This window comes from Phycodurus eques, chromosome 7 (genome assembly GCF_024500275.1).
Source record: "Phycodurus eques isolate BA_2022a chromosome 7, UOR_Pequ_1.1, whole genome shotgun sequence".
Lineage (NCBI taxonomy): Eukaryota > Metazoa > Chordata > Actinopteri > Syngnathiformes > Syngnathidae > Phycodurus > Phycodurus eques.
In genome coordinates this window covers 21,656,004-21,728,092 of record NC_084531.1, presented here as the reverse complement: position 1 = coordinate 21,728,092, position 72,089 = coordinate 21,656,004, and the positions used below count along the sequence as shown (strand labels likewise).

At 40.8% G+C, this 72,089-nt stretch overlaps 1 protein-coding gene across 1 annotated transcript; it reads left to right on the top strand.

The window, feature by feature from the left end:
• Positions 1–55,733: 55,733 nt before the first annotated feature.
• On the top strand, positions 55,734–65,175 carry LOC133405115 (acetylcholinesterase-like). Its single transcript, XM_061681777.1, has 10 exons — positions 55,734–55,794; positions 56,766–57,071; positions 57,941–58,166; positions 58,634–58,763; positions 59,978–60,129; positions 60,380–60,566; positions 61,447–61,757; positions 62,286–62,495; positions 63,389–63,546; positions 63,885–65,175. The coding sequence occupies exons 2-10, from the start codon at positions 56,774–56,776 to the stop codon at positions 63,980–63,982; spliced, it is 1,770 nt and encodes a 589-aa protein (XP_061537761.1). The 5' UTR covers positions 55,734–55,794; positions 56,766–56,773; the 3' UTR covers positions 63,983–65,175.
• Positions 65,176–72,089: the final 6,914 nt, after the last annotated feature.

The following is a 72,089-nucleotide window of genomic DNA, read 5'->3' as shown; positions in this document are numbered from 1 at the left end:
GAGCTTGGGCACATGACGTGCAATCAGGAAGTGTTCGCCAGAAGGCCACCTGCAATGTTTGCCTACAGCATTGTTGGCGTTGGTTGTAAATGAACATTTCTAACTTGTGTATTAGAGTTGTAAAATGTTGAGTTTGAATTCAACCTCATAAATATTTCAAAGTTTTGACTAGCTTTTTCACAGTTTAGACTAGCTAGCTAAAGTGCTATGTTAGCCAAGTGTGGTAATGCCAATGTAACAGACCTTACGCAAGTTACACATATTAATTGTATGTCATGTTTATGTCCAGTTTTACAAAAATCTCCAATGAGTACAAATGGATCCTGAAAACAAACACAGTAAAAGTTCCACTTTACTTCTGTGTCCGAAGATTAAGTTAATCATTATTGTTCGCTGTCTGTTGAAATTGCACCCAATGTGTGATGGGAACGGAATAACTACTATGTTGCATCAGGGTTACAGTTAAACTCCATGATAATCTGAATTGACGTTAATACAGATGTCAAGTGACATTTACTCTTACGTTTGGAGTTGGCTTCTTATCAAACTTGTAAACATGAATGAACATCTTTTCCTTCAGTGTCCATTGCTAAAAGAGTCAACAACAACAATAAAAAGCACCTCTGAGCCGAGGTGGGTAGGAACACGCTACTCTCCATGACATTTACTTAAGTAACATTTTGGATAAATTGTATTTGTCAGAGTAGTTTAAATGCATCATACTTTTTACTTGTACTTGCGTATTTATGTTAAGAAGTGTTACTTTTACTCAATGATGATTACACGTTGATCTACACGCCGCTAGCTACTTTTATTAATCAGTTATTGCATGCATGATCTATTTTTAGACTTTGACTTCCACTTCCGCGTCGGGCACTGTTTGGACCTATCCAATGTTACCACTAGTGTCATTTGACTCCAGTTCACCAATCAAACGCCACAAGGCAAGACACATGACTACACACCAAGCCTTCGCAGGCCAATCAAAGGGACTCATATTGGGGGGAATCGGCCACGCGACCTGTGTTTACATTATAGACTCCAGAAAAAAACAACAACAGCTTTGTCATGCAGTGTAGTCTTGTGCTTAGGCCAAACTTGGCCATTTCAGCCAACTTGTAACTTGAGAAAACATATTGCGGTAAATTGCAGATGTTTTGTTGTTGTTCTGCCTGAAACATTCATCTTTTGGGGTACGTTCTGTAATCTCTCGCTCACACACACGCACGCATGCATGCAAGCACACACTTTATCAATAAGTCTGGTCGACAAACAGCTTCTTATTCAGTCATTTCAGTTATTAAAGCTAATTATGTAAGGCCCTATGCACGTGTTGTTGGTTTTCAGGACTTAAAATTTGTGGCAGGTATGTGTGGACTCCCATTGAACATGAGTTTGAAAGTGATTGTTTACTCCTGAACACAGCCGCATCCCATTTATAAGAGGGAGTTTATCCTTGTGCAACCAGATTTATTTATTTTATTTTATTTACTTATTTATTTAAAAACATTTTAACCAGGTAAATGACCAGTTGACACAGAACATGACCTGGTTAAGAAAGCAGGAAGTTAAACAAGTCCAAGTCAATCACATCCAAAATTATTTCAGTTGTTTATTTTCACCGCCCCTCTCCAAAAGATCCAAAAATCTATCAATCAATTCAATCAATTCAATGAATGAATCAATCAATCTATCTATCAATCTATTCAGTTGTGCAATTTCTAGGTCACTTTAATTGGCAAATAAAGATGATTCTGATTAAGAGGCACATAAGTCCCAAAAAAAATACATTTACGTCTGATTTCAGTCAAAATGTGTAGAGATGCAGAAGAAAATTGATATCTTCAGTGAGGAAGAGAAAGTCTGTATGCAGTATTTTAACCAAGGAATGCGGGAAGAGGAAATCCTCTCTGAAAACATCAAATGTGAAGCTGGAAAGTTGCTGCTGAATACGACAGCACAACTCCGCTGTACTTTAAACTTCTCAGCAGCACCAACTTTGAGTTCTCACTCACATATCTTCTCACTCCTTTATTTTTTGCTTGTTTTATCGCATGTATGGTTGGGTTTTCTTGTACCTTGCCTTTCCTGTCACTTCTTTACCTCCTTCTTACTAAGAAAACGGATTTTAAGTAGAAATAATGATTATCCGCTACTTACAGACTAGAAATATATACAGAGGATGATATTAGCTTGGATGACGCATGAATCGTTACAACTGCTATCCCTCATAATGCCTGAGACTTCCCTATCGAAAAAAAGCCCATCCATCCACTCTCATTGGGGTCAAAGGTCAGAAATGTGAAGCAGCAATGCCCCCAACAAAAATTCTGCATGTAAAGTATAGATATATATTATGGTTTGCTACCATTGGTTTCATTGTTCTACAAAGTACCAAGGCAATTTAAGCAAAGCTTCATCAATATTAATCGTATCCACACTGTGCAGCCAAGTTACAGAAACGAAACCTTTAACATAATTCCACCCTCTTATACTGTTTTCAAGGCCGTGACATCCAAAAAGAATAGCCTTATTTTTTTTGTCACCACTGACAGCCACGGCCAAGATGCTGTTATTCATAGTGGAGTGGGTGACTTGTGCAAAATAATTAAATAACAGTGCACAGACAGGTGTAAACCTACTGAAATTACCATAACATTTTTTATTTTCATCTAATGTCAGTCATGTAACAGCAGACAACGTAGCAAGCATCTTTGTTTATCGTATCTCCAAAAATGACCAACAGATTATTCCTAGAAAAATACTTTATTAGTTCTGTATTGAATGTCTCTTAATTTCATCTGTAAGTATAGTGTTAGGCGGCACAGTATTAGCACATCCACCTCACAGTTCCGAGGTCAAGGGTTCAGATCTGGAATCCCGCCTTCATGTTCTCTATGTGCCTGTGTGTGTTTTCTCCGGGTACTCCCATATTTAAAAAAAATAACATGTGTGATAGAATAATTGAAAACTTTAAATTGTCCCTAGGTGTGAATGGTTGTTTGTCTATACGTGCCTTGCGATTGGCTGGTGACCAGTTCAGGGTGTCCTCCGCCTTTCGCCCAAAGTCAGCTGGGATAGGCTCTAGCACACACGCAACCCTAGTGAAATTAAAGCGGTAAGAAAAATGGATGAAGTATAGTGTTAGCATCTGACACCAGCATGTACTAAGTATTGCATATCCATGAAGATGATGTTTTCTTGCACATCAGAGGTGAGGTTTAAAGAAAAGAGACACATAAGAGGACTGGACTGCAATACGTTTCAGCATCATCTTCGTTTGAAGCACCATACTCTATCTAATCTACTGCCAAGTAGATGTTTTATCCTCTTGCAAGGTTACCATACTTCTCTCATTTTATGCAGCCAACACACAATAATATCTCACTAAGATATGCCTTTTGTGGTTATTCATTGTTATTATCATTATGCAGTATAGGTTTACCCGTGGAGATAAACCTCTGCCATGAAACCATGTCTCATCTATCTAGGTCCCAGTTTAAAATTGCATTCTTGCCATTCTTGAGTCCAATTTAAAGCCATTCTCGCCCTTAATGCTGTTCCCTACTTTGTGATAATATCGCTAGCTGTGCCTGTTGGGATAGTGTTGCAGCCTAATTAGAGTCTTGCACAGACTTCAATCTAACATATGGCTATTGACCAGCAGAGCAAAATGCATTAGTTATTGTGTAGCAGGACATCTCATTAATATCCTACCCCTTTAAGCACAGAGCAATTAAGGAGATTAAGACCGAGGAGTGATCACTACAACTAATTACTCTGCTGTCCCGCCCTGCCTCCAAGGCCATGTTTACCGTGTCTCTCGTCATTCATTTAGTATTTCCTGTTTCATATTGTGGATCCGTGCCTCCAATCATTTCTTAGTACCGTATTTCCCTAAAGTAATTTGTAAGCAGTAGATCAATTAAGAAGGTTCAAATTGGGTTTTAGATTTATTTATTTATTTGGGGGGTGGGGGGTGTATTTTGTGCAATGTTCATATCCATGTCCTGTATGGGTTCTTTTGTATGGGTGGTATTTTGATTGCAGACTTGAATTGTCTTTATGTATGTAAGTGTGGATTGTTAACTCTGGGTTTTGACTCACAATATTTTCACAATCAGATAGAATTCGCCTCTGTGCTTCAAATCAGTTTCCCTGTAATCCTGAACATGAAGAGAGGTTTTGAAAATGGGTGGATGATTGAATTCACTTCCGACCTTTCTACTTCCTACCCATCTTCAATCTAGGAAGAAAACATCACTGTCAATATAAAAAAATGAAAATAGGATGTTATCTACTATGACCCATGGAGGATGCTCGGTTATGTTGTGGAGCTGCTTTGGTGCGTCTGACAGAGGGTGTCTCGAGTCTGCGCTGGGAATTCTTAAGACTATTAAGTCATTCTAGAGTGAAATGCTCTGCGCAGTGTCAGAAAACTTGGTCTCAGCTGCAGCCCGCAGGTCATGGGTTATCCAACAGGATAAATACTCAAATCACACACTATCCATCTATCCATCCATTTTCTGAGCCACTTCTCCTCACTAGGGTCACGGGTGTGCTGGAGCCCATCCCAGCTATCATCGGGCAGGAGGCGGGGTACACCCTGAACTGGTTGCCAGCCAATCGCAGGGCACATAGAAACAAACAACCATTCGCACTCACATTCACACCTGCGGGCAATTTAAAGCAAAATGGCTAAGAACAAGAAATGGCATTCGATGAGCCCTGAGACACAATTTAAAAAAAAATATTGTCTGTGGATGAAGCTGAAACAAACTTATTTCAGTGATTATTGGTCTTCTTTGTTTGGTGGAAGGGTACAACCAACAATTTTGTCCATGTCTCTACTTTTTGGCCAGCATTTTTAGCAGGGCTACTACAACACGTTTCTTCATGCAAAAGTAAATGTCAGTTTTCTGATATTGAGTGTTGGTGTGGGCTATGTAATAAATTATGTTTCTTGACTGAAGTGTCATGTCAAAATGTCTTTTCAGTGGACCAACAAAATGGGACTTGTATCCATTGATCACCACCAACCTCATTTTTCTCAATTAGCTGTGACAGCCTTTGCTTTATGTCCACTTTTATTAGCTGGTTTTGCAACCTCACATATGAATGTGGGTTTGAAATGGGGAGAGACCAACAATGCATTGTTGATGCCCACTTTCACCTCTCAGATTCCACGCAGTCACTGAAAAACACACAAGAGCAGTCTACACCAAAAGCACAGTTCAGTTTTCCATAATTCCTTTTTTGTTGGAAACTACCACAACACATTAACACAGTACCACTTTATGCTACCCCACTGTTTGGGCAGCAACCAGTGATATGGTATCTAAAGGCTGGAAGTAGACATACCACAGCCTGTTGATTAGTCAGTAGAAAATTGTCAAAATAGCGGGAACAGAATGAGAACAACAGCGCACCCCAGCACATCTAAAAGACCGCTTGTCCGTCTGTGCCTTAATCAAATTCACCAAAATTGCATTAGACCAGCAGTCTACTTACTGCACTCGACTTTGGATATTGACAAACACAATTGGCTGGTAACCTTGCGCTAGCAAGAAAATCAATCCCCGCCGCAGATGCGTACTCTATGAAAATAGTACCCAAAATATTTCATTTGTCACTGGTGAAAGCCTGCCCTCGACCAAATGTTTGCCTTAAACTACATATAAATTCAAACATTCATATGAAAATATCCTGAGTAATAATATGATAATAATTACACTAAACACCTGTTCCTGACCCAGACAGATTATGAGTTCCTTTACCTAGAATTGAATCCTAGACTCAAATGTTGTTTACATCTAAAAGTACCTAGGATGTTTTTTTATTTTTTAAAGACAAATACATTTCATAGATTTTGATCACTATGTTTCGAACGTGCAGTGTTGGTGTTACAGAATATTTATAGAGAGGGAATGAAAAACAGAGAAAAAGATAGTTAACGCCATCTTCCAGGTCACTCACAGTTCACTAACATAACACTGTCACATTTTTCACACCTTGAGAAATATGCTTTCCTTGCTGCTTCGAAAGGTGCGACACTGAGGTATTAGTCGCTTTTTTTTCTCTTTAAATGCAAAACCTTTGAGAAAATTTTATTTTATTACTTGTCATTTCAAAGATTTCATGCAAAGTGGCTTGAATAAATGTAGTTTAAACTATGGAATCACTAGATCTAAATGTTAGTTTCATTCAACATGTTCCTACCTCACATTACGCTTACAGTGCTGGATAAATATTTATTCTGACGTCAAAGTAAAGCCGAACTACAATATTTTCTGTAAATCATGGTTGAGAAGAGACAGAAATGTGTACTCACAATCTATGAGGTTTAATTTCCTTTCAAACATCATCCTGATTGCCTCAAACAATGTTGTTTCACCTTCTCATCATTTGTTTTCCACCCATTTCATGTCCTTCAACTAAGTGTTCTCCTTCTTGTCAATGGGGGGCAGTGTTCCGTTTGCTATGTTGGGCCACCTCCTTGATTTGCTGCTGAGATGTTACCATGGAAACAACAAGACTCTACTTCACCTCAAATAGAAGTTTCCTAGACCCTGTGTGTGTAGCAGTTGTGAGCATGTGTGGGTGCAGGTCTATGTCAAAATGTTTATGCTACATTTCAATTTTACTGACACTTAACAGTGTACATGGAGTCCAGGGATGAGTTCCCCCCAACTCAAACTTGTACATACACTCTACAGTCAAGAGTTAGTCATGCCTGGACACAGAGTGACACTTGAAAATGGATGGAACAGGAGACGTGGGGGTGTGGTGGTGGTGCATTTATATACAATTATATTAAATGGCAACTAAATGGCAAGGCAGAAGGTTGTTTTTTTCTGGGCTTATCATGGAAAGTTAGGTTTTCCTCGCCCAAAATCAGATGGCATTGGCTCCAGCTCACCTGTGACCCTAATGAGACCCTAATGTATTGAAAATAAATAAATGGATGGATATTTCTCCAAACCAATGTTGATGATTAGCTACAGTCTGCAGTGCCAGGATCTTTGTGAGCAATGTTGATATTCTGTCCATCAGTGTTGTGACTGTGCAGATATCTGTTCAGATCACTATTCCTTTTCCAGTGCAATGGAGCGTGGGATTAATCGCAGACCTCAGATCAGCTGGTATGACTCATGCTGTGCTCTGGACTTTCTCCGCTCTTTGCCAAGCAATAACTTGAAGTAGCTAATTATTATGAAGGGTAGAGAGAAAGAAACATGTACCAAAACCACAGTCAATGTGCCTCAACATTATGTAGACAAAAGTGGTGGTCTATCAAGCCATTAAATGTACATGTGATGAATGTGGTATTAAATATGGATTTAGTCCTACCCTTTGCTACTATAATAGCTGCCATGCTTATAGCTGTCATATACTACCCTGCAGTTCCATTATAGTAGCCTGGAGAGCTCTTTGCGTCCTCTCTCTCTCCCCCTTCCCCTCTCTCTTTTCAGCACCTGTCTCCAATCAGCCTCATCACCACCGGTATTTAAGCCTGCCTGTTCCAGGAAATACTCGCCAAAGTATTGTAGCCTCTCCTAGCGGTACCACGGCCCACCGTACTCAAGTAAGCCACTTAACTCCTCGTTCCCTTGTTAACTCTTGTGTCTCCTCATTCCCAGTGCTCCCCTGTGTTCCTGACCCACGTCATTCCTGCCACCAAGCCAGCCGTCTGTTCTGTCTACTGCCTGCCACCTGTCCACGCCGCCGCCTGTCTCCAGCAGAAAGGTATTATGACGCCGGAAACCGCGAGCTGCTGGCCATAATATGGGCCCTGGAAGAATGCAGACACTGGCTGGAAGGGACTAAACAACCATTTCTCATTTTGACCAACCACAAAAACCTTGCTTACCTCCATACCGCTGAACGTGTGAACCCCCGACAAGTACGCTGGGCACTATTCCTCACCAGATTAAATTTCAGTCTCTCCTTCCGTCCCGGTTCCTGTAACACCAAGGCAGATGTGCTCTCCCGTATTCACTCACCACCCTCCAACACAGCAGAACCCGAATCCATCCTTCCGGCCTCCTGTTTCGTTGGAGGGGCCACGTGGGAGATCGAGCAGGTGGTCAAGGAGGCCCAAAAGACCCAAACTGATCCCAAGACCGGGCCTCCAGACTGCCTGTCGTCCCGGATTCAGCACGTTCGGAAGTCTTGAAGCGGGCCCACAACTCTAAATTAACTTGTCACCCTGGCATCACCCGTACTGCCCAGTTCATTCAGCAGAACTTCTGGTGGCCCAGCCTCATCAAAGACACCCTAGAGTTCATTCAAGCATGCTCCGTCTGTGCCCGAAGGAAGTCTTCTCACCGACCTCCAGCTGGCCTGCTGCGCCCCTTGCCAATTTCCACCCACCCTTGGTCTCACATCGCTGTGGACTTCGTTACCGGCCTGCCCACCTCTGAAAGTAACACAGTTATTCTCACAATCATTGATTGTTTTTCCAAGTGTGTCCATTATGTGGCCCTCCCCAAACTCCTGTCCGCCCTGGAAACTGCTAACCTCCTTGTCTTACATGACTTCAAACTCCATGGTATCCCCATCGACATAGTCTCCGATCGAGGTCCCCGGTTTTCCTCTCGGGTCTGGAAGGAATTCTGCAAGGCAGTGGGCACAGCAGTCGGCTTATCCTCGGGGTATCACCCGCAGACCAACGGCCAGACGGAGCGGGTCAACCAATCCCTGGAATTGGCAATCCGCTGTGTGGCCGCCCGCAACCTCTCCTCAGGGAGTTCCTTCCTCCCATGGATTGAATACGCTCATAATTCCCGCACCACCTCCGCTACCGGTATGTCCCCATTCATGGCTTGCTACGGTTTCTAACCTCCATTGTTCGACCTACAGGAGCAGGCGGTGGCAGTCCCCTCCGTACAAGATCACCTCCAGAGAGTCCAGGCAGTTTGGAAGGACGTCCGGGCAGCGCTGAACCAGTCCACGGCATGCAACAAGCAGCTCGCGGACTGTCATTGCTCCCTGACGCCCGAATACAAGGTGGGTCAATCCGTCTGGCTCTCTTGCCACGAACTTCTCCTTCAAACAGAGTCCCGTAAACTCGCTCCATGCTTCATTGGTCCTTTTCCCATCACCAAAATCTTAATCCCACTTCCGTACAGTTAAAGCTGCCACAGTCCCTAAAGATTCATCCCACATTCCACGTCTCATTGCTCAAGCCTGTCTCCACCTGCGCCCTAAGCCCTCCGGCCGAACCCCCTCCACACCCCCGGATTGTTGACGACCATCTGGCCTTCACGGTGTCGCGCATCCTTGACGTGAGGCCTCGGGGGAGGGGGTTCCAGTACCTGGTCGACTGAGAAGGGTACGGGCCAGAGGAGCGGTCTTGGATTTCCAGGAAGCTAATACTCGATCATACCCTTTTGGACGACTTCTACGCAGCTCACCCGGGGAAGACTGGCAGGACACCAGGAGGCTTCCGTTGAGAGGGGGGTACTGTCATATACTGCCCTGCAGTTCCATTATAGTAGCCTGGAGGGCTCTTTGCATCCTCTCTCTCTCTCTCACCCCTCCCCTCAGCACCTGTCTCCAATCAGCCTCATCAACACCGGTATTTAAGCCTGCCTGTTCCAGGAAATCCTCGCCAAAGTATTGCAGCCTCTCCTAGCGGTACCACGACCCACCGTATTCAAGTAAGCCGCTTAACTCCTCGTTCCCTTGTTAACTCTTGTCTCCTCCTTCCCAGTGCTCCCCTGTGTTCCTGACCCACGTCATTCCTGTCACCAAGCCAGCTGCCTGTTCTATCCATTTGCCTGCCACCTGTCCACGGCGCTGCCTGCCAACACATCCAGGACCACCTCCATAACCTTTGCTCAATAAACTGTTCATAATTTTACATCTGCCTCCACCTCCTCTTAGATCAGCATTACTTTGTTAAACAAAATGAAGAAGAAGCCTCCGGACTAAATCAGTAGACTACGGCATACATTTAAACTGATATACAGTATATATGTCTGTATGCACTACTGTTCATTCATACCACAATTATGTATATACTGTAAACGAATGTATATTCATTCATTGAGCATGTATAGTTGGGGCTGGCAGGATCTCATTCTGTTAGGACTTGGATTTTGGAATCAGAGGTCATGGGGTTAAAATCTCACTACGGACAGAAATGGCAACTAGTTGTTGGAGAGAAGCTAGTGTGCTTGCTGGCCACTGTCAGGTTGCCTTTGAGAAAGACATTGTCCCCACCACCCCATCTCAAGTGGTGCAGCAGTCTTTGTGCACCTCTTTCACTCTCACTCTCTACCTGCATGTGTGTGATGTGTAGTGTGCAACTCGTAGGAAAAGTACAAAAATGGTGGCTTACCCCTCCTCGCCATTCTCCATATGCCACCATGTCTTCGATAAAGGTAAAAGAGATGTTCATTCATCCATTTCATTAGTCATATTTTAGTTCACATTTTTTTCCATGTTAAACTATATTTATTCTCTGTAAAAAAAAAAAAAAAAAAAAAACATTTTGGGAGGTCTGCAAGATATTTCTTTTGAGAAATATTGCTTTGGTTCTCACAAAATTTGGTTTTTGGACTGGATTAAACATGAAAACCAAGGATCCACTGCACTAGCTTTGGCACAAAGGTCAAGCTATTTTTCTGGAGTTCACGTCTAGGAAAAAAAGGAACCCTGGTCATGTCATACATTTGTGTGGCTACTTGATACTGGCCAGAAGTTGTAGGGCTAAATCCTAAATTGAAAAGCAAGCAAGCAAACAAACAAACAAACAAACAAAAATGTTTCATAAGGATTATGAAACAATTTTTACCCACTACTCTACATCAAATAAAAAACACACTGGTATGACAGAAAAACAGTGACATTTGCTGGTTGTGGTGGTGCAGTCTGGGGTAGCAAGTGAGAATTGTAGGGTTGTTTGTAAATTTGAACACACATTGTATGACTGAAAAAAGTAAAACGAGAATAAAATTGTATCCACATTCTAATAAACTAAAGCTCGGACAGTCTCTTCTCTGTGATTCTTTTGAAATGATATACCTTTTGTATGAAAGAATATAATCATGCTCATAGTAGCTCAGGGTCGTTTATACAATCATTTGGAGAATGGCAGATTATGTGTAATGGTGTCTGCTTCAGTCTTTCGTGACAACATATTTATCCTCTCTTGTTTGTCCTTGATGTGGGACAGTATTGTAAAACATCAGACGTTAAAATCACTGAATTCCTTATAAATTTTAAAAGTCTGTATAGCATTATGTAGACTTTCCAAACATAAACATATCTGTCTGATTGTTTGAAAAATCATTCTATGCAAGGCCAACCACTCCAGTTGGCAGATGTAATTGGTCACTACCCCAATTGGCCCCAATGCAACTTGATTATAAATCAGAAAAGGGACACTATAGCCTTGTGCCTGCAATTTTTCATCCATGCTGGTTTGACATACACTTCATGCACAGATTTTCCTTTTTGTTGTTTGTTTTGTAAATATATATACAGTACCATCAATATTCAAACTTGAAAATGTTTACAACATTAATGAAATTTCGTCAGTACACCCATCTTGGCCCAGATCTTTCTGCCAAGTTGGCAAACATGCCAGGCGGCCTTGCACGAAAATCAAGATACACTACGATTTGCGCTCCGGCGCATGTTGCACAGTTTACGAAATAGAGCCCATAGTATATATCGGGAAAGGGAATGAATGAATTGGGAAAGGGGGAATGAATTGCGATGAAGCAGTTAGTGAGAAAACATGAGTGTTACAGTCATGACAAAGCCAGACAATGCAGGGTCCACGTAAATAGTTTTTCCCAAAAGGTGATAAATGCCAAATGAAAAAAAAAAAATACTGCAAATGAAAATTGATCTTGTCAAACCATTCTGATATGTCCAGAGAGTATTATATTTTGCTGAACATGTTCAAAGTGGGGTGAGCCAACCAATGGCTTTAACAAGATGAAATTAACATTTGTTGTATTTGCAGGTATATCTAAATCTGATTTTCTCAGAAAAATCTCGATGGATTTATAGTGTTTTGGAAAAGAGCTCTTCATGTACAGCTGGATGAAAGCGTAACCAAACCCAAGCAAGTTTAAGTAACAACTGATATTTCTAAACTTTCTGGGAGCTAATGCAAGCTATTATTTCATAAAAGTCGTAAAAATATCCAACTGTTGGACTTCTTTGATAAAATATGAAATATTATTCACTAATGTGCTATTTTCACTTGCAAATGATAATATTGGCTTCACTTTACTGCCAAGCCAATAATTACGTGTACTCCTATTGCAATGATGTAAAAGTAAAAATCATCAGAAAGGAGACTCTAAAAGTATGTTTCCCATCAAACAATAAAAAATATATTCTTCATTTTTCTTGACTGCTTCACAATTATAATAATAATTTGGGAAACGTTTGCACTACTTTAATTGGCAGTTATTTTTTATCCTCAAGCTGCCTGTGAAATGACAGTGGAGTGGCATTTCGCCAGACTCTGTTCTCGATCAGCTGCTCTTGGTAGGGGTAGAACATTTCACTGGCCGCATCTCATATTACTGCTTCTTATCACCATTGGCTCCTGCCACTGTTTTCATGAAACTTATCCTGGCAAAAGCCAAGAAGCTCTCCTGTCTAATCCCCAACTAAAATAATAATTATTTTATTAACTTTAGCCAAGAGAGTATTACCAAAATTGCCTATGAGGTGAAATTTACAGGGCTTATTTCATTAAGTGAACCTGTAGCTATTTCAACATTTGCATATTACAAAAGAGCAAAATATTACCGTCTTAAAATATTATTACCTCATTCCACAATGCATTTGAAAAGGAGCAGGAGCGTACCACTGTTGATCCCTGTAGCTCTCTCCATGCTGCTTGTCAAAACTTTGTGGGTTTGTTTTCCATGCAGGAATACTTGATTATAAATTGTGCCTTGGCAATGTCGGTATTATTTTCCATGAGATCCTTTTATACCAAGACAGTGTCAATCATGTGTGTAGCAGCTGTTGAGTATAGATTTTGCACTCTGGGAGTCTCACTGCATTCACTTCTCTACTTTACAACATGCCGTATGTCGTTATTGTGTATGAGCAACAGAAGCAAAACTAAGTATTCACTAACAAAACTAAGTATTTAACATTAAATGCTGTCTGGAATTAATTGGAACTGAATGTTGAATCTTCCTACAAATCTCACTTGTAGTCCTGTTCCCTCAGTCATATTAGTTCAGTAATGCTTTTACGGTCTTTAGATTACGTTAATTTCATTTATTAATTTGCGTGTCTTTACTATCAGTAATCTCAAATTATGTTGCCTAAGGCAAATGAGACAGCGTCATGAGTGGAGCAAAGCCAGTAGGTACAGATGGAACCCCCTGGATGGGTCATACGAAACAACCAGGCTAACAGATGGTGGTGAAGAGGAGGTGGCTTACATGGAAGGGATCTCTATGGGTATGAAGAACCAAATGGAGAAGGAGGCAGGAGGTGTGTTGTGCAATTGCAGATCTGAGAGAAGAAAATGGGGGGGATACATTTTAAAAAGGCTGAGGTGTTAGAAGGTCAGAATTTAACGGACGGAAATATTGATGTTCGAATTATGAATGAATGTTGTGTTGACAAATAGGAAAGCACATCTAATCTAACCCCACCTGCATCTTAACACCAGATAAACAACAATTTGCAGACAAAACCATGGTCATCTGCTTACATCCAAGTTGGCATGTTGCTCGGAGGTTGCAGCCTTTATAACCTGAAGGTAAACATGCTCAAGATGGTAGAGACTCCTCCCCCATGCTGAACATTAACCCCATCCTCAAAATGTCCCAGAAGAGGATGTACGATAGCTATAGGATGGTGATCTAGTTATTGAATCACTTCTTTGCTCATCCATCACAGTTGATCCAGTGCTCACAAAAAAAAGCACAAAAACAGATTGTAGTGCACAATAAGGACCGCACAAATAATCATTGGGCCTCCCAACCACTGCCAGAATGAAGAATTGTGTGGGGGGAAAAAACAAAAAGAGTCATATATTGTACTTCCTGGACACATCTATCTATCTATCTATCTATCTATCTATCTATCTATCTATCTATCTATCTATCTATCTATCTATCTATCTATCTACCTATCTACCTATCTATCTATCTATCTATCTATCTGTCTGTCTATCTATCTATCTATCTATCTATCTGTCTGTCTGTCTGTCTGTCTGTCTGTCTGTCTGTCTATCTATCTATCTATCAAACAATATTACATTACTGGTAATATGTCTGTCAGTGACAATATTATTTTTGTGAAGTAATGCTTTTTATGTAAATCTTACATTAAATCTTATTAGATCGTACCTAATGCAATTTCTGGTGAGTGTACACTATATTATATTTCCTCACACAGTGGCAAGGGTTTTTATTTACTCAACTGCAGATTAGAAGTGGTGTCTATCTGTGCAAACACACATTTTTAAGATAACATTAAACATTCTCTATTCTATCCATCCGTTTTCAGATATGGTCGCAGGTGAGATGCATCCCATTCCAGATGACTTCAGGTGAGAGGCCAGTCAATTGCAGGGCACATATTTCAAACAACTATTCACACTCACATTCACGCCAACAGGCAATTTAGAGTCTTCAATGGCCCTAACATACTGGACATGTTTTTGGACTATGGGAGGAAGCTGGTGTACCCAAAGAAAACCCTCACAAGCACAGGAAAACAATGCAAACTCCTGTTCTCTGTGTGTCAGATGAGCTAATCACTAATTCATCGTGCCGCAAACATTGGCAAATCATTTCTCTGTTGTAACAGTGCTCATTGCCAATACATTTTATACCTTTGGAAAGGCTGTTTATTCCATTTTTATATGATGCCCAATTTGTAAGGAACATGCATGTTTCAGATGAGCAGTACAAGTGAGTATGTGCATTTTGCCCATGTAGAATCTGCCAGATCGTCACTGTTCATGCCAACTAGTATATTCAGCTGTTGCGGTGGACTCTTGTTGTGAGCTTCTAGTACCAAGCACAGGTCACTCCACCGCCCACCAAATTAATTTGCTCCAGCCTCAGACTGTTACCTTGTAAAACCTTTATTCACTCTAAAGCCAATATTTAAAGTTACATTTTAACTAATTGTTGTTCAAGTATAAAGAGAAGTTAACAACCCTAATGAAAACAAAAAGAAAAAGTAAAACTGTTCACCTTTTGAACATGACTGGAAGACATTTGCTGACAGATGCTGCCACCAAGTTCTTCTTTACAGGTATTGCTGGAATTATGTGTTGCATGTCTGTTGACAGGCAGCACAAGAGCACATTACCTTTAGTAATATAAAGCACACTTGTGAAGTTAATCATTCAGTTGTTCACTGGGCTAAGGTTTTATAAGATTTGCTGAAGTCTTAAGTGGTATCACGCATCTGCTCATCCCTAATATACATACACTGTATAAAACATATTGGTAAAAAAAACAACAACGTTGTAACAGCAGAAATATTATACAACCAAACAATTTATCAAGTTGAAAAAACCTTGAAGAAATTTATTGCTAGCTTCTCATTTGTGTGAAAGTTGATAAGATGGGGATTCCAGCAATGAACTCCAAGAAAGAGGACAATTTTGGACTGCTCCACAGTGATCTAAATGCTAAATGATTTCTTTGTCTTGCCTTTGCAATTCCAGTACAATGAATTAGTTGTTTATTATGTAATTTTAAATTCAGTTTAATAGATCATTATTTGTGTGAACCTCAATTTAAATGTTACGTTACACTATTCAACATTTTCCCATTTGTGGTATTTACCAATTCAATAAACCTTCTTTTCAGTATATAATCCAAAGAACATTGACAGGATGCTCCAAATCCTAACGCACACATGGGAGTTCTGCCTAAAATGCTCCGCCTCTTTGAAACACCGACATTAAAACACATTTGGGGCTACAAATTTGTGATGCGGTCGTTTTGATAATTTTAATATGCTCAGAAACGGAGGAGAGTACAGCTGCACCTTACCTTTACATACTGTAATATGAAAGGCCAATGAAAATGATTCATTCTACTTTTGATGAGCAAAAGGAAAGTAGAGCATTTTTGCTCTACTTTCCACCATCTGCTGTTTTCATTAATACTTCAAGAAGGGACAGACCTCTCACACCATTCCTCTTTGCTTTACTTCAAATGATTGGACATACGGTCATAGTCCTTGTTTTAGAAAAAAAAAACAATACTGTTGATGGTCATCATGACTTTGCTTTTGGGTGCTTCTTCTTCTGATTTGCTTTGTTTCCCCTTCCTTTTTACACTGATAGTCTCAGCTAATCAGTCAAACACTTATATTATTTGCTCTTTGTTCATTGCAAGCTCTAATCGATTAAAGACGGCCCAGCTACGGAGAACAGTTTGTTCATCATTATTTATTTACTACTACTCCATTAATAAATATATTCATGAAAAAAATATCCCAACCCTTAATCTGCCAGAATTTTTTTGGTGAATTAAACATGGATTGTTCAAGAGGATATTCATTAATTTCATTGTTAGGACGCCTGGTAGTACACATCACAGATTAATATTAGTATGCATATGAAAATGGGTTTATTTATGGTCCTTGATTATTACTTAGATGGAGAAATATATGAGAAAAACAACTGGAACACTGTTTCCCCTTGCTGGTGTGAAAAGAGAGCTAAACTAAAAAAAAAGTAAACATTGGGAAATGAGTGTTCAAGATGGCAGTATCATTATTAAGTCGAAGATAATGTGTGAGAATGAGGGACTTAGTCATCGCAAAATTAATGTATGCCTCTGTTTTTATGAACATGTCATTAAAGAGTAAATATATGACAGCACTAATGTGCAATTGGAGCTCCCATTGCACATGATGGATGGAATTAAAGTAATTGCCTCTGTCTGTTTAAATCAATTATAGAACGCAACAGTACGGAGGCGTGACAGATTGCGATGCCAAGCCTCACATTATTCTCTCCCGTCCGTCTTTTTACAACTGAATGTGTGTGTGTGTGTGTGTGTGTGTGGGTGTGTGTGTGTGTGTGTGTGTGTATGCGCACGCATGTGTGTTTTGGTTTCATTCCCCACATCTTCCTGAAATCCATGAGCCAATGATGTTTTTCTTGGAAATATATTCCCAGTTCATTCCACTTCAATTCTGACTTTTCCTCCGTAGACTTTATCCAGGGGATTCCTGGCACATTTCTGTGTACCTTAGTATGTGGTGGTGTGTTCCTACTTTTGTTTAGTTCAGTTACTCTCAAATTTGGTGTGTCCATAGATCAAGACCCATGCAAGCACTGTGGAAAAGAACACTTTACATTTGGAATCATGTACACTTCAAGGTTCAGTCTCTTGCTTGTTTACCAGCATGATAAATGGTGTTATCAAAAGAAGGTTTTAGGATGCTATGGAAAATAATATTTCATGTCATTTTTACAAAAGGGCCTTTTGATCTGATGAAATTCCTCATAGTGCAGCATGGCCATTTGTAAAATAATAGCTTTTTTCCCCCCCTATTTTTGATCACTGGTGTTCAAATGAAATTTGTTTGTTCTCTTTGAGTTACTTTTCTCCCACTGAAACTGTACAGTGCATAACACAAACCCTCGCTGCAGTTCACTTTACCTGCATCCGGCTTAAATTCAGTTCAGACATTTAAAAAAGTCAATGCCTCCTGGGTTCAGACAGAAATATGCATCCCTCTGTTGAGAGAGAGTGAGAGAGAGAGAGAGAAAGAGAGCAAAGTCCAAGATATGGAGGATTTAGTTGAAGGTCATAAAGTTAAGCTAGAGTCACAAAACTCAGACAGAAAAAGTAAATACCAAAATGGCTGTCAATCAACTGCAGTCTTCTCACTGATTAGAGATCTCTGTGATTGGCTGACAACCAGTTCAGGGTGTACCCTGCCTCTAGCCCAGAGTCAGGTGGGATAGGCTCCAGCACGGGCGTGACCCTAGTGAGGGTAAGCGTTACGGAAAATGGATGAATGGATGGATTTGAGATCTTAGAAATTAGACTTCTTCTCACATAGGGTTTTCTTTTATTCTGTTGTTTTGCTGCCTTAACATGCCTAACATGCATGTTTTTGGACTGTGGTAGGGAAGTAGAGTGTCCAAATATAACCCAAGCAGCATGAAGAAAACATACAAACCCTACTTGAGTGGAGATTCAAACCCAGAACCTCAGCTGTGAGGAAGCAGTGCTATCCAATGCACCACTGTACAGCAGCTATTCATTGATTTGACTGTTGTAGCGTATACGGGTTAAATAAAAATGTAGTTAATTGAGGAGAAAAGAATAAGGTGGAAGCGACGCCTGCGTTACTTCCGGTTTAGCGTGATTTTAAATTCCAGCGTTATAAATCAAGATATTTTATTTAGCAAAAGGTGGCACCTTGTCGCTTTTTATGTGGATAAAATTTAGGAAAAGCGACGAGAAACCTTCTTATCAGTCTCGTAATCTGGAGGTTGCTACACTTTCTGAAAATTTATGAAAGTTCGAGACGGCCAGAGGTTTCTTTCCTCGAACCCAAACACACACAACAATGCAGGTAGTGAATTTTATGGAAAATTTAATGATCTACCATGGGGAATCTACAGGGAAAGAACACAGAGAAACACAAAACAAACCAAGTAAAGACGAACATTGGCAAAGGAAACTGACTGATGTGAGGTTGGTAGAATGAGCATGTGATGAATGCATATAGCTGGGGATTCCCGTTCTCGTTAATTTAAACCCAAATACGCACTAATCTTTACTTTTAGTAGACCGCAATGTTGGACTTACGTGTCTTGAACACGTTTGAGGCAGGCGGGGCAAGCTTCCGAGTGTTCGGCCGGCCCGGTCCGCACCGGGAACAGGTGGACTTGGCGGAGAGGGAGAAGAAAAGGGAAAAAAGGAGCCCAAAAAAAAATTAATTTAGTGTTCTTGTGCAAACTCGGTATCTTTGGTCTCCGCTTTGATGCTTCGGTGCTGGTAATTCACTTAGCGTCTGCATGTAAAGTTGAGTCTCACCACTCCGTGGTTGTCTATCTCGCGGGACGAGCGAGTCTCGCCGGAGACTGGGGTGCTGGGTGTCATCTTTCCATGACGTGTATGCTACACTGTGTATTAACATCTGCTGTCTATTAACTCTATTGCTTTACTTGCAGTTACATGGAGATGCATCCAAAATCCAGGCATACAATTACTGTACATGCCAGTAGAGCAGCGTGACATCTGGAAGTGCAATGCTTTTAAAAAGGCAGGTAATATTGAGATTACTCTACTGGCCAGTTTCGGCCATCATTTTCCCTATTTAATAGTCTATGTAGCTCTGAGCTTCAAGGCAGACAAGGTTTATTTCATCTTGATCTGTAATCATACAGGTATTTGCAGGTCTCTCATATCTGATTTTCTCCCACATACTATTTGATCATATGATTCAGGTCTGAGGATGTCCCAAAAGCAAAAATATGGAAATTGGGTCACACATTGGGTGGTAACAATGTAGTTAACGGGAGTCTAAGTACTTTATTGCAAGTGTGCTGGCATCCATCAATCCATTTTCTCTACTGTTTATCATGTTAAGGGTCGCTTGGAGCTGGAGTATATTTTGACTAAAGGCAGACTACACCCTAGACTGGTTGTCAGTTAGTAAGATGGTACATAGAGAGACAGACAATTCGTACTCACATTCATATCGTCACTGAGATGAGAACTGAAGTCAAGCGAGGGAGAACACGCAAAGGTTCCAACGCAGATCTGAAACCCTCATCTCCTTAGCATACTTGCTAACCATTACTCAGACATGCTAACCACTGCTCTATTGAGCTTCCCATTAATATTAATATTTTAAAGGTTATAAACAGCATGTTTTTGTCATAATTAGCATGTTATTTCCATTACATGGCACTCATAGTTTTTGAGCCTTTGGTTCCTCAGAGCCCAGCAGAGTTTAGTGGCAGCGATCTGCCGGACCTTTGATTTGTTGTTTGATGGTAACATGGCCGCTATTGTGGCCTTTCACTGCTCCTCGTCGCATGTGCCTGCGTATGGGAGGGCTTGTGTGTCACTCCTTTCACTCATCTGGAAGCAGCTTAGTCCACTGAGCTGCTCCACTGGCTGCGATCCCAACCAAACCAAAGCCTTGTTCTCCAAGCCACCAATCAAAATTGTCCCATCTTTTCACTCTTCCCTCTCCAGCCAGCTTTGAAACTCTGTATATGATTTCATTTTTCCCGTTCATTTTGCACTTCTTTCATTTCACTCTAGTCCATTTTAAAAGTTACTTGAAAACATCGCCCTCCCCATCACGTCAGCCTTTTCTCCTTTTTGAAACCTGTTTATATAAGGTTAATCTGCCTTTGACAAAAGGATGCCCCTCTGCTTCTTTGGATGTCTCAGAGAAATGCTTTGAAAAATGTGTGGAAAGGATTAAGGTAAGACCCGAAGCCAGCACTAGCTCTTTCTATTTCTCTATACTCAACTCTTGAGCCCACAAACTCAGAGAAAAACCGATGCAGACAGGCAGACCCTATTCCACTGAGCAATACTCGCTCAGTGAGGCTAAGGACTCAGACAACTTTTCTTCATACCCATCTCCAACATGACCCTGAATTGTGCCATTAAGAATCCTACATTAATCAAGAGTTAAAGAATGGAAGAAAAATAATAGTTTCACATAATCAGTGGCATTTGGGTCAGTTCCCTACTGCTGTGGGTGATATTTTAGTCTTTTCAATATATACATATATAATATTTTAATACGTAGTAGTGATTGGTTTGCAAAATACATACGTTTGGTTATACTTGTTTCATAATCCCTATGGTGAATAGGGATTATTCCAAATAGTCTAAATCTATTTGACTTCCACTTGCAGGCAGCTCCACAACCCAAGGGTGCAGCGCTGTCAGACCCTAGTTTGTTATTCCTATTGCCTAGTGTGTTTTTCATTGGCCTATTGGACAGTTGTGATTGAAACTCCAGACAGTAAGAGGCAATACTGTCGTTTTCCTGGTATGTATCATACCTGTATGGTATTGTAGGATTTGTGGGTGGCATCTGTGTCACGCCCAAGGATCAAATCCAGTGTCAGTAGCGTCAGTCTTGTATTCACTCAACGGTCAAGGGAAATGTTGGGAAATTCATCTTACATCTGTTTTATGTTTGTTTGTGGTGGAAATCAGAATTATATATTTAAAAAAAACAAATGCAAGAATGAAGAAACATGGATGAAGAGAACATGCAAACCCCACAGAGAAAGGTTCCAAAGTCAAGTCTAAGAGCTGGAATCAAACTGTAAGAGGATGCCATGCTAACCACTCTTCTACCTTGCTGACCAACAACTCACTGAGTTTGACTGGGTTTGTCTACATATTAAGAAGTCCATCAGAACTATTAACACTCAATATTTTGCCATGCCACTGAATATAGGTCAAAATGGGATTGCCATTATGTCATTGCAATCTGCTTTTGTTCACGTTCTATCCAGCTTTCCAATCTGGAATCAGCACCAAGCAGTCAAAATAATGTCTCTCTCCTCTTGTTTTTACGCCATGTGTGTTACACAAAAATGGCGAGTTCGCAAACATATAATTGAAAACAGACCTTGCACCAGAAGACATGATGCCAAATCTCCTTTCAAGCCAAAACAAGCCACAGTAACATGCGAAAACTCAGAGCAGGGGCTGATCTTGGGATTCCAGCTGTGATCGCCTCCCCACTAGTCCCACAGTGTGCAGGGATTCTCAGGGATAAGCAGGGCAGCAGAGGGACTTTGGGCTTTGGTGAATTGCAGGCAAAGCTTTAGTGTTTTTTTTTTCCTGCCATATCCAAGACAGACCTTGAATGTGACAGATTCCGGATTTGTGTTCGGGCTGAACTAATTGAGTCCCCTAAAAACCTTGCTGCCCTGACTTCAGCTCTGAGCTGGCACACCAACACACACAGACCGACATATGCAGACATCAACACAAATATGCGTGGTCCCTTTTGTCTCTTTTTCTGCCAGACCTAATCCTGCTTTACCAGTTGCAGTATAAGAGAATGTGCATGAGAATCCCTCCCTTCCATTCTGTTCCAATTCACTTTTCAATTTCAAGGTGCTTTGCTGGCAACAATCTGTTACAGCAATGCTAGCCAATTAACAAGAAAAAATGCTTTCAAAGCAGAAAATGGGAACATAATATTATATTATGGTCAACAAATGCATGTAGAAATAAACATAATAAACATTGAAAATGCTCATCCATCCACCATCCATTTTCTGAGCCGCTTCTCCTCACTAGGGTCACGGGCGTGCTCGAGCCCATCGCAGCCATCATCGGGCAGGAGGTGGGGTACACCCTGGATTGGTTACCAGCCAATCGTAGGACACATACAAACAAACAACCAGTCGCACTCACATTCACACCTACGGGCAATTTAGAGTCGTCAATTAACCTACCACGTATGTTTTGGGGATGTAGGAGGAAACCGGAGTGCCCAGAGAAAATCCATGCAGGCACAGGGAGAACATGCAAACTCCACACAGGATGGAACCTCAGTCCTCAGAACTGTGAGGCAGACGCTCTAACCAGTCGTCCACCGTGCCGCCTGAAAATGCCCATATTTTCTCTATTTTGTACTCCACTAAATTACATAAAAAGCATGAACAAGTTGATGCAGCAATGAACGAGTTATCATAGTAAAAATAATTTTCTTTGGAAATTATGGTACCTCTTTAACTGCCCAAAAGTAATGCTCTTTATCCAACATGACAGTACAGAGGTGTGAATAAAGTGAATGTAATATACTGAAGAGATTAATTTGCTGGCGCAAAGTAAAGAATTGAAAGTCAATCCTTTGCAGAATGTCTGATGTTCTTTGAATGGAGCTCCACAGTTAATTTTCAATTCTCTTTGAAAAAGAGTAAAATAAATTGCGAGAACATAGCACTGCTGTGATAACACTCTCTACGGGTGAGTGCGCAAGGGTCAGAGCATGTAGCTGAATTAATTATATGGATGACAAAGGAAAGCAAAAACGTAGCATTGCCTTGATTTTATCCTTATCTTGTTTTGTTTAAGATTTTTTTTCAGATATCTAACTGCTCTCAGTACCTGAGATAACCATAAATGAATATAAAGGTAGATACAATGTATCCCACCGGGCAACTGTGTGTGTGCGTGTGTGTGTGTGTGAGTGTGTGTGTGCATGTGCGCGCGTATGTGTCAATTTGGTGTTCATCATTCTTACTTCAATTGTTATCTGAGACAATTATAATGCATTTTCCATACCGCTTTTCCTCACTAGGGTCGCGGGCATGCGGTGCCTATCCCAGCTGACTCTGGGCGAGAGGCGTGGTACACCCTGAACTGGTTGCGAGCCAATCGCAGGACACATATCAGCAAACAATCATATGCACTCACAGTCACACCTACGGGCAATTTAGAGTTTTCAATTAACCTATTATGCATGTTTTTGGGATGTGGGAGGAAACCAGAGTTCCTGGAGAAAACCCACGGAGGAACAGGGAGAACATGCAAACCCCACATAGGCGAGACCTTATTTGAACCCGAGACCTCAAAGCTTTGAGGCAGATGTGCTAACCAGTCAGCCGACTTCAACCCAATTCAAAATTTTGCTACCATACCACAAAATATATTTTCTGACTAAAGCCTCCTAGGGGCACAGAACCACAACCCCCCCCCCCCCCCCCCCCCTCCCTCCCCACACACACACACACACACAGAAACACATACACGCACACACACACATGCATGCCAACCGACAATATCTACATACCTCTACCTACCTAGCCCTCACATCCTCTCATTGTGAAATGTCCTTTTCCAATGCAAAATAGTCTTCACTTCCTTCCCTTTTAACCTCAGAATCATAGTCAACATACTTTAAGATAGTTGGACAGACAAGGTAATTATGCATTATTTTTCCATTGGTAAACTGGCAATATGAAGACATTTCCTCACCCTTTGACACATACTGTACCATGTTTTGATGCGATAATAGACATTGAATTATGTTAATAATTTTCTGGGGAAATTGTCCCCAACTCTCTGCCTGGCAGATTACTGTAATAAGCTTTTTGACATTGCTGTTTTTTTCTCCACTTCGCTACTGACACACAAACACACACAAAACTGGGATATGCACAGGATAACTAGACTGAAACAGAAAAATAATTGCACAAAAAATGCAAATATGGTGGTCTTTTTTTCATATCAAACCATGTTCTGGTGTTTACACCCCTTAATTACAGTGATTCATTAACTACAACAGCTATGTAATGGCTGATATTTGCAAACCTTCAAAGGCAAAAGACAGGGATAGAAAATAAATGGTTGTCCTTTCACAGAGAAATATGGTTAGGTATTTTCATGGTGCAAATGTTTTGCTCAAGATGAAACGTGACACAGATAAGACGCTGGTAAACTTCAATTGTTTAGATTTTTAAAAAGAAACAAAAACTTTCCAACATCAATGATAGAATTTAAAATAATATGTTTTTTTCCTAGGGCCCTTCTTTTTAACTTTAAAACAAATAATTCAACTACTGTAATATTCGCAAATCCAAAACAATAAAACACTCGTAACTTAAATGATGCACCCCATTTTGAAGTCAGTCCCTTATAGTAAGTGTAAAAAGAAGTCAACCACAAATGCAATGTAAAACATAAATCAATATAAGTACTTTGTTTGGAAGACATCCTTCCTCATTAAAGAGTGGCATGAACAAGTTTAAAATGACTGAATTTGATATAAATATTGTGCCTATGGCTATTAACTGCTGTGTTGACAACAGTCAAATGCTGCTTTTCCAGTGCACACTACTGTCCCAGCTCTACCTGATCGGGGTTGTCTCTTCCACTTCAAAAGAGAACAGAGGGAAACTGACAGAAATAACACTGCAACTTGGTATGAGACATGCTAACGAAAAATGTCATGTGTTTAATTCGAGAGGAAACTGAGGACACCCAAAAAATTAACTGCTGCATGTCAATCAAGTGGCGTAATACTAATCATACAGAAACCGAGGAAGCTAACCATAGCATATGTTGACTGTATTTTGTCGCTGCGTGTATCGTCATATGTTACATTGTTGAGCTGTTGACAAATACGCTTGACCAATGATCAATTAGTCGTGCTTTATGTCACTTATGGTATTGATGCGGCACACATGCAACGCCAGCTGACCAGGTCCTACAACTACTACCTGGTGATCAATAGTGAAAAAAGTAAGTTTGAGCCGAGGGACAATTGCATTTCTACTCCAATCAGTGTGTATGTGTGTCTGAGAGAAAGAGAGAGAAAGAGAGAGAGAGGGAGAAAGAGAGAGAGAGAGAGAGAGAGAGAGAGAGAAAGAGAGAGAGAGAGAGAGATATGACACGAGAGGCAGAGATATACCTGTCTCTTGGGTTTTTCTGGTTAGCAAGCCTGGGGCTGCTGGCCAAGTGATTGCCATGGAGTTTTGACATCATTTTAGTAATGAAAATAGATGAATCTGTGAAGTCAATATGGGCAGATATGCCAGGGGTGTTGTAGGAAAAAAATGAACAGCACTTATTGATAAAACCTCCACTTCCTTCCTGCTGAGTCACACACACGCACACAGACACTCGACCCACACAGGTACAGAGATCAGATAGGCGTGAATTGGCTTGTATAGTACCAAAAATATAACTGAAAAAAGTAGTGAACAAATCATTTATTTACATGATAAACAAATCTGATTCATTTGTACTTCTGGTTTTAATAGTGGATCTGAAATTCTGTATTATTTAATGAGACTACAGTTTCCCATTTCCAGAACCACAAATGAAGATGTTAAATGACAACATGCTGAAGCATGTGTGCAGGTCTGAGTTGGGTCCCCTCATTTTTCTAGAGGTTTTCTCTGTGTTTTAGCATGTGATGCACAACGAGTGAGATTTCAGACTCATAAAAGTTGTAGAAGTTGGTAATGGTCAGAACATGAAGTACCGTAACAGGGCAGGAAAAGCAGGCATTCCCAAATATCCTGATCAGGTGTAGGTTCCTCTCAATTTTACATTTTTTTTTTTTTTTTTTTTACAGCTGAGTTACATTACATATTATTGTTGAAAGGCCACAGACAGGCTTATGAACACACGCACATACAAAAAACAAAATTAAAGTAAACAAAATAAAACATTGACAAACGGGCACGTTGGGCATCAAGGAGAATAGGGGTTCAGGCAACCAGGACCAGGCAACACCCCTTTCCCCCTCTGCATGTCCCTGGTTCTCAATGTTGAAAGTCTGATCTGAGGGTGGAGATTATTTCCACAGTTTAGAGCAGCTGCCCCTGAATTTTTTAGAGTACATTTGTATTCAGACCTACATGGTAAAATGTGCCTAGACTGCGAGCAGGGAAAATTATAAGTGCACTGCCAATAAAGTCAGAGAAGGATGGCCAAGGGATGGCTGGCAAACAGGCTTGTGGGCACCAGTGAACTGGCAATTTAGGTGTAGGTTTACACAGTAACAACCCAGTAACAACAGTGCCTTTCTTTTCTCTTTGAGCTTTTGATTACTTTCACTATCTTTACGTATGGAGGATAGTGCTGTCAAAATTATCCTCATCCACACAGATCTGCAAAAAAACAACTAATAGCACTGTACTGCTTTGGTAACTAATGTACAGTAAGTCCGCTGGATACAGGAGAGATGCAGTAAATGTACACTTAGTGTATTACTTAACAGAAAAGACTATTTTTTACAGGAAAAAAATCACATGGATAAAAAACTAAATCTGTAGATAAATGTGGGTATCAGACAAGCAGAAGATTTATAAGATAAGTGGGCTGATTATGAGCCTGATTCTTCCCATCAGATCTAAGTCAGCAAAAGCCCGATTATTATCATCTATAAAGATGATCCTATCCTGTGGTCTGGTGTGCGTTAAGTAATTTGTCCTTCTGATCTGCTCGGAAAATGGTCAATCGTGAATGTTAAACGTGTTCCATAATCCTTACGTCTGGTCAACACTGAGGTCGGATGAGTCACGGACTCCGTGACTGTGATGTGAAATGGAACTACTGAATAGCCATTTAAGGTCAGATGACAAAGATGTTATGGGGTCAGTTAAAATTCATATTTGCATTGTTTATATGTTATGTAAAACATGCACGTCACTTCCAGGAAGTTTTCAACCATCCATCCATTTTCTGAGCCGCTTCTCCTCACTAGGGTCGCGGGTGTGCTGGAGCCTATCCCAGCTGTCATCGGGTACACCCTGAACTGGTTGCCAGCCAATCGCAGGGCACAAACAAACAAACAACCATTCGCACTCACAGTCACACCTATGGGCAATTTAGAGTCTTCAATTAAAGCATGTTTTTGGGATGTGGGAGGAAACCGGAGCGCCCGGAGAAAACCCGCGCAGGCACGGGGAGAACATGCAAACTCCACACAAGCGGCGCCGGGGATTGAACCCGGATCCTCAGAACTGTGAGGCTGACGCTCTAACCAGTCGTCCACCGTGCTGCCCATTTTCAACCATAGTTTAGCTAAAACTTAGGTTTTCATATTGAGTCCTCCCCGAACATACCCGAAGCTCAAGACACCGGGGTCTGGTTACTCTATCCACTGCAAGGGCTACCAGAAGTGACGTTGCAATTGCCAAACACAACGCGCTACATACTATACGCAATGTCGAGCAACGTGTTGGACGATGTGGAGGAGGAGGATTTCGATGTACAGGAGCACCCAACTGAACTTGGCATCGTCAAAATGTATATGTTTGAGCCAATCAGACATTGACGACGACGAGCAGACAAGTAGCAGCTGTACAACAGAAAAAGAGAGTGGCCACTGGCTCGATGTGACGGCATGTCGAAAGCATGTCTTTGTATACAGTTATGGCTTGAAATAATGGCACCCCAGGGGTGCCAATATTTTTTAGCACGACTATACGTATTATATATTCATATATGTTTCAGTGACACGGTACAAGCTTTTACATAGTATGTAGTATTCCTATATATTGTGTGCCACTCGCTCGAGTTGCGTTATAACATGCCACAAAGAAAGTCTGTTGGCTTGTCATATAGGCAAAAGTACAGACGACAGTACTGAAAACTACTGCGTGGGTCTTTTTTTCCTCCTCCCCAGTGTATAATAACCATAGTAGAGTCGGAGGTGTGCACAAGGAAATGCTCCCTTCTTGTCTGCGCCGCTTCGCTGCTGCACCGTGGCAGCTGCGAGATTTAGTTCTCTTGCTGGCGGTTGAGGTCCTGATGGCCATAGGAAAAATAATTGGCAAAAAATAAATAAATAAATAAATAAATAAAAAATCTTTGTCCTCTGACCTTTAAGGCGTGAATTGAAAAGCTTGTGCTGTTGCGTTTAAAAATGGTGCCCCTTAAATCTTTCAGAAGACCTTGCTACCCCAAGTTAAGCCTCGCCTTGCTTCATATAATTTGTCTTCTACTACTTGTTCTTCTTTATCGTCAGTTTTGATACCCTGTGAAACCTTGCTGCCTCTCACAGGTCACTCTAGGTACTATGCCAGACTTCTGGTTTGGGGGACAAGAGTCTTGATTGTAGGTGGAGATATCGTTAGGTGTGGTGGTCTGTGTCGGTCATCTTGAGGCAGTTACATGAATTAAAAGCAGTAAGAAAACATATGGCAATTTTAATTGTCATATTTGAGATTTTGCACATTTAAAAATCTGTTAAAGTGGTTAAAAATCTGTGTGCATCAGGCTTAAGGTGACAATGTGCTCTGCCTAATATATGGTTGATACTGCATACTGTGGTTGAACCATTTTCTAGAGCCTTAGGATAGATTGTGCAATTCCGATTTAGTGCCTACGAGATTGTGCAATTCCGATTTAATGCCTACATCGATTTTTTGGGGACTGTCTAGTTGCACACATATTTCCCACAAAATGGACCCTCATCTGATATTTACTGAACACCCACATGCACATGTGTCAACACCAAGCAGTCTCAACATGGAAGTAAATGACATATTTTTAATTTGCCTACACTGACTCTTCCCATCACGGGTTTCATTTTACATAACTGTACTGACTGCCATCAATAATCCTTTTCCTTATTTAATGGTCTGTGCAACACTAATATACCATATTTAGATCATCTATGCATTTGCTGTAGTTTTGATTTATCATGGATTATTTTGTCTGCACTAAATTATTTTGTTGTTTGGGAAGATGTGTGTTTTTGTAAGTCATCAGTCACTGTATTTCAATGATGTCATGATCGCTTTGACAGGGTATACCATACTGTATGTAAATCCAGCTTTATAGTCCACTAAACTAATGAGTCTTCTTTATGCCACAGTAAAAATAATAAATTACAATAATAGTCATTGTATGCACACAGTATGCAAGGACCAACCAAAGAGATTAAACAAATTATGTTGTTTATAAATTGTTTATGAAAGGGAGACTTTCAATCAATCAACGGCATAAAAATACCCCAAGAGTGAAATTCAGTGCATCACTATTTGGACATCTGTTGCTGATCCAACTCTCGTTGTCTGGATTCTAGAAAACAATCAAACGAACAAACATTATCTTACAGGGAACTTGCTGATGACGTTTGTCACTATATATTTTAATGACAGTATAGCAAACACTTAAATTATCAAGACAGAAGTGTGTTTGCATGCTGTGTGCATGCATTCGTGTGGGCTAGCATATACCGCATTTTAACCTTCTAGACCTTGTTCCCCCCCCCATCCAGACACCATCTCAAGCATTCTGTAGAAAAGCAATCTCTCTGTTAAGTGATTTGTGAGAAGTGTCACATTCTCACCTGGTTGTAATTGCCCGCTGTTGTCGCTCTACTGTAGTGATGGGTGCTTTTGAAGCGAGACAGAACAAAGCAGGCAGGAGGGGACAAGGGTGACCAGCATGTGAGATGTATGCAATATATGAAAAGCCTTTGCCTTTATGTTCTGCAGGTTTGCACATGGGCACGGTGGTCAACTGGTTAGAGCGTCATCTCTTGCAGTTCTGAGGAGCCAGGTTCAATCCCCGGCCCCGCCTGTGTGGAGTTTGCATGTTCTCCCTGTGCCCTCGTGGGTTTTCTCCGGGCACTCCGGTTTCCTCCCACATCCCAAAAACATGCATTAATTGGAGACTCTAAATTGCCCGTAGGCATGACTGTGAGTGTGAATGGTTGTTTGTTTCTATGTGTCCCTGCGATTGGCTGGCAACCAGTTCAGGGTGTACCCCGCCTCCTGCCCGATGACAGCTGGGATAGGCTCCAGCATGCCCGTGACCCAAGTGAGGAGAAGCGGCTCAGAAAATGGATGGATGGATGGAGATTTGCACATGTTTAATGTAAAGCTTTTTTTTTTTCAGATATCTTTCAGCATCTCAGGGTCAACTCTATAACAGTAGACAAAAGGATAAGTGAACATATTCATGTGTTTGTGGACAGTTTTCTCCAGCAGATGCTAGCTTCTAGCGATAATTACATGGCTGATAAAAACTTACAATACATAGCAAAATGTCTTCTGAGAGAAGATGGCAAGTCTATATTGTAAATAATGTAATAACTGTAGACTTGCAAGTTATATTGTCACAAAAGTCTGATACAAGTGACCTTGGTTATATCTCTTTTATGTTTTCTGGGCTTCATGTTCTTCACTGTTACAGTGATTTGTACCTCTGTATATCTTATTTATCAAGGTGTCTCTTAATTTTATTTTTTTCAGTGATACGGCAAACATATTTCAGAGTATTCTAGAAATATGTTGTCTTTCTTCATCAAGGACAGGCTTGTGCGATCCTCTACTTTACTTTTCTTTGGTGTTCTGTCCTTTTGAGCTTACCAGTGCGTTCTAGTTTTTTCATTATCAATGCTGTCTCACTTATAGATTTTATTTTTTTGCCTAATGATGGCCTTCTTCACTTGTCTTGAGATCTCTTTGAACTTTACTTTGGTGTTCCAATTAAACAGCTACCAAATGCCAACTCAATACATGATATCAACTCCAGACTTTTATCTCCTTCATTTGTCTTCAAGTAACAAGGTAATGGACTGGACCTAGCTAATTAACCTCTTGTAAGGCATTTTTCCAAGTACTTGCATGCTCCTAAAAATTGATGTACGACACATAACATGACTCCAAAATAGTAAATGCTATATTTTTGTAAACCTTTACACTTCAAACTAGTCTACAGCCTACCCTTCAATAACCTATCCCAGCTGACTTCAGGTGTGAGGATGGTTACACTCTGGACTGATTTCATTATGTGTGGAATACAATTGTGAGTAGGTGACGTGAGAGGTCAGAGGTGAACAGTACTCGAATGCCTCTACAAATGCAAGAAAATAACAGCCATTAAACCCTGTTGCCAACTTCTTAAGCCCCTAAAAACAAGGCTAGAAATTGAAAAATGACTGTCACCTTTATTTACATAAAATTTTTCATGTTTAAAAATGATTTCCAGATTTAAGAATATCCAGATTTAGTCTTCTTTTAACCCGGATGAGTTAAGTGCACTGCAAATTTCTAGACTGCAATAAAGCAAAGCAAATGTATTTATAAAGCACATTTCCTTCACAAGGCAACGCAATGTGCTTTACATGATTAAAAGCACTTTAAAAAATCAAGACAAAGAAAGTAAAATGCATCTTAAAACATTTGAAAACAAAGACAAAACATATCTATGTATGTGTATGTATAAGGATAAGAAACACAGTGCAAGAAAGATAAAATATTCAATCATAAGCACACACACACACACACACACACACACACACACACACATGGAAGTGTTTTTAACCTAGATTTAAAAACATCGACACTTGGTACTGACTTGACTTCAACTTATTCCATTTGTGAGCAGCATAGCAGCTAAAAGCTGCTTCTCCATATTTGCTTTGGACTCTGTGCTCCATTATTTGACCTCAGTCTATAGATTTCAGAATATTTGGGTTTATATTCCACTAGCATTTGTAAACTCAGGACCTAAACCATTTAATGATTAATAGACCGGTAGCTTTAAAGTTAAAGACTATTCAAATGCTGACCGGCAGCCAGTGTAGAGACAGAATTGGAGTAATATGTTCTGACCTGCGGCACAGTGACCGACTAGTTAGAGCATCTGCCTCACAGTTCTGAGGACCGGGGTTCAATACCCGGCCCCGCCTATGTGGAGTTTGCATGTTCTACCCGTGCCTGCGCGGGTTTTCTCCGGGCACTCCGGTTTCCTCCCACATGACACAACACCTCAATTGAACTGTGGTGATCTGGAGATACTGCTATATGTAACTGTGTGTCATCTGCATAAGCATCATAGTCAGCATTAGGGTTCTGAAAAATCTGACTCAAGGGTAGCATATACAAGCTGAACAGGAGGGGTCCAAGAACTGACCCTCCCTTGAGGGACCCCAAATATATTTTCTTTTCGGTGAGATTGAAAACGTCCAATGGTTACGAAAAAACTCCTTTCCTCCAGGTAGGACCTGAACCAATTAAGGAGGGGAGGGCTGGGGGAGAATTCAAGTGGTGCCTCATCTAATTTCTCATTCGTTCCTGCGATTGTTTGGGTGACGACTCCTTCTGCTCGTCGTATCGTCTTATCTAATTTCTCCGATTGTCTAGGTACAGATGCAGACTCCTGTGCCTTTTGTCCTTCAGCCACGTCAACAAGGCCAATGTTTTCCTTTCGTGGCACTGAACGACATACGCAGTAAAAAATGTTGGCAGTCAGTAACTTAACCCCTTGTTTATTGACACAGAAACTGTCTGCCCTGTAAAGATGGCTGGAATCCCCCAAAATACAGAAATTGTCACTGAAGCTCACGGATAGAGCTGTACACACCTATTTATACCAATTATTTAATTGCTTAAACCTGCTTCAACGTTCAGCCCCATATCATGCCGTTATAAGACGTCCACTTATGAAAACCTCTGCATCCAGACATTGCACTTTTGTTAGGAGATCAATGAAATCTTGTTTCAGTACCTCTGATTGCTGCTTGACAACATACAGGGCCCCTGTGTGTATAATGACAGATTCCACTGTTGGGCACTCATTAGTGAGCGCCATGATTTATTTAGATAGCAGAGCCATGATTTATTTAGATAGCAGACACCATATATTTGGTAAAACACAATACATTGGTGTTCTTCTTTGTGATCTTTCACATCCTTGATAGCTCCATCACCAACTATTAACATTTTGGGTGCCAATTTATTTCTTGTATGATTTAGTTTAATCCCTTTCAGTGGTGGTGGGGGGTGAGTATTCTTTGCCAGGGTCTTGCAAAAGGGGCTCAAATCTGTTTGTTAGTCTGATGTCAATGTTTTGCATTGACTTGCGTCTTCTTTTTTTGCCCTTCACTGTAACGACCGTCCATGGCTGCTCTCTTAGGATTGACAAATAGACACAGGGCAAATGTGATAAAGAGGGCAGGGGTGATTAGACCAGGCGAAACCATTCAGAGTCAAACTAAGGCAGAAAAAAACAAAATCCTTTGCCCAGCTGTAACTGTGGCACACATTTCCTGAATTGTAAACCGTAAATATCCATCCATCCATCCATTTTCTGAGCTGCTTCTCCTCACTAGGGTCGCGGGCGTGCTGGAGCCTATCCCAGCTGTCATCGGGCAGGAGGCGGGGTACACCCTGAACTGGTAGCCAGCCAATCGCAGGGCACATAGAAACAAACAACCATTCACACTCACAGTCATGCCTACGGGCAATTTAGAGTCACCAATTAATGCATGTTTTTGGGATGTGGGAGGAAACCGGAGTCCCCGGAGAAAACCCACACAGGCACGGGGAGAACATGCAAACTCCACACAGGCAGGGCCGGGGATTGAACCCGGGTCCTCAGAACTGTGAGGCTGACGCTCTAACCAGTCGGCCACCTTGTCGCACCGTAAATATCAAGTTGGATTATTTGAAAATCACAACTGAATTACAACTTCTTCTTTCCTATCTTCTTAACTTCCACCTTGCAAGTATACCTTTGTATGGTATGCCTTTTGTAGACTTTCTACTGTAGAGTGTAGTGTACCCATGCCACTATAATTCTGTCTCACTTTGTTGGGTTACTGGTGGCTGTGTAATGCTTCATGGTTGACAAGAAATTGTCCAACTTTGTATTACAGTGAACCAAATTAAATGAGAAGAAAATATAAGGTCCTTATTTACAAAAAGCATGAGAACAATTAAAAACTGAGCCCCAGACATGATATGGTAGAAAATGAAAACTGCACAAAAAAGGATAAATTATGGCCACAAAATAGGTACAATGTGCGCATAATTTTATGGGTTTAATATCATTTTTCTGAACAACTTGAACATCTGGGTAAGCAATAGGAGCACAATTGCACTGGAACCTGCTATGTGCAGCATCCTTAATGCAATGTAATGCATTAAATCTGTATTATGTAATTGGTAATAATGATTCTTTGCAATGCCAGGCAATTTTGAAATGTCTTTGTAACTCATCCCCAACCGCAACAAAAATTGAATTATACTATCCCTTTCAATTGTGTAACTTTAGCCCCAGCCTCTTCCTCGACTACATTACTGTTTCTAGAGAAGCTGGTACCCAACCCACAACGGGACCACAGCTACTTGGACACCACTAATTAATATTTCATGCACACATTATAACTACTTCCTGGTCACAAAATAGTATTTTGTGAGCATCTTATACCTACTTCATGGCCACAAATTACTGTTTCATGTGCATGTTTCTGACTTCGAGGCCACAAATTAATATTCCGCACACACTTCATATTGTGGCCACAATTAAAAGAAATTGTTCCCATGTCATGTCTGGGGCTTCATTAAAACAATGTTTCTTGTTTACAATTTCTTTTTGCACATGCCACTGTTCTGGTTACTAATTGAAGCCTGACCAGGATTTATATATTTTGATCTCCGTAGCGCACAAACTGAGCTGAAGTGTTCCACTTAGTGCAACAATGGCTTAAGTGCTCATACAAGTCATGACTAATAGAATTAAGAATATTCCAAATTTGCCGAGGTACTTGTAAGCATTGTGAATTTTATGATTGAATATCCAAATAAATAATTACAGTACATTCTTGTAAAATGGGAGAAACACTTATACTTAAGTGGTGTTCTATCATAGTTTTGTGAGTTGGTCCACGTGAAAAAGCTGGTCCTTGACGATAAATTGCATTCCATACAAGTGGGATTGTTTTTATTGGAGAACCCCAAATGAGCGGCTTATGGAGCAACCGGCATATTGAGCAGTTATTTTTGTTTCATGGAACTTCTAATTATCTATTCATGAAATATGAACAGAGCAAAAGAGGTGAAGCTAATTGGGACGCCCATTTCTTTTTGTGTCCTTTGGGTTATTGCATGACTGTATTAGTTCCTGTTGTCGTATTCTGTTGCAGTGGGTCTGCACAGTCTTTTGAAAGTGTATGAATCTTTTTTTCTTTGCCTAAAAATGTGTTAGAAACATTTGGAAACATGCATCTCTTGCATAACTTTAACCCCACAGCCTTTAGTAATTAGGATAATGATCAGGCACCAGTCTATGCCCAATTTAACTTACATCTAGAGATAGTTGGGATCAAACAGCTCAGTGATTTCTCTCCTTTGTACCCATGCATATTCTAATTTCACCCAGGCAGCTTCCTTCATTACTTTACAAAAGGATGGTCATTTGGACTAAAACAGGCAACTTTAGCCTCATCTCTTGCTAGTATGAAATAGTTATATCACGGTGTTTTGATGAGGATGGAATTGACAAGTTCGCGGTGCCAATGATTCCTGTCTGACCCTAGTCATTAGAGGTTTATGCAAAACAATTTAAGAGTGACATGGACAATGCAATCCTCAGTCTCTAGATTTATGAAACGCTTTGATTTCTAAAAAGGGCCTTGATGTCTTAGACTCATACTGTATTCACACCAATGTATAGTTTGGATCAGGAAATGGGTTTGTTTAACCATTCCCAGAAGAGGTGGGAGTAAGACTCACATGTGAAAGTTGCAAGTACATCTCAAGTCTTAACTTTCAGCTTTTTGTGGCTTCACAAGTCACAAATAAATCAAGCAAGTCGAGTCCCCACTTAGTTGTATGGCATTGTAGTCAATTCATTTCTTGGTTTAAGTAAATCATAAGTTAAATCATACAATCTTGCTCATTCACAATCTAAATTGATGTGATAAGAGACAGTTGTTTTTCACTAATCATGCGAAGTTGCTGGATATTGGCAGGAACTGGAACACGCTGTCGTTTACGCCGAGCCAGAGCATCCCAAACATGCTCAATGGGTGACAGTCACTGGAGTATGCTGGCCATGCCAGAACTGGGATGTTTTCAGCTTCCAGGAATTGTGTACAGATCCTTGCAACATAGGGCCGTGCATTATCATGCTGCAACATGAGGTGATGGTCGTGGATGAATGGCACAACAATGGGCCTCGGGATCTCTGTATCTCGGTATCTCTGTGCATTCAAAATGCCATCAATAAAATGCACCTGTGTTCGTTACCCATAACATACCTCTGCCCATACCATAACCCCACCGCCACCATGGGCCACTCGATCCACAACATTGACATCAGCAAACTGCTCACCCATACGACGCCACACACGCTGTCTGCCATCTGCCCTGAACAGTGAAAACCGGGATTCATCCATGAAGACAACACCGCTCCAACGTGCCAGACGCCATTGAATGTGAGCATTCGCCTACTCAAGTCGGTTACGACGTCGAACTGCAGTCAGGTCGAGACCCTGATGAGGACAACGAGCATGCAGATGAGCTTCCCTGAGACGGTTTCTGACAGTTTATACAGAAATTATTTGGTTATGCAAACCGATTGTTGCAGCAGCTGTCCGGGTGGCTGGTCTAAGATGATCTTGGAAGTGAACATGCTGGGTGTGGAGGTCCTGGGCTGGTGTGGTTACATGTCGTCTGCGGTTGTGAGGCCAGTTGGATGTACTGCCAAATTGTCTGAAACGCCTTTGGAGATGGCTCATGGTAGAGAAATGAACTTTCAATTCACGGGCAACAGCTCTGGTGTACATTCCTGCAGTTAGCATGCTAATTGCACGCTCCCTCAAAACTTGCGACATCTGTGGCATTGGGCTGTGATAAAACTGCACATTTCAGACTTTTATTGTAGCCAGCCTATGGGACACCTGTGCAATCATCATGCATCATAGTCAGCATCTTGATATGCCAAACCTGTGAGGTGGGATGGATTATCTCGACAAAGTAGAAATGCTCACTAACACAGATTTAGACAGATTTGTGAACAATATTTGCGGGAAATGGCCTTTTGTGTATGTAGAAAATGTTTTAGATCTTGGAGTCCAGCTCACTAAAAAATGGGAGCAAAAACAAAAGTGTTGCATTTATATTTTTGTTCAGTGTATATCGTTGGTTTTTTTCTAACGTTTACATGAGTGTTTACAGCAACAAATGTATGTAAAATAATGACTGTTATGATTAAATATGGATCTGCCACATCAAATATGGCGGACATGCTGGCATTGCGCAGCAGTGAGTCAACCCACTCAAGGCGCCGCCTATGTAAACATGTGCATGATACATTCACAATTGCACCTTTTCAACAGTACAGTTTCCAGGTTCCTCTCTCTTTATTGTCTATCACTTTATTGTCGTTCTGACTTTGAAAATATCATACTGTAGCTGTTTTGTCTCTTTGAGTTTTCGAACCTTGCATGTTGCCATTGTCTTTGCCATTGTCCCCAGTAACATCAAAACATCCTTCAATACATGTGTAATCATCTTTGGAGCTCCCTCCATGATATTTGCTAAATGAGGTGTCCTCAGCACTTGTCGCATAGCATACAGGTGACCGGTGTTGCCAGGTTTGCAGCGCACACGACACACACAAAAAAATTAAATTAAATAAAAAACCTTTTATTTCAATAACAAAAGGCACAGTAAATTGAAAATGTGGATTTTCAAATGTAAACAGTATGTCAATATCAAGTCAATTTTGTTTCCATTGAAAGTAATTATGTGTACTTTGCTGAACAGCATAATTATAGAAACATTAACTAAATTGACATTATATAAATACTGTAAATATATCATTGTAAATAATAATAGTAATTTTTCATGTGCTGGACTGGGTAGACTTAAAAAGCACAGGAATGCTATAAAAGAGAACAAGTGATGATTTGCTTTAAGTGATATCCATCAAGGAGGGAGTAGAAATAAATCATTTCCATCACCCTAAGCCTGATCTGGATGAACGTTATATGCAAATGCTGGCAGGATCACATTCATAAATCAACAACAGTGACATCGCTGAATGATGTCAACCAAAATGACCTCCAAGTTCCTTGTTCCAAAATATATTTAATGAATGTAAACATCCTCATTACCACATTGTCAACAACAGGAAAGTCACTTCGATGCCTCTTCTGTGCGTTTTCTGATGATCAAGGTAAAAAGTCAATTTGTATGAAGAAAAGAAGACAAATGGATGTGAACATAAAATTTCCAAATAGCTAGAATCTAAACATTGAAAACCATGACAATAATAGTAGTTACAGATCTCCAATTATATTTGTACAACAGAAGGAATAAGAAAAGCTAAAAATGTTTGTGATGGTTTTTTTCTCTGGAAAATCAAAGCCTGAAACATTTGTTTTGTGTGTGGAAAAGAAGAGCAGACCAACACTGAAAATGACATAACAGTATATTCATATACTACCATGAAAGGCAAAAAATAAAAAATACTGTGCATTTAATGACTGTCAATGAGTGGGTTTGCGGTCCTCTTCATGTATGTATTGTCTAACCAGCTTCATTTATTTCTATACATTTTATAGTGTCCGTTGTGATGACATCCATAATTTTCATGTCCAGGAAGCTGTGAAATGTACCTGTACAAATAGAAGTGAAGAGAATCAGTGGGTTCACACAGGTTAAAGAATTGTACTTTTAGCTTGAATCAGCGTCAGCAGCAAACACTTACACTATAATGTTTGGTGGATCATTTATATTTGTTACATTCCAGCATCTGTTGTGTATTCCGCAGCATAGTGATGTGAATGTCATTATTGCTAACAAGTCAAGGGGTATGTCATGGTGTGGCTCTGAAACATCAATATAATAATAATATAATAATTGTTTTGTTGTAAATTATTTTTTGCCACGGTTCCTAATTTTAATTGACATTGGGCTTATGCCTGTGAACTCCTCACACTAATGCAATAAATACCTTCCTACTCTTATTATTTTACTGATATTTATTTGTAAGCAATTCTAAAGCTATTACAGAGGGCGAGAGAGCTGTTTGGAGATTAATTTGTTGTATTTGTTTCATTAGTGCAGACTGTAATCACTTAAGATTCTATTGCTCAGTAGAGAAAGATGTGGATTGCTTTTATGAAGACATCTGTTGCCAGGAAACACTACCTATAAATATATGCAGCCATTATGGCAACCACTGTTCCAGAGGTCAGCCATGGGATACATTCGGAATTTATACAGTATACATTTTGAATGGCTGTCACTGAATGAGGTTTTGTTGTCAGCGCATCATGCTTGTCACTCATCTTGTTTGATTTACAGGGATAATATATATTTAGTTAAATATAGGGTTTCAGATCAAGAAATAAAATTATTATAATTTTTTTCTCCTGGTAACCCAAACTTGCAAAAAAATAAATGTATTGCCTTAACTGAACATTAGTGGAGAATTTCAAATAAGAGACACAAATATCTTGTATTACACACATAAATCAGATAGACGTTTGCCAAGAAATGCTAATCAATAGTATAGCATTTTATTCTGACAATGGGAAACATGATAAAAATTGACCATTGACTTTGTTTTTGTATTTGTAAGTATGGGAAACCATGGTTCAGAGGGTCAACAAGCTCATCTGTTTTGCTCTACTGGACTACATGTTGGGTTACATGATCATCATGTTAAAGGTTGGGTAGGGGATATTGGCAGGTCTATCCAACTATGAAAAATTGAAGATGAAGAAATGTTTACATTCAGATCCAGAATGAACATACATTGCACCTTTCAAGGGAGAAGTCAATTTAGGTGACTCCATAGTTAGCTGTCCAGATCGATTTGTAGAGACTCACTGTATCATAAGATATTGCTAATACAATTATTTTATGCAAACAAATGGGATTTTCCCAACAGAACAATATAGAAAGAGGAGGAAGTAAGGATTTTGCACTACTGTGTATGTGTGTGAACATTTGTGTTTCACTGTCAGTTGCAGTTAAAATGAATGGCAGCAAGAGGGCAAAAGGGTTAGGTCTGTCTTCTGCAAATTGCTCTCTTCCGAGTACCAAGGATCCCCAACCCCCCTTGAGTATGTATGTGTTTGACCACACCAACCACACACAGTAATAGTCCTCAGGGTTAATTGACCATAAGCAGTGCACTTGTCCCCCCAAACAGACACACGACCTACACACGATATCATTATCAGCTCTCTCTGTCATTCTCATCCCGTGTGGCTTTTTTTTTTTTTTTTTTTGACAGGATTCCGAGTCAACCTTCAATGCCCTTCAATTAACCCCAAAATTGTTCCCTCAAGGGAGTTATGTACTCACTTGTATGCGACCTATTTTTTTCCGACAAACCAATGAGACGTCCTGCTTTTTCATGATACATACACTTTTTGTTACCTAACAGAAGCGCCTAGCTGCGAAAGCATTCAGAATGGACTTAATGCTCGCACTGTGCTAGCATGTGTGCTATTATAATGTGCTATTACTCACATTTCTCTTCAAGGAGTACTTGTGTCCAAACATCTCCTAAGATATTTCCACTTCTTAGGCTCTACAAAAAGTGGCCATCCTGGTTTTCAAAATCAGTCTGCATGTATTCTTCCTCTTTGTTGTGACTTTTATTTGCTGCCCTCTTGCACTCAGTGTATTCATGCAATGACTGGATCTACGTGTCAATCATTATACACAGCACCAAAGGTTGGTCATAATGTCGCTAAGGGTGTATTCACACGAGACCTTCCGAATTGTTCCAGACTTGGCCAAAATTCCCCCCCGACCCTCTCTCTCTCTGGTCACCACTCACATTGTCCTTAACATTTGGGCTTTGGCTCAGTTATGTGTCTTTTCATTATACAGCACTGCATTCTGCTTATTTCTGTTGTGCAAGCATATTAGTAATTTTTCATTCCTCCATACACAAGTGAACCCATGTGAGACCAAGCGATCTGTAGACGTTTTTTGTCGTAATTATTAGTAGATGTTTTGTTTATTTCACTTTTATATGTTGATAATATCATCTTGAATAACTGGCTAGAGGAATCATCAGATTAAATCTAGGACAAGCCATGCACATGCATTTGGGGGTCAAAATTATTCATTTCACCGCATGGTGACGATTAGTGCTCATCTCTCCCAGAGCAATTCTTCTGGTGCGCTGTCACGTTTTATATGCAATATTATGCAGCATGGGCACATACAGCCTATCGCCACGCACTCAGAATGAGTTAAATCAAACAAAACATGACCTGTAATTTGGCCCTTCCAGGGCCAAAAGTCAAATAGAAAGAATTATAATGATTATTTGACCATTGTATGACAAAGCAGGATGACTGATGGAAAAATTTTTTCAGTGGCTGAGTTATTATTTCAATTTAATCTGTTGTTATAAAACCATCTAAAATTCACAATAAGCCGCCTTTTAAATTTTAATTAGAATGCTATAAAACAATGTTGTAGGCCTGTTGGAGCCTACCCCAGCTGACTTCAGCGAGAGTTAAGGATGGTACACCAAGCCAATCGCTCTGGAGCGGACATGCTCCCCGCAACCTGAGGTGACACAGTGACTCTCCATGGCTTGATAAACTGCATTCTTTGAAGCCGCCCTGCTGTGAGTCAGTCACTAAGTGGACGCCTGGCATACTTCAAGTGGACCCTAAAGTAATTAGCAGGTCCCCTCGAAATCTTGGTTTCCAGTCATTAAAGAGTCCTTTTATTCGTTTGAACTGGCAGCAGCCAAAAGGGACGAGTCGACGAATGTGCACACAAGGCGACACCCGCTGTCATTCAGAGGAACTACAAAGCCGATCCGTGAACTTGCATTTGTTGTTTAACCAAAGGAAAATTTGTGTTTTGATATTTTACGAACTCTGCCGAATTACTCCAAATGTATGCCTTGATGTCTGTGTCAGTGTGTCAACTTTACAAGCGCAGCTGCGAGATTTTGAGAACTGTTTGGCTTGACTCCAAGCACCATGAAATGTGATTTGTACCATAAGCAGTTGAGACTATTTCTTTGACTCTTTTTGCCACGACTAAAGTTTAAACATTCACTCTATATGCTTGACCTGTAAGTTTGGGTATTTTATATGAATATATGATTTTAAACCCATTTTATGGGTCAGAATTGTAGACTAGATTCAAGCTGATGGGTGTGGTCTTGTCTGGTCCTCGGTCGTCTTCGACACGCCCCCGGGGTATTTAACTCCTGAATCCCGCCTTTTTGCGCTCTCTTGTGTATTTTCTCTATTCATGTCCTGGCTTGTTAACCTCGCCAGCCATGGGCTGGCCTCGGCCACGCCCTCCCTCCTCTCCTTTCTTTGTTCGGGCACGTGGCTCGGTAACCGCAGACCTCGGGGATGGAGACCCGGTTCCCTAGCCTCCGTGGATCACCGCTACTAAGCCTCCAGAACAGTTGCTGCTGAGCTACCAGATGCGCTCCCAGCCAAACATGAGTTTTCTGAACTTGCGAGCTGATCCCGGACCCAAGGCGGGGAGAGGGACGGTCATATTCTCCCAACGAGGCGTGACGAACAACAATTTTTTGTCTTCCGCCTCTTTCGTTTTGTTTCATTTTGCTGCATTCTTTTTCTCATTCGAACAAACCTGTCTCCGTGCTTCCCGAGACGACTGAGACAGACCCCCACCACCCACCAGCTGATCTACGTTTGTGAGTGACACACCAGTGTTTGCCAGACTGTACAATATTAGTGCCTTATAATTTGGGGTTAATTACTAGCTTCACACAAAATCATAACTTTGTCCTCTTTCTCTCCCATCCAGACTGGACACGTTAAATGCTCGCGGATTCAACTTTAGTCCAACACACGGTGTTCTATTTCCCTTTTCGTATGCCTATTTTTCTTCTTTTTATCATTATTAGTGTTATTTTAGGTTTCTCATCACTTTCCCTAAATTTTATACATTTAAAAAGTGATGTGGTGGCCCTTTACGTGACAACTTAGTTTGATTTTAACTTTAAAACGTAAATTGGACTAACCCGGAAGTGAACGTAGGCTTTTAACTTCCTTCGTATCTCTTTCCAAATTAATTACATTTTTATTTAACCCCCAATATACGCTACAGCTCCATTTGTCAGTATTTTTGTCATGCTTTATGCAGCCAGCACACAACCCCTGATAGGCCTCCCACTGATGGGCTCGGTTAGCATCAGTGGCTAATCATGGAAAATGAGTGCGAGAAGGGAGGCTACAATGTTGCGAGTTGGCATTAACTGGTGCATTAGCAATTGTTGGGCAATTACTTTAATGATATAAATTGGACTGAGATTTTCCTCTGCACAGGAAGTGAAGGGGAGAAATGTAACAATGATTATGATTAGGTAGCTAATTATAGTATCAGCTCAGTGCTGCACATATGCTTAGGCAGTCTGTTTATTTAGATGGCAGGGATGTGCTGATTGCAGCAGTTCAGTGTGTGTGTGTGTGCGTGTGTGTGTGTGTGTGCGTGTGTGTGTGTCTGTGCGTGCATGTGTGTGTGTGTGTGTGTGTGTGTGTGTGTGTGTGTGAGTGAAAGAGCGTGAGAAGCAACTTACAAACTGCTCAAAGCCATCTTTTGTTTGCTAAATGTTCCAATGTCAAGTGTGAGTGCTTTTTATGCATGTTTAAATATGCTACACCTGAAGAAGCACTATAGCACTCTCGAAGGCTACATTCACACTGCAGGTTGATTCCAATTTTCTTTGCCCAACGTGTTATGTATCTGATTTTTTTTTATGTCAATTTGAACAGTACAATTCTATTTTTTTCATATCCAACCCCAGCAGACCTCTGGCTCATGCCCTGGTAACAGGACATGGAGCACTACTGCTACTATGACTGCTTTGTTTTAATACAGAAAAGGGTAAGAGTTGGCCGAGACTTGCAAGACTACAGACGGGATCTGACCGTTTGCAACACTGAGATGACCCCCGGGCCTGTGTCCTCCTCTTCCCTCTCCCTGGGGTGCTCCGCCGTGGTTGTCACCCCTCTCTCGCTCGGGCTGTGTGGCATCCCCGTCTGACTTAGGGAAGTATGGTAGGGTGTCGGCGCGTTATGTGCCCCTGTGCTTGTCACTGGGTGGTGGTAGGTGGGTGGGGGAGCTGGTAGGGCCAGGCCCACAGGAGTCTAGCCGCTTACTTCACTTACTCTGCACATTTTTATTACTGTCACTGTACATACAGTATTTTGCACACTCGGCACATTCACATCTCATTCAGGGTCCCCTGGGGGGCTGGCACAAGGCATGATGAGGTGGACGCTCATACACCGGTCACTGGGGGGAGGGCGGTGTCGGGCTGGGGAGGACACTCGGCCAGGTGTTCCGGCACTCCAGCCTACATTCGCACATCCTTTGGGGAGCTGGTTGGCCTGGGTGGTGGTGACGGTTGCGTGTCATAAATGCCCTATGTCCGTCTCGCCTCACCCCCACCAGTCTCCCCAGTTTTAATGCACAACTCCCCAACACACACGATCACGGTAACCACAGTAATAGGGTGAGTGGTGGGTATAGATCCACCATTCTCCATGGCCATGCAGCTGAACAGGACAGGTAAATAAATAAATACTTAATAGTAACACAACGTTTGATAAGGGACACTAAATTACAATTTTAATTACATTAAAATGGTGCTTCGGCAAAAAGTTTGCCAACCCCTGGTCTACAGTATAAGTGGTTTACACTGTTAGAGGATGTTCTGTCTCCATGTTTACTGAATATTGTTTATTAATGTCATAAAAGCCATTTTATATACAATATTTATGTGAGTACTATTTTAAGGTTTGTTGGCACGGCCCTCGGCTAGCTACTGATGTGGATTACGAGGACAGAGTATGTGACCTCGATGTTCCAGAGCTGGATTCAGTGACAGAACAAGAGAGCAAAGAGCACCTGTGTTTCCCGCAGTATGTGCCAAGCTGGGGGTTAGCCCACCGCCTGGCTGTTAGCCTTTGACCCAGCTGTAGAGTGATCCAGTCTCAAGTGCCACTGCAGCGTTACTGGCCACTCGCACTACAGCTTGATGCAACACATGCAGCTCACTTCTACACTAGTGTGAATTTAAAAAATTGTTTTACCATTTTGCATTAACATACGAGATTGTGTGTCTTTACACTTCACAAATAAGTCATACATGTCATTCACATCAGACTTACATTGACAGAAAAATACAACAGAATAAGTGAAAAGCATGTAGAAACAAACTCTGTGATATTGGGATTTTTTTCAATTACTCTGGAACATTATATAAACAAAAGAACCAGGTCCTTATGAGAAAAACAGTAATGATTGTGCTCAGTCTTTTTCATCTTGTAATCGCAATCATGCTAGTCATGAATTAATTGCTTTTTCTCTAAATGTGCTAGTTTGGTCGCCCCCTTAAACTGTAATGCCACAGAGAGCTCTAAAAATAGTTACACTCATTCAAATGAGTTTTTATTTTGGGTAATATCCATTTAGCAATGATATAAATTGTGCAGTGATGGGGCCATGCCACAGGGTTACAACGAGGCCAAGTCAAAGAGAAATGTCATAGGGCACAGAAAGGTGAAGTCATTTGATACATATAGGAGGAATTTAGTCAACATTGAAACAGTTGCATACATTGGAATGCAGAGGTATTAAGTCCACACAGCGAGGACGGTGCAGAGAGCTACGCTGGGGTTTAAAAAAAAAAGTCAAATATACATAAAATGGATGCAGTGGATCCATTCACTGGTGAAGATGATGCTATCACAGGTAGTCTAGTCAGTGGAGTAAGCTTTTTTGGTGTGTATTGGGGGATGACAGTCGCAGTCAGTTGAACTGTCTATGAATTGAAACTTCAGTTCGGGTAGGACAATGATAGAGTTATTCACACTATCTTACAGCAAGAATTTCTCTGACATGTCCAGTATGCTAGGTTAAATGAAGACTTTCACTTTCGCATTTTTGTCTATAGTGCAAATAGCAGAGTGTACTTTTAAGTGGATGTCTTGAGCAAATCAGAATCCTCAGACTGAAAAGGTGCCTCTATAACACAACATGCAAACTGCAAATACAACCGAAGACGTGTTTGACAAGCAGACAAGTGGGACAAGTAGAGCCAAAAATTGTACTCAAGTGTTTGTGTGTGTGTGGTTTTCCACCATTGTGGAGCATAACAATGAATGGATGCTTCACTGTGAGTTCTCGTTCTAAATTTAGGGACTTATGGAAAGACCACTATCTGGATACCTGAGAGTTCTGTATGGCTTGTAAGTTAGAAGCAAATCTCATAAATGAGATGGAAAACCATTAAGAGCTTTAAAAAACAATTAAATAATCTTAAAATCAATCCTGTAGCACGCAGGTACGGTAACTAATGAAACAGAGAGCATCAGGCTGTGATTTCATGGAAAAAGAGGAACACTGCAGCTCAGTATATGACATAGCTATCTTGGTAATGTGTAAGGCAGTGGCATTGCTAGGCCTGTTTTAGAGGGGTTTCAAATATTGTAAAGCCCCCCCCCTTCCCCCTTAAAATTATAACAAGATAGATGTCTAAATTGCTTCACTATATTTTGTTATTCATGGCAGTTATTCATTGTATGAATCAGTTGTATTTATTGTATTCAGCATATTATTTCATTGTATTCTAACACCTGACCAGAGACTGAGAGTGCAAATGAGTTGAAGCTAGACATCTTCAATGCATCGTATATTCCCATACAACTTCCCCGAGTGCATTATTAATTACCGTATGTATCACCTGCCATCTTGTGGAAAAGCAGTTCAGTGTTCTGCATGTCCCGATGCATCACTGGCATAGATAGATGACCAAAGATGTATTATTTGATACAATAATACTATGAATAATTTTCGGACCAATTCAGTGAAATTTGATAATTTACAGCCGCACACCAATTCATTGCACACAAATGTACCACAGCTCACTTCAATGGGGTACCTGTCCATTTGCCACATCGGTTCAAGGTCAGAACATTGTCTCATCACAACTGAACTGTGTCAGACACAATCCACAGAAAGTTTGATTACTGTTTTCACACCTGACCAAATAAAGCACGCCAAGGGGGTAAACCAAATTAAAATAGATGCTAGTCTAATCAGTCCTGGGTAACTGGGAAAGTCTCCAGTCTAGAGATTTCATTCCAAGCGATTGAGAAGCTAATGGTGGTTGGATTACATCATCATGTCGAGCAGTTCCAGTTCTACACGCATATCATATCATTGCTGTTGGTGTTTGAATGATCTTCCTGGCTATTTCAGCTGTGTCAATGCAGCACTATTTCTCTCTCTGTTCTGTCTTTTGGATTTTTACGTGGAAAAAGGAGAGGTTTAAAAAGGCAGCATTGCGGTCCCAGTGTGAAAGTGATAGAACTTGTTTAACTTGCTTTTACATAACTTTGGGAAGAACCTTAGCCAACAGAAAACACACACATACACACAGTGACACAAGGTTGAAAGATTTTTGGACATAAATGATAAGAGTTGGGTGAGTCATACTCCATCGTATTATGGACAAGTGCATGTGTGGTATACTTCGAGTGGACATTATACATTTGAACGCTTGACCCCACCTTAAGGGGATACAGTGGCTTTGTTGTGCTCTGGTGGGTAATATTGCTGGCAATGCTGTGGTGCGTTTGTCCCCTCGGAGGGAACAGTCATTGTGAAAAATGCCAAACTGTTCTGATTTATAACCTCTGTCCGACAATGAAACATTTATACTGGGAAGGTAGCGGTCACTTTCAGCATGGCAATGCCCTCATCCATATCCACAAAGGAAGACAAGGAGATGAGTGATGTTCTGGCTGGCGAACACTGCAGACAGTGAAACTTAAAAGCACACTTGGGTGCAGGAAATCCTTGAGATAATGTATGAAAAGATGTGATTTTAAAATAAATAAATAAAGATGACTCAGATGGTCAGAAGGAAGAGGGTGAGTTTCCAAAAAATACCACACCCTTACATAAACATTTCCTTTGTATTTAGTTGTCAAGAAGAAAAAGGCCGAGACCCCAAGACAATGACAAATGATAATACTCTCTTTTTGTTTGATGTGCTTTTTTTCCCACATTCTCTTTACAATCCCAGTGTACTACAAAGACAACAGATACAGTATTAAAAATGTTTTTACAACTGAAAATGTCTTACGCTTAAGGCATAACAACCCATCTCAACTTTATTGTTCAGATTCTTTTTCCTGGTCACAAGTTTGGATGGCCACTTGTTGCTAGACAGATTTTGTTGAACCATGCAAGTCATTCATTCATTCATTTCCCAAATAGCTTATCCTCAAAAGCACACGCAGGCACAGGGAGAACATGCAAACTCCACACAGGTGAGGCTGGATTTGAACCCAGCTCCTCAGAACTGTGAGGCAGATGTGCTAACCAGTCCTCCATCGTGCTGCCTCCCCACAAGTCAAATATAACATACAATGAAATAAGAATATAGAAGGGCATCATGATGGTACAACATTTTTTATATACAATTCATATACGTATATTCACTTCCTCTAAATTTAACTTTAATTACAATATAGTGGAACCTGCACATAAATTCTTACATGTAAAATCAGTATGGTCCAGATAATAATGTCTTTATCAGACTCACAAACAAAGCATCCACAAAAATCTTAACAAGGGGAACGACATACTCATCAAAATATTAATATAATTAATATACATATATAATTTTATCTTCTGTAATCGTGTCACTAAAATAAAAATACTGAATAATAGATACTATGTGTATATATGGCAGATGTAAGTTTAAACAAACTTTCAGTCACCAAATTGTCACGCGCGCTGGGCGGATGTCAAATGACATACACTCATTGCGTTGGTACACCCATCTTGGCGCAGGCTGGCCTGACAAATTAGCAAAAACGTCAGTGAGTCTTACGCTTGCACGAAAAACAAGATATGTCCTCCTTTGCGCTCCGGCGCACATTGCACAGTCTACGAAAATAGAGCCCTCAGTGTATTCACGCCAACTAACTTGTCCTTTTGGATATTATACAAAGGCATGTTGTTTTTTTAGGTTTTAACATTGACATAGTATAAGGATAGTCATAGTTGCAAATTCTTCTGGCCTCATAATACCCAGTTTGTCCTTCAGCGTGTGTTCCAGGGATTATTTCCCATCAGCAAAATTTATCTTTGCCCCTACTTCATCCCACCACAAATCCATTCATCAAAATGAATTGAGGATTCGCAAAGATGCACATCTAATTTTCAAATTAATAATTAGCTTGGCTGAAAATCATAAACTGATGCATGTCCTTGACACAAATGCAAGACAATAAAAGTTCAATATTTGCAATATGAGACAGTCATACATTGCGGGAGGAGGATCGCCAGGAAATATAAATCATGCAGAATTAATGTGGAGTTGCACAGGACACTCCTTTCAGAATGAGACCAAAAGGCGGTCTTTCATATGAGACATTGTACCATATTTCCATTCCTCAAATGTTCTCATTCTTAAACAAAGACATGATATACAGCTACACATTCTGACAGTTTCATTGAGCTTTTGTTGCATGGGAAAGTAATGCCACTTCAGGAATGTCCTTCTGTGAGACACTGAATGTTGTTAGTATTAATAGAAACAGACAACGATTAAGTATGGATGCTTTTTAGGTAACTTACTATACATCTTAATGTGGTTGTGTGGTTTTGAATGACGAAAAAGCCTTAGAAAATTCCCCTTCAACACCAAAAGCAGATCCACCCACTTTCTTCTATTTTTGTCTCCTGTGTTCTGTTATCTGTTTCTTGCCTCCCACACATGGTCTTTTCCTAAAAAACACCTTTTGTTTTTTGTTTTTTTACCCAAAGCCTGCCTTGGAAATAAAATTGGACCGTATTCAATATTGCCCTGCGATTGGCTGGCAACCTGTTCAAGGTGTTGTCCACCTCTCGCCCGAAGATAGCTGGAATATGCTCCAGCACGTCCCCGACCCGAGTGAGGATAAGCGGTATAGAAGATGGATGGATGTATTAAATATTTTCCCAAACAAAACTAAAGATGTGATGACGTGATGAAGTGTAGTTTTCTGTTAAGATCACTGATTACAGTGGACCCTTGGTCTACGAATGGCCCAGTTCATGAACATTTCAGTTTACGAATTAAAACTGACCTTGATTCATATATATATATATATATATATATATATACACACACACACACATCCGGTTATACCCAGTATGTACATTTGAAATGCATACAGGAATTATGGGTGAGTTGCGCAGAATTTAATCTTGTAAATCAATCAGTTATTGCCTCCCATGCACAATCACACATACCCAAAACTAACTATGCTTGGCATGTTAGGAGCATGGGACAATTTGGGGCTACAGTGGTTTCCATTGAGGGCTTGATAAGATTTAAAATGGGTACAGCTTTATTTAAATTACGTAGGCACGTAGCTATGTTATGAATTCCATTCACCCTTGTCTGATTCGGTTGATATGTACAGTCAAATAGAAATGCATGTTGTTTCAAATTGGTTTCATCATTTGACCCAAGGTGCATGTGTTTTCCTTCGAATACACACAGGACGCACGCACGCACGCAAGGCGTGCACACACACAAATATGATAAATATCATTCAAGATAGTGTGTATGCAAATGAGAATCTACTGTGTCAAAGGATGTGTCAAAGGGCAAATGCATTGTGAGGGATAATGCTTTTGTGCCTGTGTGTGTATAAAAATAATATTATACAGTATATAAATTCTAACTTCAAAATGAATGCACTTGAATCCTGCTCTTTCATGCACAGAAGTAAATTGTATGCCTCAAGTATCAAGTGACTCGGTCCAGAACAAATAGTGTACACATAAACATTTTTAAATTTGTAATGGAACAGCAGGAAAGGGGTCCTGGTTCACGCCCACGGCTGTAGTCCCCTCTGACAAGACACCTAAAAACTGCTCCCAGGGTTCTATGAATTGTCCCCTGCTGAAATGTGTGATTGTTGTGTTCCCTACTGTGATGGGCTAAATGGATTAGTCAAATGTTGTACAAAGTGTAAAATACATGTCAATAAAGTGAGATTAGTCAAGGTGTACAAACATAGAGTTCTGCAATATGTATGGGAGATTTCCCAGTGACTTAGGTCATGTTGCAATAGGTTATGCATCTCATGATTTCTGTCCTAACGGCAATCAAAACCAGTTGCACGGGAACTGGGAAAGTTCATTTTATATGCAAACTACTTCAAATTACAAAGTTCGCCGTTCCACAAATGAACTGGTTCAATTTATAGTTCATCATGCAAAATTTAGTACTAAGCTCACCGTTCCAAAAATGAAGTAGTTCATAGTTTTTTTTTTCCCAATATGATGCTGACAGGCTATTACCCTCAAAATACTGGCATTTCATTTCATCATTGTTGCAACCCGTTCAGTCCACACTAGTAGCCAGCTGCAGCTTTCACCCTACAACCTAAAAAACATGAGAAAAAAACTTGTTGCTTGACTACTAGTCCTTTTTAAATGAGGAATTAAAACAAAAACAGGACTTTTGTCCTTGATGTGCAAACAAAAACACGCTAGACAATATGACAGGAACCATGGTGAAAGGACATTGAGAACTTTGCATTCCTTGCAGCTCTGGCTGACTATATTAACAAAATATTTGATCTTATCTATTCTTAGTGTATATTGCAAAAACTAAATAAATTCCATATTATGACAATCATTCTGACACAAATAATAATTTTCCCAGTAATACATTTTTACAATGATGTACTGCATTACAAAACAACCACAGAACACATTCACTCCCATTTATGCAGTGTCCCTGTATGCACCTCGCACACACAGGATCCTGCGACATGCCTGCCGAATGCTGCGACATGCCTGCCGAATGAAAACATGAATGGCAATGTCAAACACGGTGTTCATCCCCGACATATCAAGGCTCGTATATCGTGTGTTCAGACGGGTTTTGTCCTGGAAGTCCAAAGCAAAACCTGGCACTCTTGAATGACAATTAACCTTCGTTCGAAAAACGTTCATTGACGCCAGAATGAACGCACTCTCAATTACGTTCATCAGGCAGAAATGAAGTAAATTCAGTTCACATACGCACAAAGTATGAACTAGTTCATGAACTTTGGTGCATTGAACTTGTTCAGGTACAACCAACTCTGGGAACAAATACATACTTGGGGAGAACAGAATCATGTAGGGAAACGTAATAGATACTGACGACTCGTGTGGAGCTGAGAAAAGTGAGGGTAAAGGAAGGAAACATAATAGGAGAAAGGTAGTATGAAGACAGGCAGAAAAATGTAGAGGAAATGAATAAGAACATAAACAAGTCTCCAAGCTTCCTTCCCGTTCCTTCAATCTCATATATAAACGTGATGGCTCTTCTCCCCATACAAAACCCCACAGGCAATTTAAAGAAACTAGGCCAAAATGAAATATGGCCGCAATATAAAAACAACACTTCAGACACACAGCAGCCATACAAAGTAGTAATATTTTGTGTGTGGAAGTGCACACACGAGCAAGTGAGGAAGACAATTGAGTTTGTGGAAGGTGCGGGTGCAAAGGGGCGTTATATGGGTCGCAAGGCAATTGTTTTATCAAGATTGAATGGAAAGTAGGATTTTAAATGAAATTTTACACTACTGAAATAGTTATATAATCTATCATGTTGTTTCTTCCTCTTGCTATCCCTCTCATGCACATGCCCACACACAACCTACACAGAAAAATCTTGCTCGGCTGCAGCCCCGCAGGACTCACCGGACTGTAACCTTGAGGCACCATCATACTGCACCATAAGGATTTAATGCCTCATAATCTGTCCATGACAATTGTGACGAATATGTTGACTGAAGAATGACGCTTGACCCAAATAAGGATGACGGCACAAGTGTGAAAGCACAAAGAAAAAATAGATAAAGTTGCCACCATTGTGAATTGTAAAGTGGACAATACCTGACCTAAATATTCAATTCTTTACATTTGTAGGAGTTTATAAAACATAATGTAACCTACAGTAAATATAAAGTTGATGATTTGGTCATCTTCCAATCTGTTATAATCAACAATCAATAATCATTTAAATAAATACCTATTAACTGTGCAGGCAATGTTTTAAAGGTCCCCTTCCACCAAAATCCCATTTTTTTTAAAACTGTTTCATGCATAACATAGGTCAAAATGATTCTGTGACTTTGTTTGACATCTATGCGGTTTGTCGATTTATTTCAAAAGACGATGAACGCATAAGGCTTGCAAAATGACCGGATGAGATTTCTGCGTATTTCTGACATGAAAAGTTAACTCATTATTCAAGTAACTGCCCACTTCTTGGTTGCTACATGCTCGCTCACGTCAGGAAAAAATGCTGAGTGGAAACACGGCCGCGTCGTGTGCAAAGCTTAAACTTTGTGTCACCCGCCAAACTTGAGAAATAAATGGCTTCAATTTTTTGGGGGGGAGAAAGCATTTCGGAACCAGAACTGTTCTGTCTTCTGGCCCATTTCATGGAGGATGGCTTCCTAAAATAAACTTTCACACGCTGCGAGAAGTGCATTTTTGGATTTGGAGTTAGCGAGCCAGTAGGCTGGGTCGCCGTCATAAGCCATGCAAATACAATATATAAAAGCATGCATGATTTGTGTTTTATAATGTTGAGTGTAACCGCGGTCACCTTTGCCAAAATGTGCACAGCAGATGAACACCGTGAGCCAGTTACGTTATAGTGATTGAATGGGACCCGCTTCTCAAAATATCCTCATCGCTTTTACTTCAAGCGCGTGACATGTCCGTTTCTCTGTGGGGTTGTGAGTTGCGGGTGAACAAAACAACGCTTGGTGAATTCTCCTTCACGATGATAGTAAGACCCTCCAACATCGAATTAAATGAAAGCGAGGTCACTATGAATGCTTGGCCCGGCTGCCGTGATATCACCATTTGCCAACAGCCAATCAGAACCAAGCTGTTTTCCATATTCAAATTGGCGAAGAGGAGTGACACAATCCGAGCAAAGTTTAGTTACCTGCTGCATATTAATGAGAAAACCAGTCATCTCAACTGCCAAGTGTAAAAGTCTAGCTAGAATAGCTTGCAGAAGGACTTTCTGGGCAGTTTTACCCCAAATGATCATGAAAACCAGAAAAAAGGAAATCAAAGAGAAATAAATAATAATCATAAATAGATACATTTTGATAGATGGGTGCCTAAGTATGTATTTGGAACATTAAGAATAGGCATGTAATAGGGAAACTTGATTATTTCATTGCTTGGCTAAAACTAGTATACTGACAGTCAGTGACTATGTTTGTGCAATTTTAAAGGCATACTGTACTTTTCTCCCAACTCTTGAGCTGCAATGATTTGTTTCTCTGGGGGCAGTTCACCAGAGTTTTGTCTTTGATTGCACAACCTTCAGAGCACACTGCAGGTCAATTACGTGCTCTCCCTGGTTCAAAGTTGTCACGAGCTATGTACACTCATTTGGGAAATGGGTTTCTGTGTAAGTCCTCCCTTTCAACAGAGCAACTCACCAATAAGTGGTGATGAGTTGATAGCGCTGCACTAAAAGAAAACCCCCAAAAAACACTGCCTTAACTTTAAAAAAAAGTAACCAGTTGCAGTTAAACTTTTAGCTTTGATTCAATAACAATTATTCATTTAACCGGGAGGTTTTTATTTCATAAAAAAAAAAAAAACATTTTGAATGTTGGAACAAACGTGATCGGTGTTAGCCAAAACGTTAGCTCTTGCTATCTTTGTTTCGTTTAGAAAGACGGCAGCGAGTTTCAGTGCTCATACGCATCCGCACGCTTCACACATGGCAAATGTGCTTTAATCATTTGAATGCCCTGTTTTGTCTTTATATTACTCTTCTAACATGTTTGTTCAACAGGCGAGCTGTACTTCTGAGCTTCATGTTCCCAATGGAGCAAACTCCCTTCTCATGGGCTGCTGTGTTGAAATCTCTCGACACAGATGCGAGACTGGCACAGAGAAAAAAAAAAATACATCACTGCTTAAGGATTCCTCATATAATTGTTTTTGGAATCTTGGAACTCTCAGTAAAGTCATCAACAAGCTGGAATTCCTTGTAATAAACAAAATAAAATAAAGCGGAATTTGTGGAGTTTTTTCACTTCAACACCACTCTGAGAGAAGTGTAATACATGGATGAGGGAACGGGATAAAAGACAACATCCATCCATCCAGTCATCCATTTTTGGCTGTCTTGAATAGAATTACACCCACCAATAAAAAAAAAATAAAATAAAAAAGAAGAAGACTAGCCTCTTTTTTCAGGTGTGTTACTTCTGGAGGATGGGCCCATGTAAAGCTCCCACCTTCTTGGTTACAGGGTCAAAATGTTTAGGTTACTGTCCTCTCATGATCACATAGGTGATTATAGTAATACTACTTGTGAAATAACATAACACTGGATAGCTGCCACTGTATAACTCTGGGAGGGGAGGAAATCCACAGACGCGGGACAGGGACAGTGATTCCACGCCTTCCTCGTGTCAACAACAGCGTGTGTACTTATCCACTCCACGCACACTCAAACTGCAACTGACCAGGTAAGACGTCATAGAATAATTTGCAGATTGGATGATAATTAATTGATTCGGCGCGCAGGTTATTTTCAGTGACGTCGTTGATTCACGGCATTTGCACATTTTGCATTGCGACTTATGCGTGCGAGCGGAATGTCCGCTAAATCGGCGAATCAAAGGTTTATCGCCACACGCTGCGAATTGCAATGTGGACTGCACGCAGACGCACGCGCACACAATCTCAACGCTTACTTGTGCGCATGTTGGCGCAGGTTGTTCAACTCTCACACATTTTACAACAAAGATACCTGAGGTTTTCTGTGATGTCTTGCTTAATTTGCTTATCAACTGTATTTGCCTGCTTTACACAGTATTGTATTAACATGTTGATTTTCTCCAGAGACAAATATCTGTTGCACAAATATTATCAGTGCTCCTGTGTCGAATCATCCTGTGTAAAGTTCATTTAAAAAAATAATAATAATAAAATGCTGAGTCTTTGTACAAATACAGCGGAACCTGTAAATGCCTAACAAATCGCTTAGGTGCGCATGTCAACCTCTGGTTTGTTAAAAAAAAATAATCACGGAAACATTATTTTTGTTAAATAGGAAATTGTATGACTTGTCCAGGCAAAAACCTTTCAGCATTCAATTAACCAGGAATGAAAAAACAAACAAAAAAACATTACAAATGAAAAAATGTCATTTAAAAATGTCACATTCTTAACAATCAGACACAGCACAACTGTAAAAAGTCAACCATTCTTAATACTTGACTGTGAGTCAGCTTACGAAAAGGTATCTTCCAGGGGTCCCCAAAGACAAGCCAATATCACCGTTTACATGTTTTATGTTAATGCTTTGACGCTTTCTGAACTAAGTCCCACGAGACATCATGCATGACAGCAGTTCGAGCTCAAAACATTTTCTAATTATTGTAGCGTGAAATATCTAATATCGGACCTTGGGCATGTATCTTTCTGTTTCCGCCAGGATCTTCAATGGCGACGCGCTCGGCACAGAAGAACTATGCTCTTCTCATGCTGCTTTCGATGCTGTCTGTGTCACTCACCACACAAGATGACCTTATAGTCAACACTTGCAATGGGAAAGTCCAAGGAAAACAGCTTTCTGTGCTCGGTGGTGATATCCGAGTCTTCCTTGGAATTCCATATGCAAAAGCACCTCTTGGCAAACTGAGATTCAGAGCTCCGGAGCCTGCAGAAAGATGGGAGGGGGTGTTAGATGCCACAAACTATGCAAATTCTTGCTACCAGATTCCAGATACGGTCTACCCAGGTAGGACGCGTTTTACACGCAGGCAGCCGCGTCGTCTCACTTCCAATGCACAATCATGTTTCGCGTCTTCTTTTCTTGGTCTATGGCACTGTACACACTTGGAAAACGTCGTCTCGTCTCACTTCCAATTCACAATCATGTTTCGCGTCTTCTTTTCCTGGTCTATGGCACTGTACACACTTGGAAAACTGCAAAAGAACATTTGGCAAGAGAGTGTGTGGTGGGAGGGAACTGAGGATGCCATCGTTTGCCACAAATGTTTTTTTTTTTTTGGGCTATATGACTATTTCGACAAATACAGTGTGTTGATATCTCAAAACATCATAATAGTCATTTGGAAGGAAGTCAAACAAAGGCTACCAGCCCCACAAAGATATCACTGGAAAAATTCAATACAAAATGTCGGCAGGGGTAAAGCATGGTTGAGAGTAAGAAGAGGACCCTTTACTTATATTAATTATTTTTATCAGTATTTTTGGTTTTTTTCATCTACTGTAGGTGTGTAGTTCGACAAGCCAACCCTCCTACTGTAGATGGAACCGGGCCTGGGTCACGGATACATCGCTATTTATAGACGCAACCACCTGTCAGGGATGGTTGTTTGGAAACAAGATAGCGCCAGGCGTATGTACACTGCAAATGCCAAAAGATTCTCCAAATATAGATTTGAAAACAGGATTAGATATTCCGTTGGCAGAACCTACGCATGCCAGCTTTTTATAATACATGCTCATAAAATGAAGCACTTCAACTTATGACTAACAATGAAGTGCACCTCCAAAGATCTAAGAGAAGAGAGCCAACCCCTGTAGCAGTCTCTGAGTCACTTTCACTCTTGATGAATATAAGCTTTTTTTTTTTTTCAACAGGTTTCAGGGGTGCTGAGATGTGGAACGCAAACACTAAACTGAGTGAGGACTGTCTATATCTAAATGTCTGGACCCCCTTTACCAAAGCTAGCCAAAGTTCACTGGCTCCTGTCCTTGTCTGGATCTATGGAGGCGGATTTATTTCAGGAACATCATCTCTGGACATTTATGATGGCCGATACCTGAGTAAAGTTGAAGGTGTTATTGTGGTATCAATGAATTACAGGTGAGGACTTAAAATGTAAACCTGATTAATTGATAATGAGTTACTTTGGCCCATTGGTAGTGTCACGTTTCATACAGTGTACTTAGTTGCAGCTGGGATCAACTCCTTCTCAATGACACATTCGCAATTGGCCTGTGATTGACTGGCTCTTAACTAGGGCAGTGGTTTACCACCATCTTGACTAACATTAATTTACTATAACATAGGCATAGGTGTTCATTAAAAACGACAGAGGTTTTAGTCCTAAAATATTATATTTATTATTATTGTAAGCCACTATTACATTATACACAGTTTGAACAGTAACACTGCACTTAAATATAGGAAGAAATAAAGGAACAATTTTACTTAAATAGATTAAAGAGATGTTTTCCCAATCCAATTAGTAGGTTGTGTGAAAATTGTAAATCACATGTTGAGGCTCACATTAAATGTACGTAGTAACTAACTTGTATCATGTATTAAAGACTTGGTCCTCTTGGTTTCTTGGCTTTGCCTGACAACAACATCCGGGGCAATGCAGGCCTCCTGGACCAACGCTTAGCCCTCCAATGGGTAGCCAATAATATCGTTGCTTTTGGGGGTGATCCTTCACAGGTCAGCATTTTGATTGTTTTTTTCTTGGTGATTTAATAAGGCCATATTCTCCCGTTCATACATTTTGTTGTTGGTGTTGTTTTTATACGCTTGGCTTACGTACCTTCCAGGTACACACATTCTCTCGTCAAGACTTTTGGCCCACCCACTGGGATATGTGTGAGGCATGACTGACTAAAGTCTGAGGCTGGCTGTAAATCATGGAGCATGGCCTTTTCCGGAAACTTGGAATGCCATAGAAATAATTTGGAAAATATAACGCACTTTAAATCTGAAATTAACTTGGGTAGCAGATGTGAGGTCACCAGAGAGATGAGCGCATCGCTCGTCCAGCATGCTACACTTTGAAAGAGCGTGTTTTTTTTAACATTTTTTTTTTTATTCGTTATCAAATAAATCAAATAAAAGTAATTTAATCAGGAGACTGTTCTTAAGACTAAAAGGATGTTTGGAGGTCCATTACTAGAAAGGCAGGTGTGCCTGCCATTTGTTATCATCATGGCCCTACAAGCACCTTGTGCCACAGACCACGGGCAAGTCAGTTTTATGTACTTCACGACTGACATAGATCAAATAAAACAAGATATTTGAACTTTAACTCATCATGGCACCATTTTGATGACTGTAGTGGGAACCCTGGGCTTTCAAAAAAACAAACTCCAAGCCACCAGCAGCATTTTTGAAGCAGAAAACCTCCTCACAGGTGAAAAAACGTCTGCTGGAGCAGATTTTTTTTCACCAATTAATATCACATAATATGTCGACCTTCAGCTGTTGGCATAATGTCGAAGGGACACATTATGGCGGCTAGGCAGCCGATGAGCGTCGGTGAGCGTCATGGGCCAGGTGCGTCCCGCACAATTAGCATGAGACAGTCAGCCGCTGCCAGACTGTCACTAGGCTTTCGACAGCAGTTAACAGAATCAAAACGTGCAGTATGATGTTTCACCTTCACGGGGCGCTAGACTTACTACAGGAACTGGAGTGCAGAAGAGGAAAAGTGCTTAAGTCCACGGGAGAAGGCGCACAACTGCGCACAGATCCAAATTTGGCAGAGAATGGCCATATTTTGGATTGCTCACGAGGGTGTGGAAATGACAGATTGTTAAATGACTCACACACACGTGAGAATATGGCCCATAGTGATTAAATTGTAAAGTTGTATTAACTAAAGTAATGCAAACTGTTTCCTCTTGGTTTTCTGTTTTGCACAGGTCACAATTTTTGGGGAGAGTGCTGGCTCTGCATCTGTTGGCTTCCACATCCTCTCCCCAGGTAGTCAAGACCTCTTTCAAAGGGCTGTAATGCAGAGTGCTTCCCCGAATGCACCATGGGCCTCAGTCAACAAGACAGTTGCCTATGAAAGGTAGAAAGGTAGTCTTCATTCCTACCTGATTGGTTACTTTTATTTATTTATTTATTTATTTATGTTTAGTGTAAATGCACCATTGCTTTACCAATATATTGTTAGAGATTTAAAATCTGACACATTTGTAAAGAGTGAAATCATATCATGCATAATTCCTACTTTATGATTACAACCCAGTACACCGTTTTGAGTATCTGAACCTGGTATGTTAAAGGTTAAACAGCTACATTGTTGCTTTACCATCCAGATCCATGATGCTGGCAACATTATTGGGGTGTCCCACATCTTCTCCAGCTCATCAGGACATCTGTTTACAGAAGATTGATCCTTGGGTGATAACCTCAAAGCAATTTGATGTTCTCACAAAGCCTACAATAATGCCGTTCTCCTTTGTCCCCGTTGTGGATGGATACTTCCTACCTGATGAAGTTGAAGTAGGTCTGATTCTATGTAAAGTGTTGTGTCATGTCAATATGGGTATGCCAAACATGCTCATTTATATTCAGGTTTTACACAAAGACTGTACATTGAGCATTAGTAGTCGATTTTAAGCTCATATCCTAATTTGAGGCCATTGATGGTATCTGTTAATGAGCATAATATGAAAAAAAAAATAATTGGAGAATTCATCTTCTGAAACTAGCATACATGTTCCATCAGGGAAAAGAGATTTCATGCTTTGAAGTTGTTGGAGCTACAAAAACACTCATTAATGAACAATAGTCATATGAAGTGGAATAACTTTCTGCATAAATGATCTGTAGAAAACAGACAAACCACAAACAACCACTTTTGTTTTTCATCTGTAAACCATCATCATGGGATTTATCTTCAAAGTTACCAGTTGACCAATGCTGACCTTCATCAGTAATTCATTTCCAAAAGAAAGCATGTATGCAGGGTGCATCAGACTTTCAACAAACTCAAGTGCAACCTTTTTGAGTTAATATACAGTCAAAGTTGACTTTTGACATATATTAAGTCTTTGTAAACTACAGATTTAAGGCAAATTAAATGATGTAATTTTTACCAGTCACTTTACGTTTCTGGTTGAAAAAGGAAAAGACAAGTGGAATGAATAAGCTTGTGGTGGAGGTGGCGAGTGCCCAAGTGATCCTAGGAGCTATGTTTTGGAGAGCTATTTTACCCTGGTAGGTACCCTCAGGCAAATGATGGGTCAGACAAAGAGTAAATATGGAAACTATGTGAACATAGATCTGCTTCACAGAAGAATTGTATAAATGAAAAAAAAGACTGACTGACGAGAAGTCAAAATATATATTATTAAAAAAAAACATTTTTTTTTCTCTACAGGTGTTGCTGCAAAGTAATATACTTCCAAAGAAAGACGTGTTGTTTGGATTAACCAGGAATGAAGGCACCTACATTTTAATGTATGGGATGCCAGGATTTAACATCACTGGTGAGAGTCTCATCACCAGGATGGAGTTCATGGAAGGAGTGCGGCTGGCAATGGGGGACGTTGACGCTGTCGGAGAAGAAGGAGCGGTTTTTCACTACACCGATTGGACGGCTGAGCATGACAGGATGAAAAACCGTGACTCCCTGGGAAATCTGGTTGGAGACCGATTCTTTGTTTGTCCTCTGTTAGAGTTTGCTCACATGTAAGCACAAGATTCTCAATTGTATTAATGACTTGTGGTGGTTAGGGTGTCTGTCTCATATTCAGAGATTCTGGCCTTGAATCTGACTTTGTGTAGAGTTGGCATCTGCTTTTTTTTCAAGTTTCTGTAGTTCAAAAACATGAATGCTAGGTTAATCGAAGACTGCCCATTGGTGTGAATGCGAATATGAATGTTTGTCTTTGTGTTTCTGTGAGTTACTGGTGACTTATCCACAAGGTTTTCCGCCTCGCCCCTCAAGTCACTCTGGATAAGCTTCAGTTGCCCGTGATCCTGAACAGCATATGCAGTATAGAAAATGGCTGTATGATAGGTGGTCTCTTTTGAACACATGTATGCTGTTGAGGAGAGGGCTGTTGTAAAAATCATCCAATTACTGGGAAAAAAAAAATCGAAGAAAAAAAAAGTGATTTACCATCAGTCATTCTAAAAGCAAGCAGTATTCTGTATTGCAACTTTATTTCTTTGATGACCTACAAGTTCAATTACTGTGTTTTTTCCCGCCCCCAGGTACTCACATCAGGGCGGTAAAATGTTCCTATATTCCTTCGACCACCAGTCTTCCATAAATCCTTGGCCAGCATGGATGGGTATTTCACATGGTTATGAGATTGAGTTTGTGTTCGGAATGCCACTGAATGTAACCTGGGGATACACAAACACTGAAGTCAACATGACCAAGAAATTTCTGAAACACTGGGCCAACTTTGCAAGGACGGGGTATGCATCATCAAATACATAACGGAAAATATAGACACAAGTATAGGACCACACTCCTTACTCAGTGATTCTGTGTGCTTCCATTGCCACACACGTATTTAATCAATCACTCAACAGTGCATTCTGCTCCATTCAAACATTTCTGAAACAGTGGATTGTTCCAAAAACAACCACAACAAACCTCTACAATACCACCAATGCAACAGGTCAATTTGTAAAATGTCTTCCCTCTTAGTTATTGCCCAGTCAGTTGTAGCTGGGACAGAAACAATTCAGACCACATAAAGTTAGAATGCTGCAATGGGTAGGAAGTTCATCTTTCTTCATGACTCTTTTACTGGGAATTGATATTGAGAATAAGGTTTCCTTAAAGGTGGAGTATGCATTTTTCAAGCTGCTCGCAATATTTCACTTCACTAATCCTCCACCCCACCTTGACCAAAGCCACACCCTTCACCAACACACACCGTTACCTACCTTGCAGATGAACCAAGCCCAAAACGATCAGATATTGAAAATATGCCATGCAGCCGTTATCAAAGCAATATTAATCCACAACAAAGATTTTTTTCTTCTAATTTTCGTCCTTTTCAGTACACCATGCAAGTGGTTTTACATTTTATCCATGTTCGTGAATTGCACTTTAAAGCCGTAAGGGCTTATTTTTCCATGCAGAGTGTACCGAACGCCGTGATTTTTCAAAAACATAATTTTAATAATATTCTACTGTCGGGTCATACTGATAAATATAAATAAATATATATATATATATATATATATATATATATACACACACACACACACATACACACACTCATGCATATAGCTTGCGTAAGCGTAATCTTCCCTTGTAATTTTGTGTGTGCGTGACTCTTGTCTTCTCTTCCATTCAGAAATCCAGAAATTGATGGGGTTGCATGGCCCTTGTTCACCCCTGAACGCCAAGAGTATGTCACGCTGAACTCCAACCTTCCAGAAAAAAGAAGAATGATGAGAGCCAAAGAGTGTTACTTGTGGAATAAATTGATGCCACGAATACAGAAGGTTTCAGGTAGGACATTTTTACCCATCTATTAGCGCACAGACTTTTGGAGAGCTTAGTGGCAGGAGGCTCAGCAAAAACACACTTGCCTGGAAGAAAATATGCCTCTAATCCTGCTAAATATTTGAAAAGATAAAATAAAAATGCATGAAATATCAGGACATTTTGAAGTCCACCACATACAATTGATCAAGCAGACCACACATCTTTTTAAATGTCATGTTTAAAAAACAGTTTGTTATACAGTATTTAATTTTAATTATTATTGTATCATTACATAGAATTATAATTGATCACTTTTTTTTTTATTATCATCCAAGTATATGTTTTTGTGTCTTTGTCCACAGACGATCTACAGGCTTGTATGACTGCAAATGGCATAATGCTCCACTATTGTTGCACATTCCTTGTTATTTCATTGTTTATCATCTTAATCTGTTTGTAAGTGGAGCAAGAAGCAAATCTGTCTTCCAAAGAGTTTGACTGGCAAATGCCCATAAACCAAATAGAGGAGAAGTACTTGGTTGTATTACCCACTCTGTACTAGTTGTGGGCAAGATGGTAGTCTGCTCCCTGAGCCTTGAGCAAGCAAGCCCACCCCCTCACAACTGACAACCGTACCTTGCCTGAATGCCCACATAATCTATTTGTGCACGTGTGTGGACTGTGTTCATGAGTAATGCTTGCAGCAAAAAAGTCCAGCAGAGTTAATGGAATTTCTTTATGGGATATACAGTACGGTCTCCCTCAACCAGTCAAGTTTTACTTTCATGTTTGGCTGGAGCAATATAATAATAATAAAAAAGATCCAATCCAATACAATACAATAAAGTACAATACAATACAATGCAATACAAAATAATATAGTGAGTTGAGTGTAACATTTTAAGCTATTTTAGTCATTGCTAAGCAATGAAGTGGCTTTCGATTTTTTTTTGGGCCGGTCCTCTGGAACTGTAGAGGTTCCTTTGTCACCTTCTGGTTACATTTAAAGTAATCTTTTTCAAACTGTCATTAGATTTATACTTTTTTTTTTTTTTTTTAGGTCCTAGCATAATTTTGATTAATTTGTTAATCTTAAACGGCACCAAAATGTCTGAGGCACCTAAGGTCAAAAAGGTAGGGAAACATTCCTTGTCAGAGTAATTTTCAAGTGATCGTCAAACCATCCATCCATCCATCCATTTTCTACCGCTTATCCGGGTTGGGTCGCGGGGGCAGTAGCTTTAGCAGGGATGCCCAGACTTCCCTCTCCCCAGCCACTTCATCCAGCTCTTCCGGGGGGATCACGAGGCGTTCCCAGGCCAGCCGAAGGACATAGTCTCTCCAGCGTGTCCTGGGTCGTATCCGGGGTATCCTCCCGGTGGGTCGTGCCCGGAACACCTCACCAGGGAGGCGTCCGGGAGTCATCCGAATCAGATGCCCCAGCCACCTCATCTGGCTCCTCTCGATGTGGAGGAGTAGCGGCTCTACTTTGAGCCCTTTCCGGATGACCGAGCTTCTCACCCTTTCTCTAAGGGAGAGCCCGGACAACCTGCGGAGGAAACTCATTTCGGCCACTTGTATCCGGGATCTTGTTCTTTCGGTCACGACCCCCAACTCGTGACCATAGGTGAGGGTAGGAACATAGATCGACCGGTAAATTGTGAGCTTCGCCTTTCGGCTTAGCTCCTTCTTTACCACAACGGACCAATAAAAAGTCTGCATCACTGCAGACGCTGCACCGATCCGCCGGTCGATCTCCCGTTCCATTCTTCCCTCACTCGTGAACAAGACCCCAAGATACTTGAACTCCTCCACTTGGGGCAGGATCTTTTCCGACTGAGGACAATGGTCTCAGATTTGGAGGTGCTGATTCTCATCTCAGCCGCTTCACACTCGGCTGCGAACTGCTCCAGTGAGAGTTGGAGGTCACGGCTTGATGAAGCCAACAGAACCACAAAAAGCAGAGATGGAATACTGAGACCACCAAAACGGGTTCGGGGATTGCCGCCACGACAGGCACCGACCACCTTACGGGCACAACTCCGGTCGGCTGCCTCAGCAATGGAGGCGCGGAACATGGTCCACTCGGACTCGATGTCCCCCGCCTCCTCCGGAACATGAGAAAGGTTCTGTCGGAGGTAGGAGTTGAAACTCCTTCTGACAGGGGATTCTGCCAGACGTTCCCAGCAGAATACGTTTGGGCCTGCCACGTCGGACCGGCATCTTTCCCCACCATCCGAGCCAACTCACCACCAGGTGGTGATCAGTTGACAGCTGCGCCCCTCTCTTCACCCGAGTGTCCAAGACATGCAGCCGCAAGTCCGATGACACGACCACAAAGTCGATCATCGAACTGCGACCCAGGGTGTCCTGGTGCCAAGTGCACGTGTGGACACCCTTATGCTTGAACATGGTGTTCGTTATGGACAATTGGTGACGAGCACAGAAGTCCAATAACAGAACACTACTCGGGTTCTAATCGGGGGGGCCGTTCCTCCCACTCACGGCCTTCCAGGTCTCACTGTCATTGCCCACGTGAGCATTGAAGTCCCCCAGCAGAACGAGTCCCCAGTGGGAGCGCTCTCCAGCACCCCGTCCAAGGACTCCAAAAAGGGTGGGTACTCTGAACTCTTGTTTGGTGCATAGGCACAAACAACAGTCAGGAGCCTTCCCCCCACCCGAAAGCGGAGGGAGGCTACCCTCTCGTCCACCGGGGTGAACCCCAACGTACAGGCGCCAGGCCGAGGGGCAATAAGTATACCCACACCTGCTCGGCGCCTCTCACCGCGGGCAACTCCAGAGTGGAAGAGAGTCCAACCCCTCTCGAGAGGACTGGTACCAGAGCCCAAGCCGTGTGTGGAGGCGAGTCCGACTATATCTAGTCGGAACTTCTCAACCTCACACACCAGCTCGGGCTCCTTCCCTGCCAGAGAGGTGACATTCCACGTCCCTAGAGCCAGCTTCTGTAGCCGGGGATCGGATCACCAAGGTCCCCGCCTTCGGCCACCGCCCAGCTCACATTGCACCCGACCCCTATGGCCCCTCCCACAGGTGGTGAGCCCATGGGAAGGGGGACCCACGTTACCATTTCGGGCTTTTTGGGCCCCATGGGTGCAGGCCCGGCCACCAGGCGCTCGCCTTCGAGCCCCACCACCAGGCCTGGCTCCAGTGGGGGCCCCGGTGACCCGCGTCCGGGCAAGGGAAAACGAAGTCCATTGTTTGTCGTCATCATTAGGGGTCTTTGAGCCGTGCTTTGTCTGGTCCCTCACCTAGGACCTGTTTGTCATGGATGACCCTGCCAGGGGCATAAACCCCCAGACAACTTAGCTCCTAGGATCACTGGGACACACAAACCCCTCCACCACGACAAGGTGACGGCTCAAGGAGGGGTGATCGTCAAACCTTCAGGCATAAATGTGCTTTATGATTATAGGTAAAACTTCCAATTTGATACCAATCCACTGACTTAATTACATCGCAGGGAATACTCACTGTTGACGACATCATTTTGAAAGGTTTTTTTTTGAAGTGGGGTGGTGAATTGATGCGTTTGCAGTGAACAATTTCTGTGAGGATTTGCATATTTTTTAGTATTTCTTTACAATAGCGTCAATTGACATTAAATTTTTTACCTGATTGAAATCAATTGGATTTAACACACTGACCCTAATCAAGTGGTCGACGGTGGATGACTGGTTAGAGCGTCTGCCTCACAGTTCTGAGGACCGGGGTTCAATCCCCGGCCCCCCCTGTGTGGAGTTTGCATGTTCTCCCCGTGCTTGCGTGGGTTTTCTCCGGGCACTTTCCTCCCACATCCCAAAAAAATGCATGCTAGGTTAATTAATGTCTCTAAATTGCTCATAGGGGTGAATGTGAGTGTGAATGGTTGTTTGTTTATGTGTGCCCTGCGATTGGGTGGCAACCAACTTCAGGGTGTACCCCGCCTCCTGCCCGATGATAGCTGGGATATGCTCCAGCACTTCCGCGACCCTTGTGAGGATAAGCGGCTCAGAAAATGGATGGATGGATAGACCTGAAGGACATGTTAAGTATCAGAGTACAAAATCTGGATTCTTGCTATTTCTGCTATAAACTGCTTTGCCATTTTATATTTATGATATAAAATCTGAGGTTCTGAATGCACTGAGGCAAACACTGTTTTTTAAACCAAAGTGTATTTTCAATTATTTTTAACATCACGGAATATCTGTATTTTTACTAATGCATTTATGATTATGTTGGTTAATAAAGTAATGGTATCAGACATGAAGACAAGTCTTAATCCTTATTAGTTAACAATAAAATACAAGTTGAAAAGTACCTATTCATTCTCTCTTAAATGTATAACTTGTGTTTCTTAATAAGCAGTTTTGTTTTGATTTCATACCATATTACTGCTAAACTAAAATATTTTATTTTTATGTGTATTTTTGTGTGTGTGAAAGAATAGGTCAGTACAAATGATCACACACCTGCTGTTATACCTTTAATAAAATGTTTATCCACATTTAACAGTTAATTTGACAGTTTGACCATGTCAGTGTTTGATTGAGGAAAAAAGGGATGGTCATGCAAATAAAAAATGCATACATGACAACGGAATAAAGATTTTAGTTTTTTAAATGGGCACAGCAAGCAGCAAGAATGAACAGCATAATGTGACAAAAACGAACAAGGATCGCACTGAATCTGGAGGCTATATACACACTGCTCAATCACAAAGATGAGAGACAGAAGGGGAAGGTTCAAGGGAAAGGAAGGACCCTACCAGATCTAGGAGATGGTGCGTTCCCCCCCCAAAAAAATAGTTATATCTGTGAAAAACAAGAGAGTTATTCAATTCCACAATTAAATTGTATATTTATGTTATTGTTTTTCTGTCATTTTCAATAATGTGTGTCGGACTTCCTGTTTCTGCTGGCTGTCTGTCCAGGGTCGTGGCACCATAAGGCCTTAAGTTCGTTTTTCAAAAATCCTATAGTAGACATGACTGGTGATTCTTTTGATTCATTATTTTTTTGTTGTTGTTGGAGGAAAAAATGTAAAAGAAATTAAAGAAGAATTTTCCAGCATGATACCCTATGTTCAGTAAGTGGTTGGTGGATGCCCGATCGAATTCTATTCATACAAAAATGTCATTGTTCTTTTTGAAAAAAAATAGGAGAGAATGATTTAATAAAAAACAGCGGCTGGCGGTTTGTTATTTTAACTTGACACTTGTTGGGCTTCTCCAACATGGCACTTTGAGACAAACAAGGGTATTCAAGAAAAAGCAAGTGTCAGTAATATATCTTTTAATATTCTATTAATCATTCTTCTGTTTAAAAGCCTGAAATAACCTAAATTACAAGATTATTGACTTGACTGAGTTTATTATTATTATTATTATTATTATTATTATTATTAGTCAGTTATAAATTTAAGACTGTCGAATACAGTGCAGAATTAAGTTGCCCATCAACAGCGCCATTTGTTGCTCATACACATCTGTTCACAATTGAAACGGCAATATTACTGAATGGATAGCTTGCTATCAAAATGCACACACTCCCTCTTACTCTATCATATTAGTACAAATGACCAATGACTTACAATAAAGAGAAAAACATCCATCATTTCCACGGTGATCCTGGATCACTGAATTTTCTGGTATATTTCATATTGGTGGACCAGCTCATGCACATCTCATGTTGTGATAGTTGTCGGAATCAGTAAAATGTTCGCCCAACATCTAACCACAAATTATTCAAACTTCGAACTTCAGAAAATGATTTGTCTTCTTTGAATTAAAGTATTACATAAAAAATATAGCACTGCAAAGCTCGCCAGCAATCGTAAAGTGTATGCCAAGCCTAAGCAAGTTGTTTTGAAGACAAGTGAAAAGTAATCCTGGAAGGAAAAGAAAACACTGACAACACCTCCTGTGGTTAATTGTGGTTAAATTTGACCGTTGTAAAGTCCTTACATATTTTCTTTTTTTTTTTTTTTAGTAAACAAATAAGATGTCTTCAGTGTTCTTCAATTACCTTGGCCTCCTAGGGAAATGCTTGACTGGGACAAGAAATTATCTTATGAGTGGTATGAGTGGTAATGTTTTATGTTGTCTGTTACATGTGTAGTTTAGTTGTTTACTAGTCAGTGATGAGAGCAGCAGAGATTATTTAATGACACGGGCATTTTAAAGCGAAGAGGGAGCTAATTTGGGGTCATATGCTTTTCAAAAGAAGAGCTCATAGCAAGAAGTATAAAAGCTTTCCATTTATAGATATCCAACTAAATAAATTGAAAATATTTCTTAGTACAGTATACCTCAATGTGTGTGTGGGGGGGGGGGCTAATGGTAATGTCATTCAGTCCACGGCAATCACTGCACAGACAAAAACATTTATCCTTCTTGACAGGCAGTCCCACTTGCCCCTCTCTCGGGGGCTGGTCAGGGCGTGAGTACTGTCCCCTCAACTGGATCCCGCACGGGATGGGAACGCAAGCTCAGCATTCCTTGCCGGTGGGCGGGGGGGTGTAGTGGTGGTGGTGGGGGTTTCACAGCAACTCTGTACACCAGTTGATGAACTGGCATGCATGTGAGACCGTGTTGATTTATTAATAAGTTTCCATAGACACGCTTTAGGATTTAACTGCTTGTGCTGGGACTACTTACAATACAATGCTTGTATTAAGACGTCAACTCCCCGGTTCTTACAGGTGATTAAACACTATATAAGTACTCCACTACACATCAGGGGCACTTGCTCACTAACCCCGTCCTGTCCTCCCTTGTCCTGTCCTATTGTTTAGTTGTTGCATCCCGTCCTCACAGGGTGTCCCCTCCATTCACAAATAAGTATGCAACTCCTTTGTAAAGTTACTTGTAGTCATATATCATGAGTATTCAACAATTTTTTTGCTGTCGTTAGGTAACCCTATTTCCCGTGTCTAGTAAGCCTCTCTGTATGTCCCCTTAAACCCTTTTCTGCACGGCTGCATTTTCAATCAACATCACAACATAAACCACAGAGGGAGTATTCGAACTACACTATTGGACAGCAAAACTGTTCCAGCATAAAAAGGGATACAGATCCACTATTCTGTATGACCGTGCAGCTGAACAGGATAGGTTTAAAAAAAAAACAAGAAAAGGACACTAATCAAATTGGTTAGTGACTGAGGACAAACCATTATACGCGGGAAAGGAATGGTAGGTGGAGTTTGAGTGTGATTCTGATCAAAACACAACTCACAAAGTCAACAAATTCATGGCATCCATTACTTTGCAAATTGAGTGGTTGTGCTGACCCACTATTACTCCCTGGTTCGACCAATTATGACATCATTGTTCAGTCCCTGCGTAGTCCATTCAACCGGCCAGTGTTTTCAACAATGGTCGGCTAATGGCCGAAGGACAGACCACAAAGCAGACGAAAAAAGTTAGAACAAAAACTCTTAAACCTAATTTGAACAAATGGAGCACATGAGTTTGAAAACAATACAGGTCATAAAAACAAAACAAAAACAAAACAAAAGTCACAGAAGTACTTAATACCTTTACAATAAAACAAACCGTAAGTGCTTAAGGAAGCAACGAAACGTAATCCATCTGGAAAGAAATGAGGTAAACAAGAGCAACGGCAATAAGCCAAGCGGCGTGCAACAAAATACTACGGCACCTTCCTTCCACACATTCCGCTGCAGCAACATCAACCAAGTCTGATTGCAAACAGGTGTGGCAAGGGGCTCCGTCCATCCATCCATCCATTTTCTGAGCCGCTTCTCCTCACTAGGGTCGCAGGCGTGCTGGAGCCTATCCCAGCTGTCATCGGGCAGGAGGCGGGGTACACCCTGAACTGGTTGCCAGCCAATTGCAGAGCACATACAAACAAATAAACATTCTCACTCACGGGCAATTTAGAGTCTCCAATTAATGCATGTTTTTGGGATGTGGGAGGAAACCGTGCCGCCGCAAAGGGACTGCGTCCACCAATTAACCAGCCAATACTCTGGACAGAGAGAAGAATGACATCACCAGCATGTAGAAACACAGATATGACATAATGCAATGTAATGAATGAATATTATTATTGACTTAAAAAAACCCACAAAAATAGGCACACACCAATGGGGAAACAGTTCTCAAAAGTAAAGTAGAACACATAATTTAGCACAATGGCATATGGGAATTAATCTCTCATATGAGGAATAAACAGACATCATTCAAAGGAGACAGACAATTAAGGAGAGTATAAAACAGTTAGAGAGGAAAAGAATTGGGAGAGACAAATGATCAAGAACCGCTGGTACATGACTACAACGGGTAAAAGATGTCAGGGATGACAAATTTTTTAGCAAAAAAAAGTATGAGCAAAATGACAAACTTTCAGAGTGGAGTTGATGGCAGCTGGTTGTCATCAGTCTACTGATCATATAAAAATCAAGCAGAAATATAACGGGTCAAGGTTAATTTTTATAGTCAATACATCCATCCATCCATCCATTTTCTGAGCCGCTTCTCCTCACTAGGGTCGCGGGCATGCTGGAGCCTATCCCAGCTCTCATTGGGCAGGAGGCGGGGT

Coding starts and splice junctions, on each gene's coding strand:
- LOC133405115 (XM_061681777.1), top strand. CDS start 56,774: ATGGCGACGCGCTCGGCACAGAAGAACTATGCTCTTCTCATGCTGCTT. Junction 57,072..57,940: donor TCCAGATACGGTCTACCCAG/GTAGGACGCGTT, acceptor TTTTTTCAACAG/GTTTCAGGGGTGCTGAGATG. Junction 62,496..63,388: donor GCCAACTTTGCAAGGACGGG/GTATGCATCATC, acceptor TCTTCCATTCAG/AAATCCAGAAATTGATGGGG.